This window comes from Tachypleus tridentatus, chromosome 1, assembly GCF_004210375.1.
Source record: "Tachypleus tridentatus isolate NWPU-2018 chromosome 1, ASM421037v1, whole genome shotgun sequence".
Taxonomy (NCBI): domain Eukaryota; kingdom Metazoa; phylum Arthropoda; class Merostomata; order Xiphosura; family Limulidae; genus Tachypleus; species Tachypleus tridentatus.
The window spans coordinates 17617409-17689497 of record NC_134825.1 but is presented as its reverse complement, the minus strand read 5'-3'; the positions used below and the strand labels follow the sequence as shown (position 1 = coordinate 17689497).

At 34.3% G+C, this 72089-nt stretch overlaps 1 protein-coding gene across 1 annotated transcript; it reads right to left on the bottom strand.

The window, feature by feature from the left end:
- Positions 1–55736: 55736 nt before the first annotated feature.
- Positions 55737–70074, bottom strand: LOC143244048 (protein anon-73B1). Its single transcript, XM_076488049.1, has 3 exons — positions 69928–70074; positions 59949–60111; positions 55737–56900 (listed from the first exon to the last, which is right to left on the bottom strand). The coding sequence occupies exons 1-2, from the start codon at positions 70036–70038 to the stop codon at positions 59989–59991; spliced, it is 234 nt and encodes a 77-aa protein (XP_076344164.1). The 5' UTR covers positions 70039–70074; the 3' UTR covers positions 55737–56900; positions 59949–59988.
- Between the last annotated feature and the right edge of the window lie 2015 nt (positions 70075–72089).

The following is a 72089-nucleotide window of genomic DNA, read 5'->3' as shown; positions in this document are numbered from 1 at the left end:
CTCTATAGGTTGCACGTAATTTAAAAGATAGATACATTTTACGTTGGAAAACCAGAAACTCTCTGAATATAGTAGATAATCCTGGGTGTCTATGCTCCATAAAAACAAGATATATTTTTATTTACAGTATATGTTATCGTCTTATCCCTTTCAGTGTGGTATTCAAACAATCTTAATGTTACATCTATATAAATATAATAGTACCGTATTTTATATGTCCATGTAACTACTATCTGAATATAACTATACCGTCTGTTGTATATCCATGTAACTATCCATATAAATATAGCTGCACCGTCTTTTGTTTATCTACGTAACTACTTTCTATATAAATATAACTATACCGTTTGTTGTAAGTCCGTTTAACTATTATCTATACAAATATAACTATACCGTCTGTTGTAAGTCCGTTTAACTATTATCTATACAAATATAACTATACCGTCTGTTGTAAGTCCGTTTAATTATTATCTATACAAATATAACTATACCGTCTGTTATATGCCCGTGTAACTACTACCTATATAAATATAATTGTACCGTCTGTTGTATGTCCATGTAGCTACTATCTATATAAATATAATTGTACTGTATTTTGTATATCCATGTAACTACTACGCAGAGGAAAAGATAAAACTAGACAAATTAAAGTTACCTTTACTTTTGCTCCAGAGTTACATATAATATTATGGCGTACAGAAATAACTAAGGTTATGAATAATAAAAGAAAACACGACACTATCAGAGATGGCTGTTATTCTTTCGCACAAAATAAATACAACGTTGTTGTTTCTACCGCGGAGCAGTTAAAGAAACGAAAGCTTCTTGCTAGTGGTTCTATGTTCTGTTGGGAGGTCGGAAGGATATTATTGACCTAATAACAAAACTAGTTCCGACAAGACAGAATTTTATGACATTTGAATCACGAGAAAACCTTCCAGTTTCAGAGTATCTTGTGATACGACAACACTAAATCTTTTACTAATTACCACTTGTACGTTTTACTGCTGTTGTGTTTCGGTTAGATTCTAGAACAGAAATTAATGTCTTCAGAGAAAAGGAATGTACAACTAAGTTTCGATAGATGGCACAACAAGTGGAAGACAAATACAACCAATAAATACATTCGAGCCAGAACAGTTCTGAGAACTTTCCACAATTTCAATTGTGGTCGTGTTATAAAAGTAGCAATCCCACCCACATCTTTTTTTTTCCTTCAAAGATTTGGATAAAGGCTTTAACAGTTTGACTGTTCACCGTTTTTAGTCAATTGTGAGTACCACTAATCAACACTCTTTATATGATTTATCGTTGAAAAAGCTAATAGGGCCCGGCATGGCCAAGCGTGTTAAGGCGTGCGACTCGTAATCTGAGGGTCGCGGGTTCGCATCCCCATCGCACCAAACATGCTCGCCCTCTCAGCCGTGTGGGCGTTATAATGTTACGATCAGTCCCACTATTCGTTGGTAAAAGAGTAGCCCAAGAGTTGGCGATGGGTGGTGATGATCGGCTGCCTTCTCTCTAGTCTTACACTGCTAAATTAGGGACGGCTAGCGCAGATAGCCCTCGAGTAGCTTTGTGCGAAATTCAAAACAAAAAAGCGAATAAAGAAAGAAAGAAACGAAATAAAAGGATGAGTTCAATTTTTTGTTTTGTTAGAAATTAAAAACAAAACACTTTTACATTGATATATCCTCAACAAACTGGGGAAACTCGTTGGTTTATTCTAAAAAATACGTAACAAACACTCTAAACGTCGAAAAAGCTCGCGAGAACTGTCAAGACCGTTTGTTTCAAGACAAACCTATCACTAACTTCACACGAACCGCAATAATATAAATAACATACACTGTTGTCACTGTTCTCTTAGCTAACATTCTAAAAATCTTGAATTTAATTTCCTAATTAATGGGTTAGGGTTAGCAAAGTAATTTTACCAGTTTATTGTTTGTTTGTTTTTGAATTTCGCACAAAGCCACTCGAGGGCTATCTGTGTTAGCCGTCCCTAATTTAGCAGTGTAAGACTAGAGGGAAGGCAGCTAGTCATCACCACCCACCGCTAATTCTTGGGCTACTCTTTTACCAACGAATAATGGGATTGATCGTACATTATAACGCCCACACGGCTGAAAGGGCGAGCATGTTTGGCGCTACGGGGATGCGAACCCGCGACCCTCAGATTACGAGTCGCACGCCTTAACACACTTGGCCATGCCGGGCCTTACCAGTTTATCTCTGTACGATTAATCAAAACATTTTAAACAATTTACCCTAAAAACGTCCCGTAGTTTTGCCTCATAATTTAAATATTAGTCAATATAAACAAACTATAATAATTGTAGCACTATTAAAAGAAAATATACTGCAAACTACACGTTTCATCCAACTGTTTATGAAGCTACTTCTCCGATACATATTGTCTTTATGCCTAGTTTCATGATGTTCTTGAGGTTTAACAGCGGCGAGACCGTTTAGCCAACCATTCATGCACGTCATACGAAAAAAAATACTTGTGATGCAAAACATCAGACACTTCACGTGGCAAATAAAGTTACTTTGCACTTACCAATTTTGAGGACTAGTTTTGTGAAAACTTTAACAAAGCCGTAAAGTTAAACTTTCAAATTTATTCTTCAGATTACAATAAAGTACGTAAAAGCGCAAGAACTCTAAGGAAAACGCATTATTTGAATGTAATTCACTTGACTGATGTGTTTAGAATACATCTTAACTTATAAAGAATTCCCCTTAAGTCTCTACTGTGTAAAAACATCCTCGCGACTAAAGAAATAAGAACAATTTCACGTGACGGGAATCCATTTGGAATTTACGAACTACCTGTATAGTAAATTAATGTTACCAGTCCATAAACATATATGTTAGTCTAGAAATGAGCACTAATCACGCTTGAAGTTGCACCTGACGTGACCCAATTATTAGCGTGCCAGACTGTGAAGCGAGAAATCCACGATTCACGTCCTGTTGTCACGAAATTATATCTCGCACTTTAGGCCATTGGATGCATTATAAGAGTGAAGGACAAATCCTACTAGTTGATTGGAGTAGCTAGGGAGTTGGGGTTAGCTGCTGTCGTATATCTATCCGCCATCTAGTCTATCCATTCAAGATTAGGAACTACAAGTCCAGAAATTCTTTGTGTAGCTTTGCGTAAATATCTGGAATAAATAAATTAAAAATAAACAAATAACTTAAAAGTCACTTCTTCTGGGCATATATTTCGAAACAGGAAATGTTTTATTTACAAATAGATATTAAATACTGTAATCCATCTTACAATATTAAATACTGTAATCCATCTTACAATATTAAATACTGTAATCCATCTAACAATATTAAATACTGTAATACGTCTAACAATATTAAATACTGTAATCCGTCTAACAATATTAAATGCTGTAATCCATCTAACAATATTAAACACTGTAATCCATCTAACAATATTAAATACTGTAATCCATCTTACAATATTAAACACTGTAATCCATCTAACAATATTAAACACTATAATCCGTCTAACAATATTAAACACTGTAATCCATCTAACAATATTAAACACTGTAATCCGTCTAACAGTATTAAATACTGTAATCCGTCTAACAATATTAAACACTGTAATCCATCTAACAATATTAAACACTGTAATCTATCTAACAATATTAAATACTGTAATCCGTCTAACAATATTAAACACTGTAATCCATCTAACAATATTAAACACTGTAATCCATCTAACAATATTAAACACTGTAATCCATCTAACAATATTAAATACTGTAATCCGTCTAACAATATTAAACACTGTAATCCATCTAACAATATTAAACACTGTAATCCATCTAACAATATTAAATACTGTAATCCATCTAACAATATTAAATCTATTTATAAGTTCGAGGTTAATCCGTTAGATCGTATACATAAGTCCTTCCTTCATACAGGTTCCAAAAATTAGTTTTCTTTGTTTGTTGTTTATCTCAATGGGCTATCTGTGCTGTGCCCACTGTGAGTATCGAAATTCGATTTTTAGCGATGCTAGCCTTTACACTTACCAATGCATGAAAGGTGATTTTTGTGTCTTAAGAGTTTTTAGTTAATGATACTGAGATAATGACACAGAGCATGTAGAGGTTGTATAGATAAGACTTTTTAAATATTCTAACGACTTTAAAGGGACATTTTGAGCATATTATGTAAACGCTCAACCTACGATGGCTTTTAGACATCCTATAGTTTGATAATGAGAAACCCATTTTTTTTTTTTTCGAAAATAAAGTTTGTACACATCTTGAATGATAGTAAAAGAAACTTTATTACAAATGTAGAGCATTTCGACAACCATATGTCTTCATCAAGACCTCGTGGTCAGCTGTTTCGTCCTGTGTTTATTGTTTTGGACACATTTTTTGTTTTGTTTGACACGCAAAAGATACATTATACTAATAAAAATAGTATAGTACTGAGTGCGAACTAATGCTGGAAAATAATATATCACAAAACGCAGCACTAACCCACAATTCTTCGCCATGTCATCTACACAACCAGACATGTAGTTATTGCAAAATGATAAATTCCCAGCCTGTACAACAGCAATAAATGTCAGTGTTTCCACTGACAAAGTTATTAAATGTTTCATTTATTTGGGTGATTGGTTTTACTTGCACCTTCTATTAACCTTTATTGATTAGAAAACATTGCTCTCATATCATTTTTTTCTTAGACGTAGCAAAGACTTAGGGAACATAATATTCCCATTTATTAACTCTATAAAGTCTAACTGTAACTTTGTCTGGCCGTCCAGTAAAGGTATTTATTGAATACACCTCTAACACGTTGTTTTATACTGACACGTTAACGTAGCTATATTTTTTTCTTTTTGTTCCTCCAGTTTCAACAATTGGAATAAAACTTCTGAAGGCTTATTTACAGTTCGGTTTGGTTTGTTTTAAATTTCGCGCAAAGTTACACGAGGGTTATCTGTGCTAGCTGTCCCTAGTTTAGCAGTGAAAGACTTCATGGGAAGCAGCTAGTCATCACCACCCACCTTTTATCACCGAATAGTGTGATTAATTGTCACTTATAATGCCTCCACGGCTGAAAGAGCGAGCATGTTTGGGTGGAAAGAGAATTCATACCCGCAACTCTCAGATTGTGATTCGATTGCCCAAACCATCTTGGTCATGCCGGGGCCTAACTGACATTTCGAGAAATTACCTGTTGTCCATTTATGTTTTTATGAACGTTTGAGACAATTGCAGTAGAATGGTTGGTTCGTTTGGATTGTTTTGAATTTCGCACAAAGCTACACAAGGGCTATCTGCGCTAGCCGTCCCTAACTTAGCAGTGAAATACTAAAAAGAAGGCAGCTACTCAACACCACCCACCGCCAACTGTTGGGCTACTCTTTATCAACGAATAGTTGGACTGACCATCATAACACTTCTAAGGCTGAAAGGGCGAGTGCACTTGGTGTGACGACGATTCGAAACTGCGACCCGCAGATTGCAAGTTCAGAACTCTTACCACAACGTCATGCCAGGCTCGTAGTAGAATCATCACGCTTTCTTTTCTTTTGAACCTTTTTTAGACATCTTTAATGGAACATCACGAGGTCGAATGAGCGATGGTAAAACGTATCATATTGACTGAAAACGATTTGCGCAACTTGCATTTGTTGTTTACTGAACGTGTATTAAAAACTGATTTTCTCTCTCGATTGATTTATAACGTGAAACCGCTTGCATCACCACTAGCAACAGGCTAAAGACTCGTCCAATAAGCAAGAAATAAAAAAAAATAATAAACACCTGATTCTGGAAAACGTTTATATAAAGTAAATCCCCTTTTGCGTCAACTCGGCTTACGCAGTGTAAAACTAGCAATATTGAAAATCTTTGTTATCGTCTTTGAAGACAGCTGCAGCCATTTACTATAGAACTGATGATGGCAAAACACTTTCATTCAAGTTTAACTTGTTAGAAAAACGGCCAAGGTAGTTCAGAAACAGCTGCAGTTATCACTAGTTATACACCAGGGAAATAATTCTGATGGTCGAGCAAGGGAAGAAGATAATACGTTCATTTGATGAGAATCTGTACACGCCTCGAAATGTTTCAGACATGTGGCTTGGTAAGCGTCGAGGCTACGCGTGGACAACACCCAGGGAAAATACTAACAAAACTGAAGTAAAATACAGAATACTAAAAGCAGAATATATGTTAGTGAGAGAAGGATTTGATTAATAAAAAGGACCTACACAGCGTATACACTTTATATAATACTGAAATGTCTTGTAAACGTTTTTTTAGCGTTAGAATCAAGTCACAGATTTTAGTGTACTAAACCCATAAATTTACTGCTGACCGGATTTTGAGATTCAAGGCGGATATAGCCTATTGTTTAGCTGTCTACAACCATATTTATAAAAATAGTTGATCTCATTAAAACTATTCTAAAGTAGAATTAAAACTATTCTAAAGTAGAATTAAAACTATTCTAAAGTAGAATTAATTAATTAAAAAACATGCTGAAAACAAAACAATAAAATGTATGTTAGAATTCCGGCCCTAAAATAATTATATTATATATTAATAGCATTATACAAGCCAACGATGTCTACGTTAAACGTTACTGCAGAATAAAGTTAAACAGATTAATGTTTCTATTATTCCAATGACATATATCCAAAACCAAATTATATTTACCAATATACATCTGAAGGGTTGTAGTGACATCGATATTTCTAGTTCTCTTAATGGAAATGGGACAGACGTGTCAGGGCAGATAGAGTGTTCGGTTTGTTTGTTTAAAGTTAAACACAAAGCTACACAATTGGCTATTTGGGCTATGCCCGCCACGGGTATCGAAACCCGGTTTATAGTGTTGTAAGAGTGTTCGAAATGTAAATACAAGGATTAGTGGTTCACAGCTCAACGACACATAACTTAAAGACTGGCCCATTGTCGAGATTATGAAACGTATTTTATCTAAATATTTATCAAATCAGGTTATTCTCCCTCACTAGTGACTCAACAGTAAGGCTGAAGTCTTATAACGCTAAAATGCGGGTTTTGATACCCGTAATTAACACAGAGAGCCCATTGTGCAGTATCTTAACAGCATACAAATTAACAAGAAAACTCTGGTAGCTGCTAATTATTATTTAGTAGCTATTTTTATTAGTTAACAGTTTAAAATTTCTATAAATGCCCCCTTCCAAGGAGGTGAGAGCTCACACACAACTTTTAAAGATATTTCGATATAGCTTTGGTAAAAGAAGAACACAAAAAATGAATAGAATATTTCAAGCATTGCCGCATGTATCTGTCTAATATTTGTTTCGGCTCTTATTCGTAAAATTCTGTCTTAAATGAAGCACTCATCTACGAAACAGCCCGCGAAACACAAGAATACTGATTCGTTATTTGCCTTTACAAAGAACGGAGCAACGTTCGTAATGTCTTTGAAGATTCGATAAATGGAAAAGCCTTAGAAACAAGCATAATTTGACGCCTTACTAGTCTGCACTGGTTCAACAATTATCGTTTGACACTATGCCTCAGTCTCAGAGACAGCGCGAAATATACCACTGCTAATGACCAATATCCGGTTTACCTTGTGGCGATTACTGCCGGCATTCTTCTGGTAGCACGTCGTTCCTACAAAAGTCCAGCTGTCGAAATGTAACGTTATCGATAACGGGAATCTCACATAATGGAACCATTTTGACACAACCCACTTCTTTATCCGCCCGTCCTTAAGGAAGTTCGAACAATGCATGACTTAATAATGCACTCAGACTATGTTTTCTTTTCACACAGTTGTTAGCAGCTTTAGTCTGAGATGGACTGTGGGTTATTGGCAAACACTTAAAAATTTAGCCACACGTAGGTCTTTCTGTGTCTATGTCTTGACTTTTCAACGTGGCTCTGCTGATACATAACCATAGAAACGTAATAAACAATTTCTATCTAAAAGGAAATGTTTTTTAAGCATCAATAACCTTTTTTTTTAGTGAAAGCCATTGTTTATTGTTTATTCTATTTGTTTGTTGTTAAGTACAAAGCTACACAATGAATTACATTGCACAACAATTTTTTTGAAAAGTTTTGCTTCCTGAAAAGTGTTTGCTGATTGTGACAGGTACCTGGTGGGTATGCACAAATATAGTTTTGGTTTTGCTTCACCACGTAGGAACTCTCAGAAATAGACATTTAACTGTTTACCGGCAATAACGTATTTAATTGCGTTTATGTTTCTAATACGCTATTAAGTTCAACATAATTAAAAGTGTTTTGCTCCTGATTTTCGTTTGTATTCAATGTCCGGTGCATCACGTGGCAGTGTCCAACAGTAGTCAGTAAGCATTGACGGATTCCAATTGCCCTGATATTGTTTTTCCATTGTAGCAACGTCCTGGTGAAACTGAAGATTTCGATGAAACGATATGTGATGGGCAAATTTGGATGTGATTTTCGTGATCAGCAGCCAGAAATCTATAAGGAACACCCAACAGCGTTAAAGAAGCAAAAAACATGATACTCTTTGTTTGAATATTATCTCGAAGATTTATATCAAAGTGTGAAGATTCGTCGCATTTAAATGTGTTTTAAACATTTTATTTATGAGGTAAATGTTAAACAAATGTACAAGAAATTATCACAAAAGATTGCTACACTAATCTTGCGCAACCCCTAGTGTCTACCAATGAAGTGAAATCCTTGTCAGTAGAAACAATAGTGTGGCTACAGATTAGAAATCACATTATCTAACGAATCTGAGAGACGTTTGTGGTTATTAAACTAATAATGTCTTAGCACACTGTTTATTCTGTGGTTTATAATTCTAACACTGAAGTAACGGTAAGAATACATCATTGATTCATGCTCTTGAAATACAGATGTGATATGTGTCATGTAAGGTGTGAACGTATACAGAGAGGACACATATTGGATCGACGTACTGATGAACTTAGAAGATACCTTCATGAAGAAAAGAAAACACCTTTAGAAAAATCGGTTCCCCTGTAGTACAGCGGTATGTCTGCGGACTTACAACACTAAAAACTAGGTTTCGATACCCGTGATGGGCAGAGCACAGGTAGCCCATTGTATAGCTTTGTGCTTAATTCCAACACAACCTATGAAGAACAATGAGACCAGCATTCGACTTCACATCTTGATGTACATGTTACATATCCCATCTATGGAGAAAGATGAGAGCAACATTCAACCCTGCATAATAAGTGTTATATATGCTCCACTTCCAGCTGAACAAAAGCCCATTCCATATGAATCAGAATCTTTGACAGGTACGTAGAAGAGTGTGTTTATAGTTTGTTATTATCATGCTTTTCATAAACAGGGTCTGACGTTTAAATGTGACCAAAAGTGATCTTTCACTTGAAAACCTTGTTGTTATCTTACTGAGGTAACAAGAAATATGACAAGTTACAAAAAAATAGGATATTGTGTCTCTGTCACAACAATAATCTTTACTTTGTGACTGTAAGCGTAGTTTCGGAATAGGTTGAAACGTGTGTTTTCATGTGCTAAATATTGTGTATTCATTCTCTCTCTCATGATAAATATTAAAGGATCCTTCTTCATGTCATCTTTTTGTCATTTAACAATGAGGTTATTAATATTATTCCCCTTTAAAAATGAATTTAATGTTTGCGCAGTTCTAAGTCTTCTGTACTATAACGTATTGCCAATTAGTCAACTAAACAAATAGGTGCTACGCGTGTCACCTGTGGCATTCTACCACTGTAAGATCTCAGACATTATGTGGCATCTTAAAGGTAGCGTTATGCCCCCAAATTGATGATTTTTGAGAAAGGTGTGTTACAGCTGTCTCTGACCCGAATTATTCAAACATTAAGATTATAAATATTTATTCCAAACAAAGAGTTATAATTTTCAAGAATGAATTCCTTTTTAGTTAATGAGATAGAAAACAAAGGACATGAGGATCAACTTGGGACACCAGAACCATTGAGATAAAAATATTACCCCAGCTCTGGTAAGCAAATTGCAGCGTCTGTTAACATAATGAAAATCTATAAACACTGTAAAAAAACTTAACCACGTGCTTCAAGCAACAGTACACAACATAATAGAGAAATAATTCCATCAAAAAAGCCGCATGTCACAATACACAAGCTACGTCTACGATATGTGACTTCAGTCATTTAAAGAAAGATACTTATGCAATTTAATATAAAGATATATCAATTAAGTTGCCATATGACGTGGACAGTTCTGTGTGATTGAACTAGTGAATAAGGAAATAGAAAGTCTTCATCCTTGCATTGTTGATATTTTTTTCTGAAACGCATGTAGAGATTTGTTTTTGCTTTGGACGTGACAGAGTCTTTTGTAAATAAAACTACATTGCAGGAGTATTTTTAGGATATACATTGGTCTGATAAAACATTAGTTGGTAAGATGGACTGTAACGACATGGTGAGGCTCCAAACACGGCTTAACATAACGTACTCAACCTCTGTATAGTGTAACATATTTTATATTGAAGGTCTATAATAAGCAGCATAACTCTTGCAAACAGAGTATTTTTGAATCAGAATACAAAGAGTCACTAAGCAATTTATGAACTCTTATCTCATGACTCAAATACTGTTTAAAGTTGGTTCTTGTTCAATCAGATGCTTGTAGATATATTTTTTTAATATCAGAAATACTGATGTTAGTCCCAATATAATCGAGTATCTAAGTATTAACATTCACAACTATATGGTTGACTCTTAATGACGAAAAACCCACGTGAAATAAAAACGTATCTCAGAACGGCTGGTATGGGTAATAACAGTTATTGGTATCTCAGAACGGCTGGTATGGGTATTAACGCTTTTATTGATAAGGAGAGAACAACGTTTCGACCTTCCTAGATCGTCTTTAGGTTAAGAAAAAAAAAAAAACAGCTGAAGATGACCTAGGAAGGTCGAAACATTGTTCTCTCCTTATCAATAAAAGTGTTAGTACCCGTAACAGCCTTTCTGAGATACAACATTGTTGACTACAACCCCAATAGGTCAACTTTAATCCGTTTGAATAGTTTTCTGCTCACTCTATCTAGCGAAACGTAACATGTTAAGAAACAATATTAATCGATATAAGTAATCATATATTTACTTGTAGCACAGGTGCTTGGCAATGTCCAGCTTTAAAATTAATGGTATAATTGAGGGTGCGTACCGTTTCCTTCTTTGAGTCGTAGCACGTGATCAGTTTGACCAGTACAAAGAAGTCCATGCTTTTACTACTACGCGAACCAATTAAACGTTACTTTCGCTTGACGTCGGCTTTACGTATTTTGTTACTGATGATTTTGTTCAATTGAGTGATAAATCCTGGAATTATTGCATTGAACCTGAAATGATTGCCATACTCAAACCGCGAGTTCCGTTGTTTGTATATTTAAACCCAATATTTCTATTTTGGGGAATCAGGAGAGGGTGGACATCTGAGTTTTACTGCTAAACGTAATCAAAGTGAGTGAAGCTCGTGATCCTAAGTAGACAGAAAACTCGTGCGCAATCTAAATGTAATCTTTTACTTACAATAGTTTTTGTTCCTTCTTTCTAATCTATATAGCAAAAATAAAACTGCGTTCCTTTTACCTTTACAACATCAAACATATTTGTATTACACTTAACAAGTAGACATCAAATATAATTCTTAAAACTGCGCCTATTTTACTTCGTACATCTGAATAAAATGGAACATAAAACAGCCTACATGCTGGTATACTACTACATAATATGGTTATACACATCCTTGCATTAGATTCTATCAGATGTTAAGTTTCAACTGATTAATTACTTTGAATATTTTTTCAAGTGACTGTTAGGATATTGGAAATGCCTTGCATACGAAGTGCTTTGTAATTTCTCCCACATATTGCCACATAATCCTCCGTTTAGAAACATTGATAAACTGCTGATGAAATGGAATGGTCGAGGTTGGAGTACAATGTAGTTTGTTTTGGATATTCTCCCAAACATATAGAAGAGCAATGTGAGCTAACAGAACCTAGGGGGAAGATCGCCAGTCGACAGTACCTAGGACTACTCAAATCGGAGCGAGATCGTTTTGTATCAGCGGGACCTGAGCCATGAACTTCAAATACAAATTCTGGCACGAGGCTACGCAAGGTTATTAAACTGGAGACTAGCATTAAACGTTAAGGGCTATTTTATAGTTTATAGAGATGAAGTCAAATGCATAAGACAATTATGAATGCATTAATATATCTGGAATTGAAATGAAAAATCTGTGGATTATAAACAATGGACTTTCATAAAAACTAATTAGAGAACAAAGTTCGCTTTTACGAATGCAAAATGACTCGGTTTACTGTGTCAAAAAGACTTTTGCATGCACTGTAGATTAATATTAGGTAAACACAGGGTCTTGTATTATATATTGTCGAGTAATCTTAGGTAAATACTGAACATTTGTTGTATTATATTGTTGAATAATTTTGGGTAAACTCCGATCATTTGTATTACATTGTTGAGTAGTTTTGGGTAAAGTTCTATTATTTGTATTACATTGTTGAGTGGTTTTGGGTAAACTTCTATTATTTGTATTATATTCTTAAGTAGTTATGGGGAAACTCCGATCTTTCGTATTATATTGTTAAGTGATGTATCATACTGTCGAGTACTCTTAGGTAAAACACCGACCCCATGTTCACTATGCAACTTGAATAGTTATTAATAAAGTATCTAATTTTGTACTATTTTCGTACACAAGTAATAATAAATCTAAGAAACGAGGAAAATAAAATACAGCGTCGTATAAATAAATAAATAAATAGCTATGAAAAGCTGCTTTAGTCATGCGCTTAAAATCTTTTTGCTAGTGAGATCAATACTAGCTTCATTATTTTACGAAGCCAAATAGGTTAGAAAATATGAGAGTGAATTCGGTTTTTGTTTCGGTTTCTAAACAATCATGTCACGGAATCTTCTTTTATTGTTTTGGAGATAAAGTTTGTACTTCACATTCCAGGTTTTAAAATCTCGAATACTTAAGTCGCAAGTCTAATAAAAACCTGATTCAATATTTATTTTATGCAGTTTTTGAAGAAAATTAATTCTTTGAGTTAGTTTTAGTACAAAACACATATATTGTACATTGTATGAACGAATAGTGGTATTAGATTGACGCTCCTATAACACATCCACTATTCCTGAGTGCTGAACTACTGAATAAAAGTCATGGACAGTTGGATAAACTCCAAGCATTTTAACAGGTAGGTCACAAGAAAGAATTAAAAAAATCAAAAATCACAGATATCAAGTAAAACGACTGTTTAACTGATTTGACAAGGAAGACCAGAACAATCAGTTCAACAGTAAGCGAGAACTGGAATACTCGATCTATTAAAACAACAGTAAGTAAGAAGAGACTATATATTAAACAAGTAAAAACAAAAACAAACCGGAAAGAAGAACAGAAGAAATAAAATGAAAACAAATAAGATCAAATAGGTGCTGGGTTAACATGCAGTAAGTAATAAATAAATATCACATGTATGTAATCCAAGTAATAAAAATGGTTGAGTAGAAAAACACGTTTCCCTGAACAGAGGAGTTATGGATCAAAACAAAGAAGATCAAATAGGTGCTGGGTTAACATGCAGTAAGTAATAAATAAATATCACATGTATGTAATCCAAGTAATAAAATGGTTGAGTAGAAAACACGTTTCCCTGAACAGAGGAGTTATGGATCAAAACAAAGAAGATCAAATAGGTGCTGGGTTAACATGCAGTAAGTAATAAATAAATATCACATGTATGTAATCCAAGTAATAAAATGGTTGAGTAGAAAACACGTTTCCCTGAACAGAGGAGTTATGGATCAAAACAAAGAAGATCAAATAGGTGCTGGGTTAACATGCAGTAAGTAATAAATAAATATCACATGTATGTAATCCAAGTAATAAAAATGGTTGAGTAGAAAAACACGTTTCCCTGAACAGAGGAGTTATGGATCAAAACAAAGAAGATCAAATAGGTGCTGGGTTAACATGCAGTAAGTAATAAATAAATATCACATGTATGTAATCCAAGTAATAAAATGGTTGAGTAGAAAACACGTTTCCCTGAACAGAGAAGTTATGGATCAAAACAAAGAAGATCAAATAGGTGCTGGGTTAACATGCAGTAAGTAATAAATAAATATCACATGTATGTAATCCAAGTAATAAAAATGGTTGAGTTGAAAAACACGTTGCCCTGAACAGATAAGTTATGGCCGAATAATAGGATTGGATTGACACTTCTATAACACATCTGCTATTCCAAAGTGCTGAACTACTGGACAAGAGTTATGGACAGTTGAATCAATTCCGAACGCTTTAACCACTACGCTACAAGAAAAAAACTAGTAAACACAAATCACGGAGTTTCCTTGAATATCTATTTTAACCTACTTGCTAAATTGTAATCCGAGTAAAAAAAAATTCCCAATACGAAATTTTCCGTCTGAGACAGTGTATTGGAAGACTTCTTTGAAGGCAAATAATTCTTCTGGACAGTTTTACGAGGATCGAAATTCGTTTCTTTTTATCTGTAATTTATATGGTAATCATTAGGTGTTCTTAGAGCATCTCGTGGGAAAGCATTCTCTTTGTTTTTTGTTGTTGTTTTCCTCATGGTATCTCCGCAGAGACAACTATCATTACGGACGTTTTCTATTTTATTCATTAGAACTGACGTTATTGAAGTTCTGAAGAATCATCATTTGTCAAGAGAATCTTAACTATTTGAGATTTCCAATGTAGAAAAACCGTGTTTTGACTGAAGATTAAATGTCCATATCACCCACAATTATTTATTTTAATGAATGCAATAAACAGTTACTTACTTTAAAACACATTATTTACACCTACTTAGGAACGTTAGGATTACTGGTCTTGTGATACCGACCATTATTACTTACGCGCGCTACGTTCAGTTTGATTTGTTTATGAATTTTACGCAAAGCCACAAGAGAGCTGTATGTGATAGAGGTCCCTAATTTAGCAGTGTAAGACTAGAAGGAGGGAACTAGTCACCGCCAACTCTTGAACCACTCTTTTACCAACGAATTGTAGGAGTGATCGTAACATAATAACGTCCCCACGGTTGAAAGGGCAAGCATGCTTGGTGTGACGCAGGTTTGAACCCGTGACCCTCATATTGCAAGTCGAATTGGTCACGCCGGGTCCCTCTACGTTCAGAAAAAAAACTGTGTGTTAGAAAATTAAATTCCAAGGAAAACTAGATTAAAACAGTCAACCTTTTTACTTTGTTCACTTGAGTAATGTTCCAAGTAGGTCAACGGAAAGCTTATTGACTCACAATACCAAAAGTTCGATTTTCCTTGGAGAAGACAACACAAATAACCTCTCGAGTAGTTTTGTGCTTCCCGAAAACAAACCTGAATAGATTATTTACTTTTGACATCAGTTGAAAGTCTTAAACTGGTAACTGTTCTGTCCTTCGAAAATAAGCATTTCAGAGAATGAGGTGGTTAGGAACCTTCACCAACTTACCTCTCAGTTCCGTCAAGGTTGTTTTTCTCAATTATAATATTTTAAATAGTAGACGAGTAGATACAGTTATGATTGTTTGTGAATTTCGCGCAAAGCAACACGAGGGCTATCTGCGCTAGCCGTCCCTAATTTAGCAGTGTAAGACTAGAGGGAAGACAGCTAGTCATCACCACACGCAACCAACTTTTGGGCTACTCTTTTACCAAAGAATAGTGGGATTGACCGTCATATTATAACGTCCCTACGACTGAAAGGGCGAGTATGTTTGGCGCGACGGGGATTCGAACCCATGATCCTCGGATCACGAGTCGAGTGCCTTAACCATCTGGCCATGCTAGGCCGTACATTTATGAATAAATAGCTGTTTAACAATGTTAATAAATTAATAGTTGAGAGATAAAAAATATGCAATAAATGACTTAAGTCAACATTTTAAACCATTTTACCTTCATACAGGTCTCTGTTTAAATTCTGGTCAAACAAGTGCATTTCCTGAAATAAAATATTTCACTTAGAAATAAACGCTTCCAAAAATTTGAGGGATTGTTACCACAAGATGTAGTTTTATTTTTCGGTCAGGTTCACCGAAGAAGGTCGAAACGTTGTTCGCTCTTCTATGTAAAGTGTTTTCTCAGCCCAAACGAGCCGTTTTTGCATATAAATTGGGATAGTTCGTTTATAACTGTGTAACTGGCAAATCAGATACGGTTAATTTAAAAGCATAAATAAAATTACTTTTTTGCATAGTTAGATCTAGTATTTAATTAATATATTTTAGACTACAGCAGTATGTGACTCAACGGTCTATTTATGATATATGTATACATATATGCTTTTATTCGGTCTTGATGAGAAATTAATTACTTATGAAACTAATGTATTTGCAACCGAATATAAAACGCACGTCTTAAATAATTACAACAGTCTGAAACAAATAAATAAATAAACAGGTAACGTTATTCAGTTGGCTAGAGTGTTTATATTCTAGAAAACTACGGAGCATGACGTTCCATTTGCATACTGACGTCATGAAATTCAACCATAAGAGAAGTTGCAATAAATCAGCGCCTCTAAGGGCAGTTAAAGCAACATCTTAGTGGCAGTTGTTAGATAGATGTAATGTGGCAACTCCAATACCAGATAACTTGAAGTATATGACTAACTCTATAGATAAAGTTATTCCTAACTTCTTGTTGTTTACCGTTGGTAAAATACGAAAACTATCACTTCTGAGTACTTATTAAAATTCAATGAGGCCGGATGTGGGTAACGTGCTGGATTGTGGATCCGGTGTTCCACAGCACTTCTCACTTATTTTCAATAACTATTGATTACAATATCTATACATCAAGGTTTTATTATTATTTTTTATCATTTAATGGTTTTGAATTTCGCGCAAAGCTAGACGAGGGCTATCTGTGCTAGCCGTCTCTAATCTAGCAGTGAAAAACTAGAGGGAAGGCAGCTAGTCCTCAATACCAACCGCCAGCTCTTGGGCTACTCTTTTTACCAGCCGAGAGTGATATTGACTGAAACGTTACAACACCCCCATGGTTGAAAGGATGAGCATGTTTGATGGGATGAGGATTGAAAATCGCAATTCTCAGATTGAGGATCGAGCACTCTAACCACCTTTTCTTCTCAACATATGCTGACCATGTAAATAACTACGTTAGGGAAAATTTATAGTTTAACATAATACAAAGTACGTTAAAGGACACTAAATCAATTTCAGATTGGAAACTGAACGCGCACTCACAAACATTTTTGTTTCGTGATTTGGCACTTGTCTGTGTTATTTCGAGGGTACTTTAGACAGCTCAATTATAGTAAATATTTTATTTTAATTTGGCTTATCTTCGCAAATCTCCACTAGGTTAGATGTAGTCAAAGTTAGGGTTAAACATATTCGGAACTCAGTTAGGAAATTCTGCAGCATGGATCAGATGAATTGGGGCAAATTGTTGAAAATAGATCGAAAACTGACATATATTAGAAACACTTTGAGCGCCTTTTAACGCTGAGGTGCAGATTTTTGTTTTCCTCAGATTATAAATGTTATTTTGTTTTCCTCAGATTATCAATGTTATTATCAAACGCTCTATACCGTTAAGAAGACCCGTTCCACGTTCTACAAACATTATGAAATTTGAACTGCCCCTCCCCACACAGTGGTATAACGGTGTGTCTGCAGACTTTTAACGCTAGAAACCGAGTTTCGATACTCTTGGTAGGCAGTTCACAGATAGTCCAATGTATAGTTTTGTGCTTAATTACAAACTAACAGGTCTGGCATGGCCACGTGGTTAGGGCGCTCAACTTCTAATTTGAGAGTCGCGAGTTCGAACCTCCGTCACACCAAACATGTTTGCCCTTTCATCCGTGGAGCATTATAATGTGACGGTCAATCCCACTATTAGTTTATAAAAGAGTAGCCCAAGAGTTAGTAGTGGATGGTGATGACTAGCTGCCTTCCCATCTTGTCTTACATTGCTAAATTAGAGACGGCTAGTGTAGATAACCCTCTTGTAGCTTTGCACGAAATTCAAAACAAACTAGTTAACTAACAAATATTTTAACATCATATGAACGGGTGCACTAGTACGTGTTAGTTCATATAAGTGACTAAATTTAATAATTTTAAGAAGTTTGTGAGACTTAATACGTAATCTTATGATAGCGTGAGAACCAAACATTAGGCAAGAATAATTATTATATTCAGAAATTTGATATTAAAGTTGTTACTAGGCTTACGGAAATTTAGGAAACAGGCATACACATCAACATGGTTGTCTCTCATAAAAAACACCACTAAAATTGTGAATACAAACAAATTATTCAACGGATTCAAAGCTAATAGTAACCGTGTATAGTACACTTTACAAATGACTTAGCTTAAAATTCTTACTCTTCCATTTTTACTAAACAGCTTTCAACTGTAGACAAATTAGATATTTCTGTGCTCTATACTTATCTAATTTTTATTTTATTTATTTGCCTCCGATCATAGAATAGTTCTGAGTTTGTTTGTTGTTGTGTTTTTTTCAAGCACAAACATTTATCTCATTACTCCATCTCTTGACCGATTTGAGATCGAATTATAGCTGCGGCTATTGAAGATTTCCTCTTATTTTTTACTTTCTTCTTCAGTGTTGAGAACACCATTTGAGTATACAAGAAGTAAGGCTACTCTGAAAACTTACACTCTCTGTGATTGTTTGTAATGGGTACTTTACGGTATTAAAACTGAATTTTCCTGCTATCTCATGATAAACTATTTACGTTGCGCGGTGGGTGAATTTCTGGTACAAACTCCGCGGGAGAACTCGAGAGGTGTAACAACTATTGAGATAAAAAACAAAGTATAGATAACGGTTTAAAACGAGAAAACTTATAGTAATCGATAACTAATATGTTTATTAAACAAATAAACTAAAACTTGTAATTACACCAGCTTCTTAGCTTTTACATATACAACCAGCCAGCTTATTATACGTGTATAATGGCTTCTGAGGAATCAATTGAACCACAGAAAAATATTTACAAATACATTCGATAACATAAAACATGGATGCAGATGCTGTAAAATCTAAATGTAAAATATATTGTAATTCTAAGGAAACGGTTGGTATAAGATGGGAAACAAGATAATGAGGTAAAAAAAGAGAATATGGAGAAGGGTTTTTAAGAGACTTGTTTGCCTTGTAAAAGTACTTATCCCCTGGAGCATAATATGAATAACCTACCTTACACAGATGAAGCATCGCTATGAAAGGCTGGAGAGAAAAGGTTCAAGATTTGTTGAATGAAGTAGTAAAAGAAAGTAAAAGAAAGGGTCTGACAGTCAATTTTAAAACAACAGAGAGCAAGAAGAATGTCCCAAAGTGTAAGTTAAACATAAATAAGGAACCCATAAAACAAGCAGAAAAGTTTAACCATGTAGAAAGCTTAATAACGTTCGATCTAATTTAGAAATTAAGAAACAAATTGGCATGGCAAAGGATACATTCTAGAAGATGAATAGTTAGCGTACCGAGAGACAGGAAAATATGCGTGAAACCACACTAAAAGCATTACATTGCTATGTACTTCTTATTTTTGCATATAGTAGTGAGTGTTGGACAATTTTACTAACTTTAGAAAGAAGACTGTAAACAGTTGAAATGTAGTTTTACTGAAAATATGTTGAGGCTCTAGTGGACATTATGTGGCGAGTGAAGAGATACTGAGAAAAAATATGAACATTGAAAGGTATGACAAGCAACAATTAGAAGACGACTACACCAGATTCTGGATGAGTAATGAGAACAGACAAGTTAGTGGTAACAGAACATATTGAATAGAATGGAAGTAGAAGTAAACCGAGACTGACTTAAATTTGTGCTTTAACAAACAGACGAAGGTAAAGGAATCAGATGTGTTGGAAACAACTGAAGTTAAGAATCTGTGGAAGACATTCTGTCAACAATGAGAGAAAGAAAGTCTTTGATGTTAGAACCCGCTAGAACCTTCATAGTATTGTTCTCAAAACTCCTGTTTGTTTGAATTAGGTTCACAGGAAAACAACAACAACAACACTACATTAGATACGATAAATGGTGGATTAAATCTATTACCCTTGGAAACTAAATTATCCACTTTTTCTGAAGTGTCATTTTCAACGTATTTTGCGCAAATCATCTTATTCGGTTGTTCATATTGTGATAGTGGCTAGTTACAAACATGTTTATAATTGCTTCAATTTTTCTCATTTTTTTCTCGAGGTACTAGTGGAAACATGATTCTCTTTGGGACTCTGTTACAGTATTGCTCTGAAAAGATAATAAAACTTTAAATCAAGTAGAAATTTATCAGGCTACTCTAAATATGCCGCTGTTAATAAACATGTACAAATATGTTTGAAACTTAATAAACCAGTACATGTATGTTTCAAACTTATATTTTCGAGCTCTTCCAAATGCCACGATTATCAAATGGCATAGCGTGAGTGTCAGGTATTATAGATATGCAGTTGAATAAACGGAAAATCTTTTAATCTTGTCTTTTCGTGTTAAAACGTACGACTCGTAATCTGAGGGTCGCGGGTTCGCATCCCTATCGCGCCAAACATGCTCGCCCTTTCAGCCGTGTGGGCGTTATAATGTTACGGTCAATCCCACTATTCGTTGGTAAAAGAGTAGCCCAAAAGTTGGCGGTGGGTGGTGATGACTAGCTGCCTTCCCTCTAGTCTTACACTGCTAAATTAGGGACGGCTAGCACAGATAACCCTCGAGTAGCTTTGTGCGAAATTCAAAATCAAAAACAAACAAGTCTTTTCGTGCTTAAAATGACGAAAACATAGAATATGCGAAGAGGATGATGGTAGGGGTCACATCTAAAGTTACAATGTCTTCAAACAAAGCCTAAAACTCGAGCGCTTTAGAATAGCTGAAACCTTCTTTTTCAGAAGAATGCGTTTTGTTTAATGAGCGTGATGAAATATATCGGTGAGAGTATTGGCTTCATATAAAGCTGACGTTCAGTATAGTTAGCCTTGAGAACTAACTAGCTGGTCATAAGCTAAAGTTGTATGTGTCAGGTTTAGTTTGTGCCAAAGAGGTGCGTAAAATACATAAAAGACTTAAGTGGGATTATATTTATAATAATTGTTAACCAATAGCTATAAAGATTAAATGAAATACACAATGAAAGTAGAATAACGGCAAAAGGTGGGAGGAAATAACAATATATATAGTAAATTATATCAGTATAGAGAATGATAACAGTAAAAATAATACTAATAATGGTTTACGGATTTACAACCCTAAAAATACGAAAAGAAACATTAAAGAAACTGTTTCAAGTGACTTCCTTAGTAAGTCAAAGTTTTTGCTTGAAATAGGGCTAAGTTCCGCCCGGGGAGGCTCTCTGTTTTAAACCATTCGCAAAACAGTTGTGTGTTGTCTGTCAGTCAGTAAATAGACACTAAAATGACGTCACATAAGGGATGCCTAATCTTGGGTCTGTATAGTCGCGCAGTCAGTAAAACTTGCGCATATCATGAATCGCGAGAAGAATTATGCGTTCTGTACGCTACAAACGGCATGACATGTAAGCTTCAAAAGCAAGAATCAAATATATTTTCTGGTCTTATTTTAGTTTTATTTAGTCTTGAAACAGGACACTTTCTGAAACCCTGCGGAAGTACATCTAACAATAGAGAGTACTTGTACAAAAACTTAGTAATAACAACAGGTTGAAGTTACCAATGATAAGTTCAACTTAACTGGAAGGAAGGTAGCGTGAACTTTATAACTGAATGTTAATGTAAACACGTATTTGAGTGATCATTTACTGTACGACTATACAGAAAATATTTTTACTGCTGTAAAAAGAAAACAATTTCTGTTTTGTTTGTTTTTTGTTCTTAAGAGCAAATATAGTGAACGGGATATCCGTGATGTGCCATGCCAACCACAGGTATCTAAACTCAGTTCTTAGTGTTATAAATCTTTCGCCTTACCCCTGAACTATTTTGAGCCGCGGCATAGCGGCTGATAGAAAGGTTCTAAGTATTTTTATCAAGTATAAGCTTTCACTCTTAACTCCATCATCTCTTGACTAAGTTGAGATCTAATTTTCTACTGAGGAGGTCAACCTTTTGTATTAATGTACTAACCATGCCTAAAATCTCATAGATTAATTTACTCTAATCTTGCCTAAAATAATTTCGATTTGAGGGAAGGCTAATAGAGATCCTAATGAGTAATAGAATCGAATTGGGTGCACGTGCGACCCACATTTGGTATTGCTTGTGTTCAAAAATAAAGCTAATAAAAGGTTAAAAATTTTTCACAGATTCATTTAAGGTAATTTCCCTAAAATAATTTCAAGTGCCACAAATATTGTGAAATCTCTCTTGCCTACTTTTTACTTAACTTGTATTTTAAGAACGGCAGTTTTATTCAGCCTTTGTCTTTTTTTTTGTTCTTTGAACTTCACACACAAAGATACACCATTCTTCGCTTAGTAATGAAAGACTAGAGGGAAGGCAAATAGTCATCACCACCCACCGTCAACTGTTGGGCTTCTCTTTTACCAATAAATAGTGGGATTGACTGACAATTGTTGTGCCTCCAAGGCTGCAAGGACAAGAATGTTTGGAGGGACGTGGATTCGAACCCATGACCCACAGATTGCTAGTCAAACGCCCTGACCACCTGGCCATGCCAAGCCTTTATTCATCGTTCTTCATACGTAAGTTTATATTGGTGATGTTTGTTTGTTTTGGAATTTCGCGCAAAGCTATACGAGGGCTGTCTGCGCTAGCCGTCTCTAATTAAGTAGCGTAAGACCAGAGGGAAGGCAGCTAGTCATCACCACCCACAGCCAACTGTTGGGCTACTCTTTTACAAATAAATAGTGGGATTGATTGTCACATTATAATGACCCCACGGCTGAAAGGGCGAGCATGTTTGGTGCGACTGGGATTCGAGCCCGCGACCCTCAGATTACGAGTCGAACGTCTTAACCCACCTGGCTATGCCGGGCCTTGGTGATATTTAAACAATGTCATTTCTGTTGACCATTACTACATGTTATCGTGTGGTACAATATGGGTTGGCGACACTTTAATAACACCATTTCTTTCGATCTTCACTTCATATTTTGATGTTAGTTCGTGTTCGAGATATTTGAGAAATGTCGTATTATGTTGATCTATTTATGCTCTCGATGATACACTCATTTTTTTCTATCGAATATAACGTTGGTTTTATACTAGTCTGAGATCTGTTGCCTGAACCTGAAATCACTATCGTTTTCACAGATTAATTACTCTAACTCTACGGTGCTAACCTCAATTTTTCACACTATATGATTCACTCGGAGATACTTATACATCACTATGAATAAAGACATATCATAAAATTACGTACACGCGAAATAGAATACTAAAATGTTGCTCCCGAGTGTAAACTTTCATTGTCTTCAGATGTAAAGTATAGAAAGACTCGACAAAATGTCGACAACAATAAAGAGAACATCGGCACGTCGTCTCCGCAGCTACTTTACAGGTTGTAACAAATGCGTTTATGAGAGTTTTACCATTACGTTGGATAATAGAGAGAAAGTGGTCCGAGAGGCTGTCTGGAGCCAAGCTGAGGACCACATGGTTTGTTCACAGCTCTCCGGCTAGCACCGTGTCGAGCACGCATTAAATTGATCGAGAATCTGAAGAGGTGGAGACAGATAATGGGAAAGTATAAACCAGTAGATTTTTTATCAGTGAAGCTTATCTATTGATTGAGGCAGAAGAGGACGGTTTCAAAAATAAAACGAAACACTGACAAATATTGTTATGCTTAATATACATTAAAACAAAACCCAAGCGGACATTAGTACAAAAGGGAATTAGCTTAGTTTGGGAAATAAGTAAAAAAAAACCAAAAAACTGACCAATAAGAGCTTCGCATCTTTACTTCATATTTTGGTGTTAATTCGTGTTCGTGATATCTGAGATGTGTCGAATTATGTTTGATCTATTTATGCCTATATCGGATTGAATTCCATAATTAATACGCATAGTCGTATACACACATAGAAAGTATATAGTGAGGTCAAAGTGGACGTTGTCCATTTACCTGTAAAGTAACGAACTTCCACTTATTGTTCAAAGTGCTATCTAAATGGCGATAACATCAAACCGTGGTCAGATTATAGTGAACACTCACCCTGGTGGTAATTTTCAGTTACAAATGAGGATAACCATGCTTAACAATCATTCCGATAAGACAAAACAGTGGAAATTGTAGAAAGAAGGTTCTTATAAAATAATTAATAAATTATTAATGTCAAATAATTAATTAAACGTGTTTTACATATCGACAATGGTTAACTCTCCTAGAAATTGCATTTTTAAATCTTCGCAACCAAATACCCATTTGCTCTTGGATCAAAGATAAGTCAAATCTCTAATTTGTTTACAATTATCAAGAAATAAAATAAAAATGAAACATCCTAAGTCTGTTATGGTGGCTCGAGTCTGGAACAGTCGTTTGCTTTCAAGTATTCAATTATATGTGTTGACACAAATATATGAATATTGAATATGGCTGGATTCTCTAAAGGAACTATTTTTCTTGCGGATGAACACAAGACTTAGGCTATTCTAAAATGTAATTAATATACAGTTTTAGTAACTCAGTTTTATTGCAATGAAAACTTGAAAACTTAAACAGATTGACGACTTTATTTCTTCGTTTATTTCGTCTCAACCTCGTCATTTTATTTTGTCATTGTTATATTTTTTGAAGATTAAATTGAGTGATTTGAAATATGTTAAGATATTCAACTTTTATGAACTTTAAACCTGTTCGTGTGGGAGTTTTTGTAAAAAATAAAGGAAGAGAGCAAAACATCACTAAACTACCCGTTTTTGTTTCAGAATACGAATGCTGAATATATCGCATGACAAAAGTAATGGTTGTAAGACTGCATTTTTATATCACATGGCGGCAGTAATGGTTGTAAGACTGCACCTCTAGATGACATGACATTCATTGTGCAAGTCTAGTACATAAATCCCATCGTTTCCCAAATCACTACGTCACGACCTAAGCGAAACTGGGATTGGATAAGGTCCACACCATCCTTCGGAAGTCCAAATGTGTAAAGTTACGATCAGAGTGATTCGCCTGTGAACAAGATATTCAGTCGAATGCCCCTTAAATCAATTCACATGTTTTAAAGAAAGTCTCTGTTTTGTAGTGACGGGTCAAACAAACTCAAACCATTTGTCATTTGACATAAAGATCGGCCATAAAAACCCTGTTTCTGACTGCTAAAGACCGCTGTCTGCTTCTAGCTAATATTATCTAACAGTATTAATCTCCCGCGTATTCTCGACAATGACCTCCGGCCAGTTATACAAGCAGTTTCTTTGTTTGTTTGTTTGGAAATTTCGCACAAAGCTACTCGAGGGCTATCTGTGCTAGCCGTCCCTAATTTAGCAGTGTAAGACTAGAGGGAAGGCAGCTAGTCATCACCACCCACCGCTATCTCTTGGGATACTCTTTTACGCTAGCAAAGGACAATACGTTCACTAGTTCCTTCAATCCGGATGCTATACGATCTGCAATACTCTCTCGGGCAGAATAAACATCATCTTCAACAGTGAAAAAAAGGCGAACTCAATGACTTGTTGACCTTTATGGTAAAACTGCAACAAAGAAAGTTAAATAAACAAAATCTGTTTACTAAACTAAACCAGGAAGCAAACATATGATATGCTCAGGTATTACAAAATAAGGATCTAGACCATGTTGGATTTGGGAATTTACATAGTGTTGTTACAATATTTTCTATCGTTGGGTGGATTCTTGTGGATTACCTGATAAAAATACTGATAATTCAATTGTTATTGTTCAGTCTACTGAGAACAGGGATGTTTTATCTCTTCTGCTACACGGTTTACAGAGTTACCAAAAGAGGGCGCTGAAGTCATAGACAGATAAATGGCCAATAGGAATTTCACTTACTAGTTAATTTTCCTGGTATTTTGGTGTTACAAGCCAAACTCAAATTTACAACACTTATTTAACTGTTTAAATTGATGAAAATACTTCCTAACTCGATAATCAATCAAATAACAGAATCAACTGTTGTTTAAGTGGAATTTTCATATTTTTCATGTCATTTCCCAAGTCCTCCAAGAAAAAGATCAGACAGCACTCGCACGCACAAAAACAATCTTAAACCAACAATACAAATGTCTAGCTAAAAAATAGAAAAACTAATTGGAACACCTCTCCCTGGACGACAGCCATATAAATTCATGACTAAGAAAAGGTTATTTTGGGATATAAAAGTTTTTCCCTTATAGATAATTAATTGTAAAAAACGAATAAACGCCCACAAAACTGCAAAATACAAAATGTGAAACAGTACGTTTAAGTGTATTTCCTTATGAGCCCAGTGAACATCCTTATTAAATTTGGTGAAGATCCATATATTCAAAACGTTTAGAGTAACATTTCAAGTTCATTTAGTCTTCAAAGTAACATGTTATTATTTAGCTGAATATTTCCTTCAACCTTCTAAAATTAGAATATAGTTTATATATTATGTAATAGAAATACTATGGGTAAATAAAGGCGAATAAGTAAAGTCGTATTACTGAATTTTGTACTTTTCTCTTATCTCATCAGAACACGTGTTAAGTGTAAAACGCACTTTAATAGGTTTTAACTACGTTTTACTTACTGAAACTCCATATTTACTAGCTGATTGAAAACATAACATAATTTTTATCATTCTGTACCCTATTAACTAGTTTTAAACAATAAATAGCCTTTTTTGTGAGCTACCCTTGCTTACTCTCAAGTTTGGCAATGACGTTTGGGATTCAGTGGTGAATCTTCCTCTTGAATATGAAGAACATGGCACAAAATCCAAAAGTGTCACTTACAAACAAAGCGCAACAGATGGTTTTGAAATACGTTTCTAAACTTGTATCTACTATACTTAACACAGTTATATTTTTAGAAGTAATGGTTTTCAAACGACACTCAAAACTCGGAAGAAGAGTGAACTATTCGAAAGAGATCTAGTTTTATGTCTAGTTTGAGAACCATTACAATTTTTGCATGTGATCCTGTGTGCTAACTTCTTAATCAGAACTTTTAGCAGCAATTTTATTGTAGAAACGCACTTGTTTGTGCTATAACAATTGCCTGATATATCGTTATTGCTAAATTACAATAGCACTTATCAATTGACTACAACAGCATTTTGTTTTAATTAGTTTGACTTTAAACATTTGCCCTTCATGACCAGGTGGTTAGGGCGCTTAGCTCGCAATCTAAGGGTCGCGGGTTCGAATCCCCGTCCCAACAAACATGCTTGCCCTTTCAGCTGTGGGGTCGTTATTATGTGGTGGTCAATCTCAGTATTCCTTGGTAAAAGAACAGCTCAAGAGTTAGTTATGGATGATGATGACAATCTGCCTTCCCTCTAGTCTTACACTGCTAATTTAGGGACGTTTAGCGCAGATATCCCTCATGTAACTTTACACGAAATTCCAAAGAAACAAACCAAACACGAACTTCAAGCACGTGTCTATGTCAAAGACTAATAACGTGTTTGTTTAATATGTAAAACATATCCTCGTCTTTTTTTTTTCCAGTGTAATATTTCTTTACTGTTAGACTTACTACCAAAGAATGTAAAAGTCTTTGATGTTAAAATGGGGGGTGTCAAATTGAGTTATGACCTCCATATGTCCTCCTCAGTGATCCAGATTTAATTAACCTATCTGGTCATCATATGATAGAAAGCACGCCCACACCTTTAATATGACCAAAATGTTTAATTAGGTTTTAGTCACTTTCATACGGCTGCTAAAAGTACTCTTTAAGTTAAGTAATTCAGCTCGTGCTACGAACCGACTCTTGAGGCTTAAGACGTGTCTGAACGGAGTTCATTTTTACATACTGATTAATGAATGTTTGGCTAGCTTAAGTTATCATTTGAACTGCATACGCTGTAAAGATGTTAGTAAATTAAAGATATGATTAACACCTTGCCAGAGTTCGGGAGTTAAATATTCCTGCTGTGTATGACTTACGTCACAGATAAGCCGCTCTAGTGGCAACTTAAATACACAACACAAGCACGTGGTCAATTTTACTTTTATCCTACGTTCTAACTACTGTGTACTTTTATATTGCGTACACGAATTTATAACCTGATGACTACAAACTAGGTCAACTGATACCTTCTTCACCAGGGTAATCTTTACTGTTTTATATACTGTTTGTTCCTTTTAATATATGTCTTGTGAACCCGTTATGCTATCTGTTTATGGTTTAATTTTGTATTAAAACTGAAATTTCATGCAAGGCTTAAGAGACATATTATTCCACTCTTTATATACAGGGTGGCCCGTAAGTCCCTACCCATCCATATGTTATTATGTTATATTCAATTACGCATGTATTATAAATTTGTTTCTTTTTTAAAAAAAAGAAATATGGGCGATGTAAGCCCATGTTGAGGAAAATGTCTCACAGAACATGGCGTCGCATAATATTATGCAGCGAGAATGAGGGACAGCACACAGATACACTGGATACATAAGATATATGGATGGGTAGGGACTTACGGGCCAACCTGTATGTATACCCTTTACTTTAAGATGGATATATATATATATATATGATAAAAATTCAATACCAAAATATCCTTATTAGCCAGGTAAAAAAGAAGACAAAATATTTACGATTTATATAAAGATTGTGTGTTTGAATTTCACGATAGCTGTCCCTAATTTAGCAGTATAAGACTAAAATAGGGGCACCTAATCATCACCACCTGCTACCTACTCTTGGGCTACTCTTTTACCGACAAATAGTAGAGTTTACCGTCACATTATAACCCTTCCGCGGCTGAAAGAGCAAACATATTTAGTGTGAGGGGGATTCGAATCCGCGACCATCAGATTACGAGTGGAGCGTCCTAACCACCTTTATGTTAAAGATAAAGTAGAAAATATAAAATTTATTATTATTTTAATATTTTAGAAAGTTGCACGATAACTGGGGCAAAATTATAACCTCAATCTTAAATAGATTGTTAACATTTAAAAATTAACACAAAGGTATTGTATCAAATAACAGAAAAATAACTTTTAGTTTGTACAAAGAAGCATATTGTATCAGAAAATGTAACTGTTGGAGCGAAAGGGCAGTAATTATTTAGGGCGAAATGTAGTGCCAAAAGTATAATTTACGTTTCAAACTATTGTATTTGTATGTTTAAAAATCTTTACTGACCGGGTTACGTATTATAATTTATCTCGGACAAGTCTCCTATTTATTATGTTACGTACGTTACGTATTACAATTTTAAATAGCCAGAATTTTTTGTTTAGATTAAGAAATTAATTGAATGTCAATATGTGTTAAAATTATGATATTTGCAATGTCGTTTACAATAGAAATACATTTTAGTATACAAATAACAATATAATTTATAACAACGGTTATTACAAATAATAGTTTATATATAAGAGTTTTAGAAACTTGGAAACAACACCGACTTTTATATCTGGTATAGGATTGATTCTGTGAGAGTGAATTAATTCTTTGTTGATATACCTGAACATTTCTTTTGAAAACAAGCTAACTTGAAACACCACTGAAGTTAAACGGTTTGTAATGTTTGAAACCTATAAACGTTCCTGATCAAATATCTGTAGTTTTCACATTAAAAAGCATTTGTCACAATTATAGCTTCGAGGCTTAAAGTAAACTGACTGTTAAGCTAGTTAGTTATCACCATTAGATTGTGATTCCATCAAGGAACATAGGGCCGCAATCGCCTGCGGATTCTTCAACAGGTATTTAAGTGAGTAGATTGTTAGCCCACTGCACCGAGTCTTGGGCTTCTCTTTTACCAACGAATAGTGGGATTGATCGTCACATTATACGCTCCCACGGCTGGGAGGGCGAGCATGTTTGGCGCGACGCGGGCGCGAACCCGCGACCCTCGGATTACGAGTCGCAAGCCTTATGCGCTAGGCCATCCCAGGCCCAAACTGACTGTAGCTGACTAAAAATATTCTATTACTGTCTCGCAGCGCGTGGGTTTATATACTTTAAGGAGAGATTCTCGAATGTTCAACAATGTTTGAAGATACGCTAGCGTTTTTGTAAATCACATTGTTGATTCTTACTCTCGAGAACCTTCTAGAAATTTAGAGAACAAGCGGAACTTGCGCAATACGTATCTAACAATATGCCACATGCATCAATCTGAAACAAACGTAGTTATTAAAATAAAGGTAAACCGTAAATTCGTTACACATCCTTCCTTGGAGAATTAAAAATTGCATTAGACAATTTTACCTATGTTATTATATATATATATACATTGTTAACAATATATTAAATATAATATATCATCAACGAAGTATACAATTTCAAAAATTATGATAGTACGTAATACAATCAATACAACTAACCTAATGACCATAAAACTGCACAGCACATGAAAGTGTATCAGCACAGATGTTATCAACCTCTTTGACATGGATTATTTTACTATCATATTCTTGTAATGTTAAACTCTAATTCTGTTCTTGCCCTTCATTTGGTTCAAAATATCAATCAGTGTAAATAACAATAAGTTGTTGTGATACACATTGAAATGTTCTAAAGTTCACCCTAATGTCAATGTTTCTTTTTCATCAGTTGAATAATTCTTTTGGTTACAGATAAACTTTTTTAGAAAAATAACAAACAGGGTGTTCAATAGTTATGTCGTTTAATTGTAATAGAATAGCACCACCATCACATTCACTGGCATCAGCAGCTGAAGCAAAAGTCTTATTAAAGTCAGGTGACGTCAATACAGGGTAAGTGCGCAATAAAGATTTGACATTTTCAAAAGCACATTGTCATGTTTTAGACCACTTGAACTTTTGACTTTTCTTCAATATGTTTGTTAATGGTACTATGGTGTTAGCAAAAGTTTTATAAAACCACCTGTAATAACCAGCTTTTTTTTTGGGGGTGGATCATTCACAATGCAATCAACTTTGGTTGTTGTTGTTTTGAATTAAGCACAAAGCTACACAATGGGCTATCTGTACTCTGCCCACCACGGGTATCGAAACCCGGTTTTTAGCGTTGTAAGTCCGCAGACATACCGCTGAGCCACTGGGGGCATCAACTTTGGATTGAATTGGAGAAACTTGACCGTGACTTATCACATGACCTAAGTAAACAACTTTGGCCTTACTAGAGTCACTATTTACCAAACTTACAGTGAGATTGGCTTTCTTAAGTCTTTCAAAAATACCACTTAATACACATAAGTGTTCTTCCCAAATATTTCTGTAAATAAGAATTTCATCAACATAAATTCCAACATCTGACAGATTGTTGAGATGTTGATTAATCATTCGAAGAAAAGTTGCCTGAGAATTTCTTCTTGCGCTGTTGTCCTCCGGTGGGACAGCGGTAAATCTATGAACTTGCAAAGCTAAAATTCGGGGTTCGACTCCTCGCAGTAAACACAACAGATTGCCCAATATGGCTTTGATGTAAAACAAACTAAGTGTTTATTGCTTGTGAGGCTTTATTTGTGGTTGGTCAGAGAAATTTGATCGTTTGTTTCGTGCTAGTACATCTTTTGAGATGAGTTAGAGGAATGTCTCATGCTTTATCTTTAGTAATGAAGAATTCTTTAAGTAAAATTATCGTTTTATCCTAGCTTTATTTTTCAGAATTTGTCTGTATTAGAGATCAGCTGTTAAACAAAGATAACTAAACACTAACTAGAAAATTAGTATTTTTAAATTTGAAAACAACCCCATTAATCTTCAAAGCAATCGAAGTAGCACTTTTGTATTAAGATTGGCATATTATAAATCGAGGTTGCTTTAAGCCTGGTTAAAAGTGCATCCACAAACACCCGTTCCAATTTTATAGTTTGGTAAAATTAGAAAGGTTTAGAATAGTGATGTTGTGGCTTTTTAGTTTTATAATCAAATGTTTCGTTTTTCATCTATTAATTTAAGTGTATGTGTGTTTTTCTTATAGCAAAGGATATCTGCTCAGCCCACCGAGGGGAATCGAACCCCTGATTTTAGCGTTGTAAATCCGGAGACATACCGCTGTACTAGCGGGGGACCGTTTAATTTATGATTACTTTTTAAAACTAGATGTGTTTATAATGGCACTAAAAACATTTATACTTGTTTTAAACTTTATTATTTTGTTTTATTTTATCGGTATCTGAAAAATATCTTTTTTTTTTAAAATAAAAACTTACAACGATACAGAGAAACATGTTTTCTTGAGAAAGAACGTGAACTCGTTGATATACAAAACCTCCAGTGACTCTGACTTTTCCGGATTACTCTGGAAGTAACACTACTATTCTCAAAATTCAGTATAAGCAGATAACTGGAATCCGTTTCGGTAAGCGGATTAACGTTCAGCACTGGAAACTGCTCAGTGACTAGAGAAAGTAATAAAAAAAAGTGTTTGTTGTCGTTTTTTTAAATTATATACAGGCCTCTCAATATAGCGCAAAATTTCGGTATGTCTGTAACCAGTTTACGTATGACATTGAATTGGAACAAGACATCGTAGCCCTCTATAGTATAGAATTTATACAACTGCAGTATTAAAAGGATATGGTTTTGACGGAGAATCAAAATAAGCAAAAATATATAAGTTATTTTGAAAAGTTTAATATCTTCAACAACTGTATGATAAAAACTTAACACATTTCTAATAGATTGTACTGATAAACCTCAGTGTATTTTATGATTGAATGATAATTTGTATACTTTTTCGCATCCATTACCCTAACGATAAATAGAACAATTAAATCAGATTAACGTAAGACTAGCGTTTGTTTCTATCTTTCATGCGTTGTTTTATTCGTATTTCGAAAACGTGCAAGAACTTTAATCGTAAGCAAAAAAAAAATAAAAAAATGATATGTTTATATTTGGACATACTAATGACAACCTTAGAATGTCATATGCCCACCATTGGCACAGCGGAATGTCTGATGACTTATACTGGTAGAAACCGGATTTTGATACTCGTGGTTGGAAGAGCACAGATAACCTATTGTGCAGCTTTGTGTTTCACTATAAACAAACAAGAACGCTCAATTTAAACAAGAACATAGTTTCACTTATTGCCTACACGACTAGCTTTGAAATAAACGTTAGAAATTCCGAACTAAAGACATATCTATTTACCCCACCACATTCCAAGTAAACTCTTTACGGTTGTTACGCTACACTTATTGCTGGAACATACACCAAATCGAAAATAAGTACTCGTGAAATCACCTGCCCGAAACATAAGAATCTGTGTGCACAATCAAATAACAAAGATCTTATTTTTGTTCGTTAAATTCTCGTCTAAAGGTTAACAACGCAGTAACTGCATCCTTATTTCAGGATTTCTGTGCAATCAGTAAGATATTGCATACCTTCTTTAATGTTAGTTTTATCAAACGTATTGGTCAAAATGTTTGTTAAATATTTTATACGACCATTAGTTCCCATTTCTTATTTGGCATATTTATATATTTATAAGTATTTTAATCATGGGGATTGTTTTGGATTGTTACCTTAGGATACGTATTTAAGACAACGTTAATTTCTTACTAAATCTCGTGGTCTGAGATGGCCTCGGGGTTAGGGGAGTGGAATCACAATCTGCGTGTCGCGAGTTCGAATCCTGTCACTTAATACTTTCACTCTTTCAGCCAGAGGAGAGGTCATTGTAATGTTAGAGTGATTTTTATTTTTTGTTGGTAAAAGAGTAACTTAAAAGTTGGCGATAAGTGGTGTTCACTAGCTGCCTTCTGTTTAGTTTATGGCTTCTAAATTAGAAATTGCTGGTCCAAATAGCTCTCAATTAACTTTGTGTGAAATTTAAAACAAACAACAACAATCAAGCCGAATCTCGAAAATGTATTATCGTCATTAGAGACAGAATATTGTCAAATGATACCCAGTTGACAGACCAATACATTCTAATCATTACAATTTCTTATTTTGCAACGTTACCGGTAACGTGGTTAGGCCTAGATATTATAGTAGTTTGCATTAGATAACTAATTAATTGTATTTATTATCTTTGCTTCAGTAATGATAACACTTAACTTTTGATTTGAGTTTTCAGATTCTTCTGAATTTCTATTTACTCTGTCCTTGTTGATATGATTTTCATGTTAACATTTTCCTTTCATTTGCATCATACATCTTTAATACGTTGTGTTGAAACATTTCTAACACCGAACTTTGTAAATTTTCGAATCTTTTGAGAATTTTCTTCCAATTATTACAGGGTTACACGTGTATTTTATTAGGATTACATTATATAATAAATCTATATTTCAATATTAATTAATTATAAAGACAAGTAGCATTTCGATGTAAACAAGAACAGTAGTTGTTGCAGGTGACCTTTCACATGCGTAAAAGTTACAATGGTCTCGGTTTTAACACTGAAACAAACAAGCGAACGAGATAAAAATAACGACAGACGGCTACGAAATAACAGAGTGATTAATATACACAAACAATGTAAATATTTTCAACCAGTGTAACAAAGATATCTTCGAATTCCATCTCCCAGCATGCCTTGTTTTCAAGAAAATAAATATATTTATCTGATGCCTTTTACGTTATTTCGCAACTGCTTACGTGACATGTTTTAAAATTTAAAAACACAACGAGAGCTCGCTCTTTTTTTTTTACTTCTATTCTTCACTTTTCACGATGAACACGAGCTAAATTTTCCAACTAAACACCCCCGCTGACTTAGTGGTCAGGCTGAGAGCGAATAACTTTAAAATCGGGTTTTGGCCCCAGCTGTGGTCAGCACATGGATACCCTATTGTGTGAAGTTCAACTTAACAACAAAGAAACAAATCCAACTGAAGACGTTTACTTATATACCTAAAGCGAGAGAGAGGAAGAATTATATATATTTCATATAACATGTACGTTCCATCATACTGAAGAACTGGGTGTTTGTTTTATCTGTTCTTTTCTTTCCCTATATCCCTACACAGTTATATTATTCTACGTTGCTAAAGTGTCAATAATAAACAAAAATAAAATCCAGTTCGTGAATTATTTTAGAATCCTGAAGTGATTTATTAATTATCCTGGTTCTATTAAGAAATACTCTTCTGTAAGATAAACTATCTGTTGTGCATGTAGTTTTTAGTATTCAAGAAATTATTTCGTTTCTAAAATCTAAGACAAAATCATATAACCAGCTTTTATTAAAATACATTCTTTTCGTGAGAATCCGAGCACAGTCTAGTGGTTAGTGTACCACGTGTAGCTGTGATTATATGGTTCGCATCCTATAATCATCACGCTCCGCACTTTAAAAATATCTGGATGATTAAACCTAACTGTTCAGTCTCACAAAATTCTAAATTTGGTACTTTTAACTGGTTATTTTTCCTTTAGTCCATCACTTCACGAGACGGTAGATAACTCTCCTAAATCTTTACTGGAAATTTAATAACAACAAAAAATATATATTTTTAAATTTCCTATACTTGCGCATTCCGGTTATTTAGCTATAATAGTTCTTTTTAAAAAAAATTAATTATTTCTGCATTGCGTTTCTATAAGATCAGCTACTTATGATTCCTGTCTCTCCTGCTTGGTGTCATACTCTCCACAAGAACTATTACTTGTTATCCTGTCTCTGTTGCTTAGCATTATCCTATTTCTGAGATCTGTTACTTGTTATCCTGTTTCTGTTGCTCAGCATCATCATTTTCCTGAGATCTATTACTTGTTATATTCTGTTTCTGTTGCCCAGCATCATCATTTTCCTGAGCTGTTATTTTTGTATTCTGTATCTATTGCTAGTATCATCCTTTCCTCTGAGCTCTGTGATTTGTGTATCCTGTATCTGTTGCTAGTATTATCCTTTCCTCGAGATCTGTTACTTGTTATCCTACATCTATTGCTAGTATCATCCTTCTCCGAGATCTGTTATTTGTTCTCCTGTATCTGTTGCTAGTATCCTCCTTTCCCCGAGATCGCTTACTTGTTATCCTGTATCTGTTGCTAGTATCATCCTTTCCTCGAGATCTGTTATTTGTGATCCTGCATCTGTTGCTAGTATCATCCTTTCCCCGAGATCTGTCACTTGTGATCCTCTATCTGTTGCTAGTATCATCCTTTCCTCGAGATCTGTTACTATTATCCTGTATCAGTTGCTAGTATCATCCTTTCCTCAAAATCTGTTACTGTTATCCTGTATCTGTTGCTAGTATCATCCTTTCCCCGATATCTGTTACTGTTATTCTGTATCTGTTGCTAGTATCATCCTTTCCTCGAAATATGTTACTTGTTATTCTGTATCTGTTGCTGGTATCACCCTTTCCCCGAGATCTGTTGCTGTCATCCTGTATCTGTTGCTAGAATCATCCTTTCCCCGAGATCTGTTACTTGTGATTTTGTATCTGTTGCTAGTATCATCGTTTCCTCGCGATCTATTACTATTATTCTGTATCTGTTGCTAGTATCATCCTATCCTCGAGATTTGTTACTGTCATCCTGTATCTCTTGCTAGTATCATCCTTTCCTCGAGATCTCTTACTTGTTATCCTGTATCTGTTGCTAGTATCATCCTTTCCTCGAAATCTGTTACTTATTATCCTGTATCTGTTGCTAGTATCATCCTTTCCCCGAGATCTGTCACTTGTGATCCTGTATCAGTTGCTAGTATCATCCTTTCCTCGAGATCTGTTATTTGTGATCCTGCATCTGTTGCTAGTATCATCCTTTCCCCGAGATCTGTCACTTGTGATCCTCTATCTGTTGCTAGTATCATCCTTTCCTCGAGATCTGTTACTATTATCCTGTATCAGTTGCTAGTATCATCCTTTCCTCAAAATCTGTTACTGTTATCCTGTATCTGTTGCTAGTATCATCCTTTCCCCGATATCTGTTACTGTTATTCTGTATCTGTTGCTAGTATCATCCTTTCCTCGAAATATGTTACTTGTTATTCTGTATCTGTTGCTGGTATCACCCTTTCCCCGAGATCTGTTGCTGTCATCCTGTATCTGTTGCTAGAATCATCCTTTCCCCGAGATCTGTTACTTGTGATTTTGTATCTGTTGCTAGTATCATCGTTTCCTCGCGATCTATTACTATTATTCTGTATCTGTTGCTAGTATCATCCTATCCTCGAGATCTGTTACTGTCATCCTGTATCTGTTGCTAGTATCATCCTTTCCTCGAGATCTCTTACTTGTTATCCTGTATCTGTTGCTAGTATCATCCTTTCCTCGAAATCTGTTACTTATTATCCTGTATCTGTTGCTAGTATCATCCTTTCCCCGAGATCTGTCACTTGTGATCCTGTATCAGTTGCTAGTATCATCCTTTCCTCGAGATCTGTTATTTGTGATCCTGCATCTGTTGCTAGTATCATCCTTTCCCCGAGATCTGTCACTTGTGATCCTCTATCTGTTGCTAGTATCATCCTTTCCTCGAGATCTGTTACTATTATCCTGTATCAGTTGCTGTATCATCCTTTCCTCAAAATCTGTTACTGTTATCCTGTATCTGTTGCTAGTATCATCCTTTCCCCGATATCTGTTACTGTTCTGTATCTGTTGCTAGTATCATCCTTTCCTCGAAATATGTTACTTGTTATTCTGTATCTGTTGCTGGTATCACCCTTTCCCCGAGATCTGTTGCTGTCATCCTGTATCTGTTGCTAGAATCATCCTTTCCCCGAGATCTGTTACTTGTGATCCTGCATCTGTTGCTAGTATCATCCTTTCCCCGAGATCTGTCACTTGTGATCCTCTATCTGTTGCTAGTATCATCCTTTCCTCGAGATCTGTTACTATTATCCTGTATCAGTTGCTAGTATCATCCTTTCCTCAAAATCTGTTACTGTCATCCTGTATCTCTTGCTAGTATCATCCTTTCCTCGAGATCTCTTACTTGTTATCCTGTATCTGTTGCTAGTATCATCCTTTCCTCGAAATCTGTTACTTATTATCCTGTATCTGTTGCTAGTATCATCCTTTCCCCGAGATCTGTCACTTGTGATCCTGTATCAGTTGCTAGTATCATCCTTTCCTCGAGATCTATTGCTGGTATCATAATATTTTCCTCGAAATCTGTTACTTGTTATCCTGTATCTGTTGCTAGTATCATCCTTTCCCCGAGAGCTGTTACTGTTATCCTTATCTGTTGCTAGTATCATCCTTTCCCCGATATCTGTTACTGTTATTCTGTATCTGTTGCTATTATCATCCTTTCCTCGAGATATGTTACTTGTTATTCTGTATCTGTTGCTGGTATCACCCTTTCCCCGAGATCTGTTGCTAGTATCATCCTTTCCCCGAGAGCTGTTACTGTTATCCTTATCTGTTGCTAGTATGATCCTTTTCCTGAGATCTGTTACTTGTTATCCTGTATCTGTTCTGTAGGATCATCCTTTTCATAAGTTTACTGCAGATTCAGGTGTAGTAGAAACTGAACCTTCAGTTAGTATAAGAGGAGAGTGGACAAATATTTGGATTGTTTTTTAAAGTTCAAAGTTACATAATGGGATGAATGTTTTTCTTGTTTTTGTGTTCTTCTACGATGCATGTCACTTTATAAGTAACGTTTATATAATTGAGAATATCAAATTTCCATGTATCAAAAACTCAATATTTCGTTTAAGTGTTTAATCAATAGTGAAAATTAAATAATGCATTATTTCTCAAAAAATTCAATAATTGAAAAATCACAAATATTATTCACAGTTTTTCTTTTTCAACTAGTTTCGTGGCTAGTTTCTTTATCCAAACTACTTAGTTTTTGAAGGACACCTAATACGTACTTATTTTATATCTGATCTCAGAACAAAGAACCCAAATAATAGTATTATGACTGTGATTTCCCTTTTCAAAATCTTTTTGGTTCTGATTTATCTGCTCTCACTCCAGACGAGTGCTCTCTTAACTAAGCTAGCTAAACACTATAACACCACAAATTATCATATTCTTCCCTTCTCTCAAACAAAACCCTTCCTTGGGTCATATCACAGCTCAGAATTGAATAGGATACTCTTACACGTCAAGTGAATGTTGTAGCAACTGAGTTAAAGAGTTAACTCGCTAGCAGTTGCTAGTGAGACACCTTTTAACAAGTAATTCAATCTATTACCTTCTTCCATTATCACAAACAAGGCTCCACGTTGATCATCGGCTTTTTTCAGTTATTTCAATATTATTATTTTTTCGGTTCGGGTTCAAACCTAAGTCCTCTCGCACACTAGATGAATGTTGTACCAACGCTGAACAAAAGGTTTAACCAATCAGCATTTGCTAACATGGCTCTTTGTTTTAACAGCTCACTAAACGTATCACAAGTACTTAACAAGGGAAACTACATTAACGTACAGTCTTTCACCAGTCACTGTCCAAGATGTCTTTATCAATACCATAAACTGTGCGTTTGGCTAAATAATGAGGCTTTAAACTGTAACTTTTATTGAACTACTATGCTACACAAATATATAAACAGCTTCTCACTGTCCTATCCAACTGACGAGTTGTGGTGTTAAACGAAAGATCGCTTAGGCACTGACATACGTAAAACAAAAGACAGACTGAAAATGCTATTTCAGACATTTCTGAGTTGGAATTCCAAATCATAGGAATACAAAGAGAAAATCATGTATCTTATGTTATTTGTTTTTCAATGCTTTACTTTGCCACCTTTAGGTGTGCAAAACCGTAATTTTAAAGTGTTAAAATCTTCTAATTTGGATAGTTTGTTTACAATTATTTCTGTTGTTTGAATAAAATCGCTATGTTTTCAATAAATTGTACTAACTAAAATAAATAAAATTATGTGTCATAAATATTTCATAATTCAATAACAATGAAGTTCAATTTTATAACACCCAGGGGCAGTTCCAGCCTTTTCCCAGTGAGATGTCTGAAGTGAGCTAGACAAGAAATGATGAAGTTGACACACTTTTTGTATTAAAGAAATGAACTAACTTTAACAGTAATAATTTTTTGTTGGATTTGGCTAACAGGGAAGCTAAGGCACATTTTTCTGTGATGTATTAACCACAGCAACCACCAACTACTGCTCCTGGCATTATCCGAAATCTGGTCTCGCCTCTAACCACATTTTTTTAAGGAAAGAGACTAATTTTCAATGTACCATTTCTTTAAATGATGTAAGTTCCTCGCTGGAACAGCGTACGTACACTCTATAGATGAAATGCCGTATTTCTCGGCATCGAAGACATTATTTTTTCCTGATATAAGTCTCAAAATTGACCCTGCGTCTGCCAGGCCGAAGGTTACGTTGCTTATAACACTAAACCTAAGCCTAGATACTAGACAGTAATCCAAACCTCTCTAAGTGATCCAGAATGAAATCTATAAGTTATTTAGTAAAATATAACAAATAAATAAACAAGATAATCATAAATGATCACAAAATTCATTGACACTTCCTCAGAAGGCTGAGGCAACCCAGTCCATGGTCTAATTTGTTTGTTTTCCATCATATAATGACATTTTTAATTACCTTAAACGATCTTGATATTAAGGCAACTTTTTAAGAACATATCAAAAGTAAAATTTCGGGAACACTATCCAGTAACGGCAGCCATTTGCAAAATATCGTAAGTCTGTTTTGGGTCCGTCCAGAGCATTCTGTTCAGTTGCTGTGTAGCGATTTCAAACACAGACCTGTTCTCGCACGTAAAGAGTTCAGCTGGATCAATTTTTTTAACACAGCCTATATGGTTTCTACAAAAAAAAAAAAAAAAAAAAAAGGTACTCCTAAAATAGGCTTAAAAGAATGTTATTACTGGTAATAATACAGTAATAATACAGATATTTTAGTGGTAATATAAGGTATACACTTTCAAAGGTAGATATTATAAACATATAGCTCACAAGAAACGAGAAATAGGTAAGAGGATTTACGTACCGTAAGTCACTAAACATCTTAGTAAGATTGGTGGAAGACCTTATTTATTTTCATTTTTTTCAAAATTTAACTAATCAAAGTGGAGGAGAGTCTTCGACGCCGGGAAATACGGTATTATAGTATATGACAAAATAACAATCTTTATATTACAGATTAAATTACTTATAGTTTAAAGATTTATAATTGTAATACAGTATGAAGTCATTTTTTTTATCTCTCACTGGTACAGCGGAAAGTCTACGGATTTACAACGCTAAAATCAGGGGTTCGATTCATCTTGGTGGGCTAAGCATATAGCCTTATGCGGCTTTGCTACTAGTAAAACACACACATTTTTTTTTATTTCATTCATAAACTGTAGTTTAAATATGCAGAAACGTAACACATATAATGTAGAAAGTGTCCCAGACGTCACTAATCGTGAAGTGATAGACAAAACGAAAGACAGCTAATCAACACCAGCTACCGCCTATTGTTGGGCTACTCTTTCACCAACGAAGAGTAGGACTGACTTTCCATCATAACATCCCCGCGACTGAAAGGACGAAGAATATCCACGCTAGATATCGATTCTGTGACCCAAAGATTGTGACCTCAAGTGCCCTAACCACCAATTAACTAGTCTTGTAGTTGTTGTTGTTGTTTTTACTGCAAATTTGTTCAGCTTTCTGATTTGGTAGGAGAGTTCATGAGTCTTGTGTTCGATTCTCATTTCCATCAAACTTGCTCGCATATACTTGTTATGGCAAAGTTAATAGGGCTACCTGTAATTAGTACGTTTTTTTGAACTTCTTGATACAGGGAAAGAAACTGGCCAGCGACACCCATCGGCAACTCTTTATCTAGTCTTCTGCCAATGAAGAGTGGAATTCACCGTTCATTATAATGCTCATATAGCTGAAAGGATGAGTATGTTCATCCTGAGGATTGCGAGTCGAGCGCCCAAACCATAAGATCAATATATACGAATTCCAGAAGAAGAATTGGTTCAAACTAAACCAGTCCCAATGATATGATATCGAAAATATCATTATAACTATTAATGTCAGATAGCACCGGTATTTTTCACAAGAAAACTACGGTATTTTGTTTGTTTTTACCATTAATATTAGAATAATCGCATACAATATTATTTTCTGAGAAATAAATAAAATGATCGAGTTCCAAAGTACAGTTACAATAATATGTAAAACAAAAAGTGGTTATTTCTGTCCATTTGACTCTTCACACGCGTAGTTTGGTAGTTTTCTTAGTTGAACAATATAAACAGGGTTCTAAACGTTGTTTGTGTGTATTACGCTAATTACGTACTGAATAACGAAAAAGCGTATTTCTCAAAATTTTAAAGCAGTGCAGAAGACACAAGTATATACATTTTTTTACAAATTTTTATGGCAATGACGTTTCGGTTAATCAGTCAAGATAGTTTACAATATCAAACTGTTTCAGCAAGAACATATATTTCAACCTTGTTCTATCAAGTTATATCTTGACTTTTATTTTATTTTATTTTCAAAATAAAAGAATAACCGAAATACGTTTGTTTGGAAATTTAAAAAATAATTAATTATTATTATATTATCGTGTGAACGCCTCCACTAAGCTAGTGAAGCATCTTATAGTTTATTATACTTATCATAAGACAAAACTAATAGGTTCCCCACAAGACCTTTTCGTTGCATGCATACGCTTTTAACATATCTCACACAATCACCAGCTGTATCTTTCAGTTTTTCTCCAAACATTCTATTTATAAACAAAAATCAATGATAACTTCAGGCTACGTTTCAACAAAGATGGCATTAGCGGAGGGTTAACGTATCATAATTCAATAATCTTGGATTATATGAAACCAGTTTTAAAAATTGTGAATGTGGCTTCTAAAATGCAAGTTTAGAATATACGTATATATATATATATATATATATACCGCCCCCTGTGAACCTTTGAGTTCATAACGTTAAAAAATTGATTTTGATATCAGTGGTGGGTACAGCAGAGTTAGCCAATTGTATAGTTTTGTTTTAAACTAACAGAACACACTATAAAACATGCATATACCAGGTTTTACCACATTAAAATACTCTATATAGATCATGAATGAGGTGAGATGTAGAATTTTAATTACATTTTTATTAAAGTTTAGATTAATTTTTAGGTTATATCTACATAGCAATACTTTTTGTGTTATATTACATTAAGAAAAATAAATGATGGATTTTATTTATCCATGAACACAAACATAGAAGACTCGTTATAATTTTAAAATGTTTTTAATTTGTCGACCTTCATTCCTAGCGTTAATGTTGATGTTTAATATATACGTATCCGGATACCTGAATATTTCCCCATTGGTCCCAGGTTCCGAGCCAAGCCAAAATTATTGTGAAACGAGTTTGAATTTTTAAAATTGAATATTTGGTAACAACGTTCTTGCGAGCTCTGTAACCTTAAAATTTCATTATTTTTAGGCTTACCATATGTCCCGGTTTGAGCGTGCATCTGGTATCTCGACCAGTTAGTAAAGATAATCCAAAATGTCCGACTTTTGCACTGTTTCAGCAAGGCTATTCATTTGCACCCTGAATGATTACACGTTTAATTTTTCTTTAAAAATATTATTATGTGAATGCCTCTACCAAGCTAATGAAACATGGTTATAATTGATTTTACTTGTTATAAGAAATAAGCATCCAAGCTTGTTATGTTTTTAACGCTACAGTCCTTATTCATACTCTTATGGTTTTTAAAGACGAAGAAAGATATATATACTATGACAATATTTGAACTGCACTATGTCCGTCATGTATACTACCGATGACACGTTTCGCTCAATTCAGAGATCATGAGGCTTTCTGGGATACAAAAAATACAGCAGTACTCGAAACGCTATTTACACAAACCATTTGTCAAACAACATACGGTATTGTTCATAGAAGCATGCTGCGCTTCTGAGTGCACTGATTACCAAAAATCAGTTAAGAATTCGAATGTTGTCGGTATTCCTTCTTTTCTACCAGCGGATGTTTCAACTCTATGGAGCATGCCCAAAGCAAAGAAGAAATTATCCTATAACTTACTCATTTATTAGAGGGGAATCGTGTCACATCCCAGCCTTTGAACTAGGCTGGTTTGTTTTCAATCCACTAATGACTTTCAATGCATTAGTGATTTAGAAACCTCGCTGATACCTTTCTTTGTGGCTCAGCGATATGTCTGCGGACTTACAACGCTAAAAACCGGGTTTCGATACCCGTTGTGGGCAGAGCACAGATATCCCATTGTGTAGCTTTGTGCTTAACTCAAAACAACAACAACAACCTTTCTTTGTTAAGAATGCATGAAAATCATGTCCAAGATATGTTTTATTTAGTACATATCCACCTGTTCCGATTAATAAGTTCTGTAAGCATACTTAGCGAACGTTTTTATTTTTTTTTTATTTTAACTGTACTGGAAAAAAGTTCAGTTTAGTGATGTGAAAATGTTTGGTTTTAATGTATTAGAAACCAAAACAAATATTGTACATCTTTTATACCATCACCTATAAAAATAGGCTAATCTCCTTTCACTTTAGATCAATATATTATGAGATTTTTTTTTCTGCTGAATTTTGCAGAAGTATTAAGAATGTATAATAAAAATAAAAAGTATGTAAGCGTGGCTTAGCAACAACCATAACATTGAAATATCTCAGAAAAACTTAGAATTACTTGTTCTCAAAATCACTTCGAGTATCTTATATTGACGGCAGTGGGACATTTTATTCAACCTTGATACCAACAGAATTACAGATGCAGTAGCTAAACAAACAAAACTACTGCCTGCTCTCTTGATTTTTTAGTTTCATCTGTTGTTGTTTTTTAATCTTACGAGACCATCTTCCTTTTCTGGTTGAAATTAATTCTTTATTAATGCATTGCAAGTATACAATTAATAATATTAACCAATACGAAAGATTCTGTTATTTATGTTTTCTTTCGTTAATTATCTGAATTTCATTGAACAATCAAAACCTACTTTTATCAAACTAATTTAAGCGAAAATATGTATTTCAAACGGGTCTGACAGGTCTGGTGGTATACAGCACTCGATTCACAATTTGCAAGTTCAAAATTTGAATCTCCAGAACAAAATATGTTCCCCTTTCAGCTGTGGGGTCGTTATAATTTGACAGTCAATCCCACTATTCGTTAGTGAAAGAATAGTCTGAGAGTTGCAGGTGGGTGGTAATGATAAGTTGCTCTCCATCTATTTTGATTAATATTTAAGTCAGGACGCGTCTCGTGTACCACAAACTTTCCTTAGTGTGTAGAATGCCTTTGTTATCTGAATTCCCCAAGATGTTGAAGTGTTTAGAAGTGTTATTTCCTTCTGCTTTCTATCTAGTACATCACTGGTAATTTAAGGACTGCTAGCTTTGCACGAAATTCAAAACAAACAATCTTAACGTATTAAAATAAAATAACTTCCAAACCTTCCCCTAAAATAGTACCAAGATTAGTCACTAGGGGATGAGAGGACATTTCCCACCTCTTGGTCCAACGAACTTTTGGTTCAGATTTCTCTATTTTTCCAGGGCATTTGTAAAAATGTGTCCTCCTCTAATACTCTGAGTAACTAAATCACTCAGCACTGAATTCAGTTATTCAGGGAAGACAGGCTTCAAGTTAAGTTTACCTTTTAGCGCCCGGCCACACTGCGTATTACCCGTTGAATATGAGCGACATTAATATTTAAAATGTTATTTGTGATTTTTACATTCAGTCTTTTCCAAGACTTAAGTTTTACAGTAAGAAAACAGTAAATTTACTGAAGTACAAACTACATTCTGGGATTCGATTCCCAGCGGTGAGCACAGCAGTTAGCCCAATGAGGCTTTGCTTTAAAAACAAACAATCCATAATTCAATATTAAATTTAGACTTTTATACAATGTTAGACGTACTTTATGACAAACTCAAGGAATAGCACATTACAAATTTATAATTTAACGAATATTCTTATATCAAACAATATATTATATATTAACCCTGAAGAAGCCGCAAAGTCGAAACGTTTGTTTAAATAAAAATATAGTTTATATTTATCTGTACACAATGGGCTAACTGTGCTCTGCCCACCATGGGTATCGAAACCCGGATTTTAGCGTTGTAAGTCCGCAGATATACCGCTGAGCCACTGGGGGGCTATCTGGGGTGTACATGTACTTTTCTTCTTCAAAAAAAGTTTTATCAAACTAAGTATATTCTTCCAGACTTCACTATAAATCTTGAAAGACAACAAAAACGTTCCGGCAATCGACCGAAAACATTGTAGTGCTATATCAGTATACCTCGTGCATACAAACAAACCGAAAAATAAATAGGCTTCCAAAAATAGTGCTGAAAAATAACATTGGACCAAAGGTAATCCAGCGTATCATCCGACTACCAATCTGCCCATAAAGAAATCCTAAAACAATGAATAATCAATACTATTTCCTTAAAACTATTCTACGAAATGTCAGAAATTCTAATTATAATAAAAAAATCACTAGAAATTAATAGCAAACAATTTGTTAAAAATCGAAAAAATAACAATCCTACAGTTGCAAAACTGGCTTAAATCCATCTCGTCAGTTGGAAGAAATTAACGCCTGTGAAACACGTCATAAACAGCTGTCAACTCTAAAGGAACAGCAATGGGTAACAGAGCAACAGTAACATTTGCTGTAATATTCGTGCATACGCTAAAAACCAAATGCAAAATAGGCTTAACACCAGATATGTGGTACAGATGACATGGTCAAGATATGTGGTATAGATGACATGGTTAAGATATGTGGTATAGATGACATGGTTAAGAAATGTGGTATAGATGACATGGTTAAGAAATGTGGTACAGATGACATGGTTAAGAAATGTGGTATAGATGACATGGTCAAGAAATGTGGTACAGATGACATGGTTAAGATATGTGGTATAGATGACATGGTTAAGAAATGTGGTATAGATGAAGAAATGTGGTACAGATGACATGGTCAAGATATGTGGTATAGATGACATGGTTAAGAAATGTGGTACAGATGACATGGTTAAGAAATGTGGTACAGATGACATGGTCAAGATATGTGGTATAGATGACATGGTCAAGATATGTGGTACAGATGACATGGTTAAGAAATGTGGTACAGATGACATGGTTAAGAAATGTGGTATAGATGACATGGTTAAGAAATGTGGTACAGATGACATGGTTAAGAAATGTGGTATAGATGACATGGTTAAGAAATATGGTATAGATGACATGGTTAAGAAATGTGGTACAGATGACATGGTCAAGATATGTGGTATAGATGACATGGTTAAGAAATGTGGTACAGATGACATGGTCAAGATATGTGGTATAGATGACATGGTTAAGAAATATGGTATAGATGAAGAAATGTGGTATAGATGACATGGTCAAGATATGTGGTATAGATGACATGGTTAAGAAATATGGTATAGATGACATGGTTAAGAAATGTATTACAGATGACATGGTCAAGATATGTGGTATAGATGACATGGTTAAGAAATGTGGTGTAGATGACATGGTTAAGAAATGTGGTATAGATGACATGGTTAAGAAATGTGGTACAGATGACATGGTTAAGATATATGGTATAGATGACATGGTTAAGATATGTGGTACAGATGACATGGTTAAGATATATGGTATAGATGACATGGTTAAGATATGTGGTATAGATGACATGGTTAAGATATATGGTATAGATGACATGGTTAAGATATGTGGTATAGATGACATGGTTAAGATATGTGGTATAGATGACATGGTTAAGAAATGTGATATAGATGACATGGTTAAGAAATGTGGTATAGATGACATGGTTAAGATATGAAAGAATGGGAAAGAAACACTACAGCAGTTCTCCTAAACAACTGCCACCCATCAGTCAATTTCACACTAAAACTACCCAATTCAGAAGGATACTTAATGTTTTTAGACGTAGCCCTAAAAATCCAAGGGAAACAAATACGGAGCACCATATACATTACAGAGAATTAAAGAAGTTGATATTTCTCGACAACAAATCACAACATTCAGAACAAGTAAAAACGGGATCAGTCGTACGAGAGTTACAGAGAATATATCAAAACTGTTCCACGTTGAATGTCATTCAATTATGTTAAAACACTACTATCACGAAATGGATACGCCGAATATCACATGGACAAAATTTTCATATCATAAAAAAATTGCAACAGTAACGGTTTTTTTTGTTTTTTTTTAATTTAGCACAAAGCTACTCGAGGGCTATCTGTGCTAGCCGTCCCTAATTTAGCAGTGTAAGACTAGAGGGAAGGCAACTAGTCATCACCACCCACCGCCAACTTTGAGCTACTCTTTTACCAACGAATAGTAGGATTGACCGTCACATTATAACGCCCCCACACGGCTGGGAGGGCAAGCATGTTTGGTGCAACCCTCAGATCACCAATCGAACGCCTTAACCCACCTGGCCATGCCGGGCCTTACAACAGCATCAGATCCCAAAACAAAACATGTACACAAAAACGTCAATAATGAACATTCATTTAATAAACAACACAATCACAAACAAGATTCGTAAAGCCTTTAAACAATCCCAACTGACAATCAACGTAGCGTAAAAAGAAACAAGTAAAACTCTGAAACAACTATTAGTTTACCCTTCGTTCTCATGTATAAAATGTATCAAAAAACAATGATACATCAGAGAAAATGAAAGAGGACAAATGTGTCACGCCAAAAACGTATTATATCAAATCATTTGTAATATATGTGGAGACGCATGTATAGGAGAAACCTGAAGACCTTTTCACACGTTTGCATCTCAGAACACATGGTATGAATAACAAGAAACCACTCCACCAAAACACTTCCTACACAAACACGGACCCTCAAACATAGAAAAACCCATTTCAGGTTTCTATATTACAAAAAATCAGATATTTTAAACAGAGAAACTATATGAGCTATAGTAATTTACAAAAAAATCAAACAATTAACAGAAGCAATGGGTAATATATATAACAAGCCACCATTTAAAAAACAACACATCATATCAATACACTTTTACAGTGCAACACTTGCGTACTCTGGAGTATCACACAGTCTTGTAAATCTGTTTTAACACTATTATTAAACTATGTGTCGTTGCCACTTATTACTGTCTTTTAGCAGCTTCTATTTTCCGTCAATGTATGCTAATCATAAAGCATATTGTAGTTATCTTTATATCTCATATATAAGTAATGTAAGTCATCTCTTATTATAGCTGTATATTCTGTATTATAACTATACTATAATATTAGAAGACAAATAAGAGTTAAAATCGCATAGGTGACGTAAATATTGATATTAAATAAACATTAATTACTTAAATATAGTTCGAAACGTCATCTTTCTTCAGATAAAAATATATTAAAACTTGACGATTGTTCAACCTATTATTTAATTTTTATACTATAACATTAGAACAATAATGAAACAATCATATTAACTTATACATTGTTAGACGCACTTTATGACAGGCTCGACAAGAACATGACAAGCAGTTTTATAAGTTAACAAATATTCTAATATCAAACAGTTGCATATATTAACCCTGAGGTGCTGCAATACCGAAACGTTGATTGAAATATATCTGTAAATGTCATATTTACATTACGACGATCATTGTTTGTTTATTAAGTAATGTGTTGGCAACAGAATTCACTCAGAGGCACACGTATAACTAATTACTAATCGATACAATAATACACTATCCGCTACGCAAAGGTCGATTAGTTTGTTTTGTTTGTTTGTTTTTTGAATTTCGCACAAAGCTAATCGAGGGTTATTTGTGCTAGCCGTCCCTAATTTAGCAGTATAAGACAAAAGGGAAGGTAGCTAGTCATCACCACCAACCGCCAACTCTTGGGCTACTCTTTTACCATCGAATAGTGGGATTGACTGTTACATTATAACGCCCCCATGGCTGAAAGGTCGAGCATGGCGCGACAGGGATGCGAACCCGCGACCCTCGAATTACGAGTCGCACGTCTTAACACGCTTGGCCATGCCCGGTTGTTGGTCGATTAGTTATCAGAAATGCTTTGTGTATTATGCATAGGCACAATTAATATTTCCCTAGTATGTGAGGCCAGAACATATACTGTCCACTATACGTGGTAATAATTGGAAGATGATTATGTATCCATAGGGTCACAGCGGCATGTCTACGGACTTACAACACTACAAACTGGATTTCGATACCGGCAGTGGGAAAAACAGTGATAACCTCATGCGTAACTCTATACTTAATTACAATCAAAATATAGTTATGAAAATATTTATACTTATCAATACTAAACACATTAAATTCTTAAAATACAGCAGTTTATGGATTTAAACACTAAAATCAGGGGTTTGATTCCCCTTGGTGGACTCATCAGATAGTCCGATGTGGCTTTGCTACAAGAAAACACACACACACCATCTGGTGAAAAACCACAGGAATACATAGCCGCCAAAGCACCAAACCATAGAACGTAGAAACCTGAAACTTTGCACCCATACTAAATGGACACTGAGGGTGTACACCAAGGTGTTATTACTTTGGCGCATGAGTATCTTTTTATGCAAAAACTACATAGAAATGAAATGTGTCCGCCTTGGAATGTTAGTGTTTTAACTATTATGAGATGTTAAAGAATGATTTAAAAAACTCTTATAGGACGTCACAGGGTAATTTTAATTATTATGAGAAGTTAGTGTTTTAATTATTATGGAATGTTAGAGTAATTTTTGAAAACTATTATAGAATGTTATAGTGGTTTTAAAAACACTATCGTGGGATGTTATATAGTTTCAACCATAACTGGATGCTATAGATTGGTTTTAACTACTACAGGACGTTATAGAGTATTTACCTATTATGAGATGTTATAAAAACAGTTTAACTATTATAGAATATTACAATGTGTTTTCTAACTATAGTTATAGTGGTTTTTAACTATTACCAGCATGCAGTCTGTCAAAAATGACGTGGAAAATACTATCACCAAACCCAATAATATACCCTAACCTCACATTTCATAACTAACTGAAATAAATACATTTTGAGAAATCAAACTTGACCAGGAAAGAAACTTTGGATGTTATACAGTTTTCACGCTTATTTTTTGACATTTATCAACAATATATATCGTTGCTATTATGGGGATTATAGAGTGCTTTACCTATTAAAGGTTGTTAGACAATAGTTTGTTTCTATTATAGGATATAATATAATAGTTTTAACTGTTAACGGAAGTTATAGAATGGTTTTAAGTATTATCAGATGTTATATTGTCGAGAACACCTTCCTGCTTCTTTTCTGGTAATGATCAGTCACATACTTCGTCGCTTAGCAACAAAACTGATATGGAATGTAATAAGTGTTTTTAACTGTTACGGGTTGTTACAGAGTAGTTTTATCTGTTACAGGGAAGTTTTAACTGCTATGAGACTAACGTGCAGCCCGTCAAAAATAACGAGGCTAGTAAGTACTATAACTCCCATCCCATGGTATACCCTAACCTCACGTTTGGTAAGTACTATAACTTCCACCCCATGGTATACTCTAACCTCACGTTTGGTAGTTAACTCATTTAGTTCGGTTTATTCTGAATTTTGCGCAAAGCTACACGAGGGCTATCTGCGCTAGCCATCCCTAATTTAGCAATGTAAAGCTAGAGGGAAGGCAGCTAGTCATCACCATCCACCGCCAACTCTTGGGCTACTCTTTTACCAACGAATTGTGGAACTGACCGTTACATTATAACGCCCCCACGGCTGAAAGGTCTAGCGTGTTTGGTATGACGAGGATCCGAACCAGCGACCCTCGGATTACGAATCGAGTGCCTTAACCACTTGGCCATACCGGTCCTACTTTTACGATGGATTCACAATAAACACACTGAATGTGTGATTTCTTATAGCAAAGCCACATCGGGCTATTTGCTGAGCCTACCGAGGGGAAACGAACCCCTGATTTTAGCGTTGTAAGTCCGTAGACATACCGCTGTACTAGCGGGGGCAAACATTTTGACATGGTGATCTAGAATAAATCCGGGTACTTTTGCTAGGAATTAATAAAAACAACCAAAACTTTGGAGGTTAGACTCTAGAGATATATTAAAGTCTTTGTTTTGATTTTATAATAATATTCTGTTGCTTATAAGTCACGAAAGGTAATGAATTAACTTAATGTGTTTCTTTGAATGTTTATATATTTTCCTGAAGTTATTATCCGTAAAGAAAATTATTTATATACAGTCTCTTGTTTTGTAATATCAAGACCAAAACAACAATGTACGCTTTGCGTCGTACATTGTACTCGCAATATATAGGTACCTTCACCTTTGTTAACATGTTTTTTAAGAAACGCTAAAGATATTATTATATGTACTTCATGAATACATATTAAGTATAAAATAAGAGTAAAACAAATACTATCTATTAATACTAGTTTTAATAGTTTTTTACTACATCCTTTCTTTTAACAGTGTGGCCTGACTTACAGCTTTTAGGCCTAATATTTTTATACGCATCAACTCTTTATCAATCATTACAGAGAGCGTTCGTAACAGATGGCTATGCTACATAATGGTTTTACCGTATTACTAGGCCTTGCCCAAACCATCATAAAATGACAGATTGTAATTTTGTTTAAAAACTACAGAAAATGTTTTTCATTAAGTCATATAACCTAAAAATTAGGGTTTAAACGCCGAAAGATGATGAAGGGCCTAAAAGCAATAGGCCTAAGGTTTATGATAAAAACTCTGTCAGTGAGTTTAGACGTAAAAAGTAATTTCAAGCACCATCATCATTTGAGACTGATGGCAAAACATGGGAGATAAAAAAAATCCACAAGTAATAAGAAAACTGAAAACTTCATATCAACCTAATAAAAAAATATATATTTTATGTTCACTAACCTCTTGGTTAGATGTTTTTAGAACTTCGGAATGTCTACCTCAAGCGAAGTATATGCACACAAAAAGACGTAAAACTATTTAGAAAACTGTAATTCAAGCCAGCCTTCGTGAACGTTTGAAGTGTTGTATGCATACTGAAGACAACAATATCGGGTCATATTTTAGTTGCTGAGCAACACAGACGAACAAACGGAGCAGTACCAAAATAATTATATTTTATATATATATTAGAAGAGTAGAGCTGGTACAGTACCGTATACCAGACACGAAAGGGTTACGCTACATGAATGCTAAGTAAGTACAGGGTGGCTCGTAAGTCCCTACCCATCCATATATCATATGTATCCAGTGTATCTGTGTGCTGTCCCTCATTCTCGCTGCATAATATTATGTCACAATACGCTCTTCAAGTGTAAATAGGCTTACATCGACCATATTTCCCTGAAAAAAAAAAGAAAGAAATTTATAATACATGCGTAATTGAATATAACATAACATATGGATGGGTAGGGACTTACGGGCCACCCTGTACATTCAACTCCTAAGAAAATGGTACAAAAAAAAAAGTCCTTCTCCGAAACCTATTATTTGTGTATCCCGTTTCTGCTGCCTTTTTCTAGAGCTCCATTATTTTTACACTCCGTTTCTGTTAATTAGAACTATCCTTTTTAAAATTATCCACTTTGTTGACTTATCGTGCATTGAGTAAGAAACATCGATTTCTTAAGACTAGCTATTTATTTATGTGTACCTAGTTTTCGACAGGCATAATCTTTTCATGAAACTTTTCAATCTAGTTAAGATTGTAATCCATGCTTTTCCTGATTAAACGCTATATATTTGTGTGTGTGTCTTCCAACTACTGTCTATGGGTTTCTTCCTTTTTGAAATGTTATCAACCATTACCTTCGTGATTTGGATGTAAATCAGTTTTACACACATACTCTTTACGTGTTCTATTGTGGCTCAGCAGTGGTATTCATGCGGACTTGTAGGTGGGAACAGCACAGATAACCCATTGTATGTCTTTGTGCTCAACAACAAACAAATACTATTTTATGTATTCGTTTTAGGAACTATCCTTTTTACAAAAGACTTGCGTGTTTTGTTGGGTTTTTTTTTTTCAATTGTTTGAGGCACAATAAATGTAATAGAATCGCCAAATTGCTGAAAACAAACAATACTATTAAATTATAATTTACCATATTTGGTTTAACTGAAATAGTTTAAGAGATTATATAACTTAGTTTTATACGTTCAACCTTGACGTGAATCAAGAATTAGGTATGATTTAACCACTTCTTAACTTTTACAAAGTTAACGGCATCGCAATCAATTACTAGAATAAAATAATAATAAAAAAGACAATAGGGTTTTATAAAAATTAAGTTTGTTGTTGTTTTTTTAATTTCGCACAAAGCTACTCGAGGGCTATCTGTGCTAGCCGTCCCTAATTTAGCAGGGTAAGATTAGAGGGAAGGCAGCTAGTCATCACCACCCACCGCCAACTCTTGAGCTACTCTTTTACCAACGAATAGTGGGATTGACCGTCACATTATAACGCTCCCATGGCTGAAAGGGCGAGCATGTTTGGCTCGACGGGGATGCGAACCCGCGACTCTCAGATTACGAGTCGCACGCCTTAACACGCTTGGCCATGCCGGGCCAAAAATTTAGAGCAACAAATACTATAGTTGTGCACGATTTACGTATGACCTTGCACGTAAAACTATAATCAAACCAACGTTAAACCAGGAGAGTTCAAAGTGTTTCTGTGTTCGTTGCAATGACCTAAACATATTTTATTCCACTCGATGGCATGCATTTAGCCAGAAATAAACAAAATCAATGTAACTATTTTCCCCTTAATTTTCTACTGTCTTAGAGATTTTACACAATCACACATTGTAGTTTTGATGGGCCACTCTTAGCACTGAGAGATCCGCTAAATTAACGGATTCTGTTTCCATTATCTCGCCTTTTAGAACGCTGTGATCCTGACTCTTTAAATCTCATTAGCCTCGCGTTGTACTCATATTCAATAAAAACGCAATAATGTTAGTAGAGAAATTAAAACAAAACACATTTAAACTTGGATTAAAATGTCATTTTACTGTTAACGTCAACTGTAATGAGTCAGTTTCTATAGCACACTGACATTAATGCTTTCTCAAAGAAAGGTTACTTTCATATTCCCACATCATAATTAGTACAGCTCTTCTACTTCCCCTGAGAAAGTAGTTCGTTATCCCCGCAATTATGTGTTAAGCTACCATTGTCAGCAGTGCATAATATAGAACAAACATCCGTAAATCCTCACTTACATAATGCATGTTTGATTTTTACAGTCGTGTTAATTACTAGAAAATTAGTTGGTACTTTTTAAGAAACCCCAGTGAATTATGTACGTCAAGACGTAGGCGCGCTGCACTGTTCCTTTGAGGTTTGAAATTCGTTTCGACTCGTTCATATTACTAACGACTGTGACATTCTCGAATTATAAAACACGACAAATCTAAAGACTTTGAGCTACACCCACGCCCAAACTTCTTTCACAGAACGTGCATTGAACCGCAGCAAACATACGGTTTCCAGGGTAAACAGAAAATCAAGCGAGATAAAAACAACTATAGAGTAAATATTTTTCAAGCATTCATTTATTTTCCTTTTCTCCCGACAACCTGCTCTATAAACAAAATGAAAAGCTTTCACAAAGAAACGCAAACACGTGAATGCCTTAACGCCTACTGCATCGACATTCATAATACAGTCTTTCGTCTCATATCTAAATATCAAAGTGTATAGGACAAGGTGATCTTAAATAGCAGAGACTCGATACCCTCAAAAAATTAAAATATCTGGATATTGAATATTTGTAGATTATTTAAACAGGAAATGAATAAGTTATTTTAATATGTCAGTTTTCAAATCGGCAATTTATTGTAGTAATATCAATGCAGGCTAAGTATATTTTCAACAATAAATTCGTAAGTTTTGAACATTTTAGAAGCTTACATATTTGTTCAGGGAGTTCTGTTTGACAATTCTGTCTACAGTGTGTAGTAGATATACCTTTCTTCAAAATAAAAAGCTGTACGGCATCAGGTGCCATCACATTGTTCTTATATTAGTTAAATACTAACACACAGCCCGTTAACAGTCTTGAATTAAATAACATTAATATTTCTACGGTTATTGTCTGTTAATAATATCCACAGTATTTATTTTTCTCTAGTTATTGTGTTGCAAAGTCAAATAATTCCGTTGTACTGCTAGATGTAGTGCCATCTATTAACGAAAATCGTAATCATTTACAATGTCAAGAAATTTGGAAGAGAGTTCTTCTTTAGCTGCCATTAAACAATAAGAATGTTAATTTTTCCATGTTTCCAGTACACTGATCTTTCGAAAGTTTAGATTCTTCTTCTCATACATGTATATTTGCTTTATTATATTATTATATATATATATTTTGGAAGCTTCCTTGTTTGATTAAAAAAAAACTGTTTGGAGCAAATATTAAATTATTACAAATCAACAAAAGAAGTTTTAATACCAGAGAACCACAGATAGCCTAGCTGCTTTGTGCCATAAAACACCAAACCAATACCAGAGAATTTGAAATAATTAATAATAATAATTTAATGATAAATTCCTAAATCCTGTGATGCTAATGACATAGTCCCTAAAATGATACAAAAAAGAAAAACTAATATACATGTAAATATAACAGAATTCAATTTAAAGAATGAGCACAATTTGCTGCATTTTTAGATCTTGTTCCTCATTTCATAAGAAGTTCAAGCTGCAAAGAAATAAATAAAAAATTATTAACATTTCAAAATATATGTATCCACACATATACATTGCTGACTAAAATCTTAAGGCCAATGAACATAAAGAAAAAATATGCATTTTGCATTGTTAGACTCAACTACTTATTTCAATAAAGCTTCAAAAGATGAAAATAAGAAAAGGGAAAATAAAAATAAAAAACTTTTATAGCATTTAATAGGAAAAATGTGAACATTAGTATTGTCAACATCTCCCACTGACATCTCCTGTGTTACATTGGGTAAAAACATGGCAAAGGCTAAAAAGTTAACAGAATTTGAATGTGGCAGAATTGTGAAGCTGCAAAAGCAAGGTCTCTCGCAACGTGCCATCGCTGGTGAGATTGGGCATAGTTAAACTGGTGTTGCAAATGTCTTGAAAGACTGAGGGATACGGAACGAGAATTTCAAGTGGTCGGCCCAAGAAAATTTCGCCAGTGTTGAGCAGGAGGATTTGATGGGTTGTCCAGCAAGTCACCAGCTGATCATCAAACCAGATTAAGGTCCTTACAGACACAGAATGCAGCTCAAGAACAATAAGACAGCTTCTATGAGAGAAAGGCTTTAAAAACCGTAAACATCTTCAAAGGCCACGCCTCCTTCCACACCATGAAACAGCTCGGTTAAACTTTGCTGAGAAGCACCAAACATGGGATGTAGAAAACTGGACAAAGGTTTTGTTTTCTGATGAGTTAAATTAACCTCCACATTCCTCAAGCAGCTGTAAAATAAAATGTGTATTTATGCAATTCCATAAAAAGGATTACTGATAAAATCACCAGATGGAGAACCTATTGATGTCTGTGCAATTATGAATTAAATACTGAAACAGGAACTGGGAAATAGTTTTCTGCATGCACTAGATGGATTGTAGATAGCATGCACAGAGGTGTAATGTGATTTGAATGTAATGTCATTGAATTAAGCCTCATGCAATGGAAACTAACCTACAAGATACACAGTGATAAGATAATGCATGACTGGATGTGGCAACATGGCCAATAATGCTCCAAATTTGTTTTAATATAATATACACAGCCTGTTTACACTAAGTATCTACCTTAAATGTTTACTTGCACATTCCATTCCAGTGATAAACACACAGTCATATTTCACCCATTAGTTTCAAGGGTTATACATTAGTCATGGCAACACCTATTTTGAGTACTGCTTTTTTTTCATACTAATTTCTTTAACACTTCCAACTCTACTCACAAGATAGTATAATCCTAACTAATATTTTACTGTACCTCTATAAAGTATTTGTTTTCTCTCACAATAGATAACAAAAACGATTAAATAACAGTGTAAAAGTTGAAAGAAATAACTTTCACACAATTTTCACTGATAGACAACAAATACAATCAAACTTTTTGTGGCTTTCAGTTAACTTATTTCACATAATCTTGGGCTCAGAGAGTACTGAGAAACAGCTAGAGTCAGATGCACACCTCAGATGTGAATTAAAATCAGTAATTTTAAATTATTATGCTTGAAGTCGACATTATTTTAACAAAGAATACAGCATTTATTGAAGAGATTTATTCTTTTTTAACTTATATATAAAACAAAGCTAAGTTTATCATCATAGTAAGTATCACATATACTCATAAATTGTACTGGTGGTTTAATTCATGCAAAACTCTCAGGTGGAGGTACTTAAATTATAAATTCTGTAATTATAGGGTTGAATGTTTACATTCATTTTAGGTAGTGTTCAAAACTTTATTTTCAAACAAAGAACTGTTTTTTTATAACTTGTTGTGGAAGCATTTTAAGTTTAGTTTGTAATGAGAATTACTTCAAATATACCAAAACACAAGTCATGAGTAAATATCTGTAAAAGTGTGTATGTAGGCTTTGCACTTTATATATTCTTAATACAACATATTTTGTTGAAACTTGCTGTTTTTGTGATGTGGTGGATGTGAGAATAGGAAACACTATATTAATAAAGCTTCTACTAAATGTAAAAAAAAATATCATAAAAGTTTAACTTCAGAACAATCAGTCTTGTGTATCTTACAAAGGCCCACAGTATCTACCTTATACATACAGTATTTATATCAATGAACCAGATGTTCAGTGTTCATATTATGAGTACTCTGCTAATATAATGAACAGGCTATATAGGTATCAATATATTAAATACACAGATTACATATGAGTAGCACTGGTACCATATGTAGTCTATATATTCATAGTATTGATATCACATGCACATCATAGGTACTCAGAGTATCCATATTGAGAACAGTCCACTTACTCACAGTTCTTCCTAACATATCAGTTTATGGCATAAAAATATGTACAACAAAATCTACCCTCTGAGTCCATGTTGTAGGCAGTATGTATTTAGTTATAGTATACAGATTCTAATGTAAGTTTTTCTCCTGAGCAGTTAACAAAGTAAAAATTTAAAAATTATGGCATATTTAATCATTTCTATTATCAAAACTTTTTATAAATGGGGGTCAAGGTAAATGCTAGAAGTTAGTTATTTGTTTGTGTTACACAAGTAATGAAACAATTAATTGGTGAGCTGAGCTATTCTTGTCAGCATTTCTCTTTGTTCTAGTTGAACTTACAGGGGAAGAAAAGAGATACACTTACTTTTTATTAAAGCATTCATTGTAACACATTTGTCCCATACTTTTCACACTAAAATACACACATATCACATGCCTGTTGTCAGCTGTTTAATGTGTATTGTATTGTTCATTGGTTATAGTTTTGTCTCATCAAACATCTGTCAACTGTGTAAACTTTGCCCTGCCTGAGAGTAAGGATTTTAGATTGTCAGTAGATCTAATTTATCTGCTCTGCTAGTGACCCAAGAGATACCACAGCATATATTTCACCAACGTTCTGTGTCTACTGTTTTTATACACTAAAAATATTTACTTTCTTATTCCAGATCTTGTAAAGACTCTAAATATCTTCACCTACTGAAAATGAAAGTTATATTTAAGCACAATAATACTGAAACCAAATTGTTCAAAACGTATGTTAGTACCTACCCAAGCCATAACTTCCAGGTACATGTAACATGTTAACAATTTATCTCCTCTTTTTCTTTTCCTGCCTACTTCTCCTGCCAGAATGATGGCTATGGTGCTTGTGAGACGGTTGGTGAGATGTCCCTTCTATCCCTGTATCATCATCACTTGACTCCCCTCCATCCTGAAAATTAGAGATAAAACACTTGAACTCTATTCACGTATAAATGAAGATTTACTAAACTTAGCTTCGTATCCTTGCAAGGGGGGTTTCATTATGCTTAGCCTGGTAGTAAATTATATTTTGTGAGCAAAACATCTTTTGAATATTTGCAATTAATTAAAAAGAAAATACAAGGTGATGATTTGAGTCATGCACAAGACAATCTGATTTTCCTTTGAGTCGTGTTATGTCACATAGTTTGTTAGAAATATCATACCCTCACGACAATGACTAATAATAAATAATAAAAACAGCATTTTTTGTTCAAAAATAAATATATTTATAAACTTTATTGTAATGTCTTAGCAACACTGAATCATATTACAAGTATAAAAAGTCTTGTATTGCATGTTCTGCAAAACTTTGTACTACAGTGGTACCTCGGTTCTCAAACTTAATCCGTTCCAGAAGGCTGTTCGAAAACCGAATCGATTTTTTTCATAAGAAATACTGTAAACTAAATTAATCCATTACAGACCTCCAAAAATTACGCATTATGAAGCATTTTAAGTAAAAATATTGCTTATTTATACCTGTATAATGATACTTACATGCATAAAGCCAACCACAAAAACTATAAACACAATAAAAAGCCAGTAAATGAAAATTTAACTGCACTTTACTTGTGCTGAAGAGAGCTGATGTTGTAAGTGAAAGGTGGTGAGGAAGGTGGAGGGTAGAAGGGTTATTACTATTTGGTAGGGGAGTCACCTTCCATAAAAATGTCAGGTAATTCTCCTTCTGGGGTTCTTTCTCTTTTCTGTCTCTTTGCAACGCTACAATCTGTTTGAGACTCACTGGACCTATTTCTTACTAAAAACTTGTCTAATGAGGTTTGTTTCTGCCTACATTTTAAAATGTTTCTTAAGTAAGACATGAAATTGTCATTGAAAAGGTTTATGCTGCAGTTTGCTACAGCTTTGTCAGAGTGAAATTTTCCACAAAACTTTGTAACTCTCCCTATTTTCCACACATTTCCTTGATTAGTAAACTAGGAACATCCTCCCTTCCCTCCTCCTCATCTGAAGACACTTCCTCAGTTGCCTTCTGTTGCTGCTCCTTCTGAAGGTCTTGGAGTTCTTTGTGGTGAGCTCAGTGTTGTGGTCTTCCACCAACTCTTCCACATCATCACCACTCACATTCAAGCCCACACACTTGCCTAGTGAGACAATATTCTCAACAACAGGCTCAGCCTCAAAGCCCTCAAAGTCTCTACCTGCTACTAAGTCTGGCCACAATTTCTTCCAGGCTGAGTTCATGGTCCTCAAAGACACTTCCCTCCAGGCTTTGTCTAAGATCCTCAAGCAATGTAAGATATTAAAGTGATTTTTCCAGAACTCTCTGAGGGTTAACTCTGTGTCAGAGGTCACTTCAAAGCACATTTAAAACAGTGGTTTTGCATAGAGTTTCTTAAAGTTCAATATGACCTTTGGTCCATGGGCTGAATGAGAGGAATCATGTCAGGGGGCAAGAGCTTCATCATAATGAAACTGTACTCTTCCACCAACCCCTCCTCCAAGCCTGGTGGGTGAGCAGGTGCATTGTCCATCACAAGAAGGGCCTTGAATGGCAACTGTTTTTCCATGAGGTAATTCTTTACACTTGGGGCAAACACTTCATGGACTCACTCCATAAAAAATTGCCTAGTTACCCATGCTTTACTATTTGTCCTCCACATAACATTCAGTTTACTTTTCAGGACATTATTTTTATTAAAAACCCTCAGGTTCTCAGAATGATACACAAGCAAAGGCTTAAGTTTTAAGTCCCCACTTACATTACTACATAACAATAGAGTTAGCCTGTCCTTCACTGGCTTGTGTCCTAGCAGTGACTTCTCCTCCTTGATGATGTAGGTCCTCTTTGGCATTTTCTTCCAAAAGAGGCCTGTCTCATCACAGTTGAACACTTGTTTGGGAATGAAACCCTCAGCTTCTACATAGTCCTTAAATTCCCTAACAAATTTATCAGCAGGGTCTTTGTTAGAACTGGCACCCTCCCCATGTCTCACCACACTATGTATGCCACTTCTCTTCCTAACTTTTTCAAACCACTCCCTACTAGCCTTAAAGGCATCACTTGTATCAGCACTCGTTCCAGGGGTGTTTTTCAGGAACTCAGCATGCAACTGCTTTGCTTTCTCACAAATGATGGTCTCAGAAATGCTATCACCAGCTAACTGTTTTTTGTTTACCCAAATCAACAACAGTTTTTCTACCTCTTCCATTGTTTGTGATCTTTGTTTCGTAAGCACTATCCTTTTGCAACATCAGCTCCTTTGATGACCTCCTTATTTTTCAGTATGGTGCAGACTGTAGACTTCACCATACCAAACTGTGTAACAAGGTCAGACACGCGAACACCACTCTCATACTTCACTATGAGATCTTTTTTCACCTCTATTGTGGCTCTAACAACTTTTCTTTTTGGTTTGTTGCTTTCATAATCCTTCTTTGACCCCATGGTGGCTTATTTAATCAAAATATTTAGAAAAACAACAAAAAGAAAAACGATAACATTCACAGCAGATTTTAGCGGGGGTGTGGACTGAGGAACATGTGCGGGTAAAATGTTTTGGACAAGCTTGGTGTGGGCTGAAAATGGTCGAAGTGTCATTCAGGTCATCAGTCGGTTATTTTGGGGTTCAACTCATGACAGCTTGGTTCGGAAACCGAGTTTATGTTTGACAACCGAGACATGTCTTTCTCAAACAATTTGTTCTAAAACCAAATTGTTCGAGAAGGGAGTCATTCGAGAACCGAGGTACCACTGTATTTTTTCTTCTTTTAATGAGGACAAGATTGCCATTGGATCCATGTAATTTATGTATAAAAAAAAAAAACATATGAAACAGCAAAGTGACAAAATCACATCTACAAAAGCAATCAAACAAAGCAAAAGTTGAATTAAATTTAGCCAAACACATCCATATAACTATCTAATAAAGGTTTAAAACAGTCTAGATTAACAGTTCATTCAACATCATGCAATCCAGGACATAAGTTAAAAAATTTAGCTAAAAATATGCTTCAAAATGTGATATTCAAGATTGTATTTCTAACTCATGTATTCCAGAAAATGAAAGAGACTACCACTAGAAACATATTCATGCTTTTAGCCATTCAGAAATAACCTTTCAACACTCTTTAGAAAACAAACTTTAAATTGTAATCCTCTCCTAGTGCTACAAATCAGTTATTATTCTAATTTTTCCCTCACTGCAGCTGTTGGAAGGGCTATATGGAGAATCTTAATATTTGGATACTGAACATGCATTAGTGCAGTTGTGAATTACATAAACCTTCCATAATTAAAAACTAAATACAACACCCCAAACACCTTGATTTAAGTAACAGTGCATTACAAATAAATGTAATTTATGTACAAATCAAACGATTTACACAGTAACATTTGTTCCAATCAAAACCCTTTATCTGGCCATGTATTACATGGGATCATATTGCCTGGAATTCTGCTTCTTTTACATTTTCAAGTATTGAAATGACATTTCCTGCAAATATTTTTCAACATCAAAATTCAAAGGACCTGTATGATCAAATAATTTGCTTCTGTAATTTTACAGGTATTTTTTTGTCTGGTAAAATGTCATATATCACATCCTTCTTTGAAAGAAACATTCCAACCACCTCACTATCTTTTAATAATTCTTCTTTCTATATGTGTATGGAAATTGTGGTCTATCCATATTATCTCCTCTTTATTGTGGTTGTGATGGTTTCTCACACTGAAAGATGAAGACCTTCCAAAAGGTAATGTCTTGACATACCAGAATGGCTCCATTAACATAATTCACCCATAGTATTACATTAGACAATAAACATTTAAATAACCCATAGAATGACTGATATTTTTACAGTACTATAAAGTAATATTTGCCATATAATGTTAATAACTTTTCTAATCAAGTTTCTTTGTTATTATTATAGTTACAACTATTCTTACTATCATTTATTTCCTTCACTTCTCTAATTCAATCATATTTGGTACGAATACTAACCAGAACTCTGTAACAATTATCAATGTATAAATGGTTGAGTTTAGTACAAGTAGATATCACTCAAGGTATTTACACTTCAAAACCAACAAGAATACAAAATCTCTCCTTTACTTTTATTGATAAGTATCTGACTTCACACCTACTTTGTTTTTATTGTTGACAAAGCTTTCACATCATTTATCAATATTATGTGAACATATAGGTTTTAAACTAAAGTACCTTATTAACATTACATCTTTTCTCATCACAAGTTTTGTGCAACATTTCAGGTTCACAGGTAATACATTTTTTCTATTGTTTCATTGAAACATTTACACAGTGTGAAAGGTCAATTTATGTGCATGATTATTAAGTTATTTGTTACTTATTAAATTAATAATTGAAACTGTGGTATAAATCTACTATTTTTTAAACTATGGAATTAAACTGTGAAAGAGTTTGCTTTTTATTTTTATCATCAAAAACTGGACAAAACCCACAATTTAAAACTAAATATTACTATACACAGAAGCAAAAGTTCTTTGCAGTTTCTTCTTTCACCACAGCTGCACATTTAGAGGGAGGCTTTATAGTTCAACCAGTTAATAAAGTTATCTTCTTCCTTTAAACCAGTTCTTACCTCGTGGGAGAAAAATTACTTTTCAAATTTTATATAATTTTAAATGTCTTAACATGAAAGATCATCTTTCACATTATCACCCATTAAAACCACTTAAAAGTCCCTGTAGTGTAGATAAGTGGATAATACAGGGAATATAAACCCAAGCTCTTTATAGGTTGAGCAATAACCAACATCTATGAAGAACTGCTGTGTTCAGGTTGTGGTTGTTCAATGAACACAGATAACTGTATCTGTGCTAATAGTGATATGGGATGAACAATGAGTGAGGCCAGGACGAACAGTCCTACGGGTGGTGTTTAAATGGTCATGGTGCAATCAGCGAGCTTTCATGAGTTTGTAACTTCAGCTCAAATGTAATAAAACTATGCATTTTTTTTCATCAAGCCTGCTAAAGTAAAGGAGTAATTGAGATGAAGTTAGAAAACTAACAGATGAAATTTGTTCTATATGTCTCCAAGTTTCTGAATACTTATGATGCTAGAAAAATACATAGGTTATAGGGTTTTTATTAATTTCTGTCAAGACGTCTTGAGAGTTGTAGAATTTTTATGTTTCTGAATGTGATAATTTCAGTAAGATACACACACACACACACACACACATAATCAATGGAATGAATATATATTATATACACACATATATTCATAATGTGTTTAGTAACAGGTTTCTTGAAAATAAAAATGCTGTTTCTATTTTAAAAAAGCAAAACAAGTAAGGTATTGTGAGTTCTAGATGTTACATATTATGTGTTCAATCTTCTGCAATACTACACTAACTTTTCTTTATGTATTATGTGTTCAATCTTCTGCAATACTACACTAACTTTTCTTTATGTATTATGTGTTCAATCTTCTGCAATACTACAGTAACTTTTCTTTATGTATTATGTGTTCAACTAATAACTTTTCTTTATGTATTATGTGTTCAATCTTCTGCAATACTAACTTTTCTTTATGTATTATGTGTTCAATCTTCTGCAATACTACACTAACTTTTCTTTATGTATTATGTGTTCAATCTTCTGCAATACTACACTAACTTTTCTTTATGTATTATGTGTTCAATCTTCTGCAATACTACACTAACTTTTCTTTATGTATTATGTGTTCAATCTTCTGCAATACTACACTAACTTTTCTTTATGTATTATGTGTTCAATCTTCTGCAATACTACACTAACTTTTCTTTATGTATTATGTGTTCAATCTTCTGCAATACTACACTAACTTTTCTTTATGTATTATGTGTTCAATCTTCTGCAATACTACACTACTACATCTTCTGCACAACTTTTCTTTATGTATTATGTGTTCAATCTTCTGCAATACTACACTAACTTTTCTTTTATGTATTATGTGTTCAATCTTCTGCAATACTACACTAACTTTTCTTTATATGTATTATGTGTTCAATCTTCTGCAATACTACACTAACTTTTCTTTATGTATTATGTGTTCAATCTTCATGATACTACACTAACTTTTCTTTATGTATTATGTGTTCAATCTTCTGCAATACTACAGTAACTTTTCTTTATGTATTATGTGTTCAATCTTCTGTAATACTACAGTAACTTTTCTTTATGTATTATGTGTTCAAATCTTTTCTTTATGTATTATGTGTTCAATCTTCTGCAATACTACACTAAATACTACACTAACTTTTCTTTATGTATTATGTGTTCAATCTTCTGCAATACTACACTAACTTTTCTTTATGTATTATGTGTTCAATCTTCTGCAATACTACACTAACTTTTCTTTATGTATTATGTGTTCAATCTTCTGCAATACTACACTAACTTTTCTTTTATGTATTATGTGTTCAATCTTCTGCAATACTACACTAACTTTTCTTTATGTATTATGTGTTCAATCTTCTGCAATACTACACTAACTTTTCTTTATGTATTATGTGTTCAATCTTCTGCAATACTACACTAACTTTTCTTTATGTATTATGTGTTCAATCTTCTGCAATACTACACTAACTTTTCTTTATGTATTATGTGTTCAATCTTCTGCAATACTATACTAACTTTTCTTTATGTATTATGTGTTCAATCTTCTGCATACTACAGTAACTTTTCTTTATGTATTATGTGTTCAATCTTCTGCAATACTACACTAACTTTTCTTTTTATGTATTATGTGTTCAATCTTCTGCAATACTACACTAACTTTTCTTTATGTATTATGTGTTCAATCTTCTGTGTAACTTTTTTTCTTTATGTATTATGTGTTCAATCTTCTGCAATACTACACTAACTTTATGTATTATGTTTTCTTCTGCAATTATGTATTATGTGTTCAATCTTCTGCAATACTACACTAACTTTTCTTTATGTATTATGTGTTCAATCTTCTGCAATACTACACTAACTTTTACTTTATGTATTATGTGTTCAATCTTCTGCAATACTACACTAATCTTCTTTTCTTTATGTATTATGTGTTCAATCTTCTGCAATACTACACTAACTTTTCTTTATGTATTATGTGTTCAATACTACACTAACTTTTCTTTATGTATTATGTGTTCAATCTTCTGCAATACTACACTAACTTTTCTTTATGTATTATGTGTTCAATCTTCTGCAATACTACACTAACTTTTCTTTATGTATTATGTGTTCAATCTTCTGCAATACTACACTAACTTTTCTTTATGTATTATGTGTTCAATCTTCTGCAATACTACACTAACTTTTCTTTATGTATTATGTGTTCAATCTTCTGCAATACTACACTAACTTTTCTTTATGTATTATGTGTTCAATCTTCTGCAATACTACACTAACTTTTCTTTATGTATTATGTGTTCAATCTTCTGCAATACTACACTAACTTTTCTTTATGTATTATGTGTTCAATACTACACTAACTTTTCTTTATGTATTATGTGTTCAATACTACACTAACTTTTCTTTATGTATTATGTGTTCAATACTACACTAACTTTTCTTTATGTATTATGTGTTCAATACTACACTAACTTTTCTTTATGTATTATGTGTTCAAACTTCTGCAATAATACACTAACTTTTCTTCCAAAATAAAATGGCATTCTTGAAAGTTCTAGGCCTCATCAAGAGTATCCAGGTAATCATCAAGATAAAGGCTTCATTTCTTTATACCATTTTTTTGAAAACAGCAAGATTCAAATTTAAAATTTGGCTAAGGTGGGCTAGGTTCCAGTTAAGATGGTTTTATTTTTCACAGGTTGAATGGCTTATGGAACCATCTGCCATCACCAGTAGTGGAGACTGTCACTTTACAAGTTTAAATTAAGAATCAATAAATAATAAGAAAAGATAAAGAGTGGATTTAATTTTTACTTTTGCTAAAATGTGGGCATACAGGAACAATCTTTAAGGACCAAGTGACCTCTTCTTGTCTATATATTATCTTTTACTTTTTAAAATCCTCAATGTCTGAAAATTACCTTCATGACTTACATACTTTAAATATTCCTTAGTAAATATTTTTAGTGGTTTCTAATGCACTATTATCTAATTACATAAATGTAGACAGTCATGAACAAACAGCTGATCCTTAACCCTAACTGTTAACATTAAACCTATCTCACATTTCTTTTCTTTATTTCAGCAGTAACGTGTGATGACAAATTGGCATTGACCAAGCATAAACAAACAATAGTCATGATATTCATAAAATCAATTTTTAAGTTTTGTTTTTGATAAAATGTAATTTCAAAATATGTATATATTTATAACATGTTTTCTCAGTTGAAAGCCCATAGTCATAAAGCATGTGAATATCTGCTACACATGGATGAAGTGAACAAGATCTGGTATATTAGTTGCATTTTTAATTCTTTTGAAAACTTAACAAAACTGATTTCATGCCATGGTTCTATCCTGAAACATAAACTTAAATGCTTTTAACAAATATGTCTGAAATTTTTATCCTGTTTTTTTAAACAAATTTATTCATTTTAGATTACTTTATTTCAAGAACCTCTGTCATATTTCCTCCCATAGGCCTATGTATACTGTTTGCATGTGGTAAAGTCTCTGTTCCTTTAATTATGGGTTTGCCTGGTGCTCACTGTACTTGTTTATCTCACAAGTTTGTTTGAAAGTATTGGGGTTTTGGGAGTAACTCCCTTATATACATTCCATGGCATGAAAAAAGAAATATGTCAAATACAAAAGGGTTTTAGCTTAAGTTTTGGTAAATCTGTGTATATTCTCATAATGTATTACTAGTGTACACAGTTAACATAGTAATCTGTTATTATTGGTTGATTTATTATCATGTGACACAGCATAACCAGTAATGATTAACACATTTTACCTGTCAACTATTAACAAAGATGACTACAAGGAATATTTGGTAAAAATGCACCATCTGTTGGTACTTAGAGAGTTTATTACTTAAGTAAAATGGTACTTTAAGGTATTCTGCAGCATATATCAGGTTGGCCCATCAGTTTATCAGAAACCATCTGAAAGTCATTTAACATGGTATTTCTTTTGATCACCTTTATTCTTCATTGATAAATAGTACACTTAACTTATGATCATACATGCTCAATGATATTACTGAAATTCTTGTGAAAATATGGGAAAAGTGCTTAAAATATTTATAAAAAAAATACTATATCTTCATTAAAATGTACAAAAGAATCTAATTAAAATTACACTTACAATAACTATTTGCAAGTTTATTCATAATTTACTATACTATTATTTTAGAACAATTTGATGGATTAAAACAAAAAAGATTATAAATTATGAACCGTTTTGTGCTACACAAAACAGACAGTACTAGATGTAGTAATAACACCAATTCTTTCACTCAGTGATGTCGAGAAACCCACTTGTTGAGAAGATATGCAAAACGGCTGTTTGTTGAGAAAATATTTTACATAGCAGAGCGAACAATGTTTCGACCTTCTTCGGTCATCGTCAGGTTCGTCAGGTTGACGATGACCGAAGAAGGTCGAAACATTGTTCGCTCTGCTATGTAAAATATTTTCCGTTTTGCATTCATAAAATTCTTTCACTCATTCACTGCCGTCAGTCTAATACATAATTGACTACCAATACTAATACTTAAACAGATCGCAAATGTATCCTGAAATATCAAGTGCAAAAGTCAAAACTACATACTTTTCCTTCATCTTTAGCTGGTATAAAAACAACAGCTGCAATACAAACTATCTGAAAAATAGCACCTAAAAAAAGACCATATCTTAATATTTCATCTATTAAGTCACCCATTTTGTTTATTAAACTAGTGCGATAAACTTATGGTAGGTGGCGAGTTGGAAACCTAAGAATTTATCAATAATTTTAATACATTACGGGGGTGGGTGGGAGATTTGTTTAGGATTGTTACGTAATAATATCGAGAGGTCAAATACACATAAAAATAATAACAAATTGATTCATTTCTTCTTTCAAGCTGTACGTCTCACTTAAACTGGGACAGCGGTAAGCTTACGGACTTATAACGCTAAAATTAGGAGTTCGATTCCCTTCAATGGACATAGCAAATAACCCAATGTAGCTTTGCTATCAGAAAATAAGATACGTACATGCCCCACTTCAGATGTAAGACGTTTCAAGAGTTTGTTTATTTCTACAGAAAAGCCACATTGAACTATTTGCTGTGTCAACCGCGGCAAAGAGGATCAGGTAAATTATCTTTTACCATATTTAGTATAAGATAGTAATTTTGGTTGTAACTCTTGAGCAAATGCAGACAAATGTATAAATGATTTACTGTTTCCATTAAACTGCTCGTTTTTCTTGTGTTTTATTTTGTCGACGATGTTATTTTTATCTTAATATTGCTTTTTTCTACGTTGTTCACTTTTGACATTGTTAATTATTTTGTCACCACAGTCTTGCTATACTTCAGTTTTGTTATTAAAGTTTTTCAGTACTTATTTAACCTTATTGTTGTAATTACTCTGTACATCTCCGATATATTATTAATAAATTTTGCTTTCATTCTGATTTATTGTCTATTTAATTCTTTCACATATAGTACGAAACTTTCTTTAATACCTTCTTAAAACTTCTGCAATATTTTTTTAATTTTCTATCTTGTTCTTTGGCCCAGCACACAAGCGCCTGCAATCAAATCATGCCCTCAGCGTTCAGGGAGTACTAATAAATGACCTGTACGGGTTCTTAAAATATTTCAGGCAGGTCACTGCTTGAAATTAATAGACTCTGAAGAGGGACTGTGCTGTGCCTGATCCTGACTTTAGATAGTCTAGTTCTTAATGGTATCACAAATCCAGACAAGGAGCGTACAGATCACTGGGAGTCAGTTATATATGAGCAACATCATTGATTTCATCCAGTAGCAAAACGAGCAATCTACTGGGCCAAGCTCAAGGATTATTAGAGGATTAACACCCATGGACTGGCTATCTACGTTAATGATATGTGCCAGTTGCATTTGAAGACATACATTGAAATGATCTCTGTAGATTGGAAAGATATGCTGGTCAATAAGTTATTTCAGAAACTTTCCACTGAGCGTATGCAAGAACAACTTCAAATAAGGAGCATCCTCATTCTTATGGAAGTGGATCTTATCATCGAATGATTTAAAGTGGTCACTTTAAACTAACCATTGGAGAGGAAGAAGACTGTAGTGGCAATTCTAATGGAAAACGGTATTACTCGTACCTTTACCAGATTGGCCTAGTAACTGAAGGGTTAACAGACAGCTGCTTCTACAAGATGGAAATACAATGCAACTATACACAATTGTTATATGTCACAGCAAGAGTTGCCAAGGGATGTGCACTGAAACACAGCTGATGCCTTCGCTTGGAACTTATAGAGGATTAAAAGAGCAAAACATGTTTTTGCTTGTGGACTAATGGTGCACTAGCGAAGTACCTGTCCTTATTTTGCTATACAGAAAAGATGGCAGAGCTGTCGTTTCAGCCAATGTCTCAACAGATGCTAGCAACCGAAAATCTCAGCACTTTATTGAGTAGCAAAAGCAAAGACATTGATACTAAGAATTATAGGTCTATGATGACGAGCAACAAGCACTGATTTTTGTTTTTTGTTTGAATTGAGCACAAAGCTACACAATGGGCTATCTGTGCTCTGCTCACCACAGGTATCAAAATCCGGTTTCTAGCATTGTAACTGAGCAGACATACCGCTCTGCCACTGGGGGCTCAAGCAGTGTAGAGTGTGGTAAATGTTTCATAATACCAATGAAGTCAAGTGGGGCTGGACTGGTATCTTGGGGAAGAAAAACATACAGCTTGTACCAATCAGTTTAGTAGTAAGTCTAG

Coding starts and splice junctions, on each gene's coding strand:
- LOC143244048 (XM_076488049.1), bottom strand. CDS start 70,038: ATGGGTGACTTAATAGATGAAATATTAAGATATGGTCTTTTTTTAGGT. Junction 60,112..69,927: donor CAGCTAAAGATGAAGGAAAA/GTATGTAGTTTT, acceptor TCTAATTTTCAG/GATGGAGGGGAGTCAAGTGA.